This window comes from Acinonyx jubatus, unplaced genomic scaffold, assembly GCF_027475565.1.
Source record: "Acinonyx jubatus isolate Ajub_Pintada_27869175 unplaced genomic scaffold, VMU_Ajub_asm_v1.0 scaffold_21, whole genome shotgun sequence".
NCBI classification, from domain to species: Eukaryota; Metazoa; Chordata; class Mammalia; order Carnivora; family Felidae; genus Acinonyx; species Acinonyx jubatus.
The window spans coordinates 227,706-299,794 of record NW_026463940.1 but is presented as its reverse complement, the minus strand read 5'-3'; the positions used below and the strand labels follow the sequence as shown (position 1 = coordinate 299,794).

At 40.3% G+C, this 72,089-nt stretch overlaps 1 pseudogene and 3 gene segments (V, D, J or C); all 4 read left to right on the top strand.

The window, feature by feature from the left end:
* The first annotated feature begins 9,247 nt into the window (after positions 1-9,247).
* Positions 9,248-9,878, top strand: LOC106989044 (immunoglobulin heavy variable 3-23-like). The segment is given in 2 exon segments: positions 9,248-9,340; positions 9,442-9,878. Coding segments are annotated over 2 exon segments (483 nt in total).
* A 10,807-nt stretch (positions 9,879-20,685) lies between these two features.
* LOC113597185 (immunoglobulin heavy variable 3-23-like) lies at positions 20,686-21,264 on the top strand. The segment is given in 2 exon segments: positions 20,686-20,798; positions 20,900-21,264. Coding segments are annotated over 2 exon segments (411 nt in total).
* Positions 21,265-41,838: 20,574 nt separating this feature from the next.
* Positions 41,839-42,573, top strand: LOC128313742 (immunoglobulin heavy variable 3-23-like). The segment is given in 3 exon segments: positions 41,839-41,951; positions 42,051-42,367; positions 42,466-42,573. Coding segments are annotated over 3 exon segments (471 nt in total).
* A 19,443-nt stretch (positions 42,574-62,016) lies between these two features.
* LOC128313741 (immunoglobulin heavy variable 3-74-like) lies at positions 62,017-62,642 on the top strand (annotated as a pseudogene).
* The last annotated feature ends 9,447 nt before the right edge of the window (positions 62,643-72,089 follow it).

Genomic DNA, 72,089 nt, shown 5'->3' with positions numbered 1-72,089 from the left:
TCCCAATCAAAATTGCACCAGCATTCTTCTGGAAACCAGAACAAGCAATCCTAAAATTCATGTGGAACCACGAAAGGCCCCGAATAGCCAAAGTAATTTTGAAGAAGAAGACCAAAGCAGGAGGCATCACAATCCCAGACTTTAGCCTCTACTACAAAGCTGTCATCATCATGACAGCATGGTATTGGCACAAAAACAGACACATAGACCAATGGAATAGAATAGAAACCCCATAACTAGACCCACAAACGTGTGGCCAACTAATCTTTGACAAAGCAGGAAAGAACATCCAGTGGAAAAAAGACAGTCTCTTTAACAAATGGTGCTGGGAGAACTGGACAGCAAGATTGACATGCAGAAGGTTGAAACTAGACCACTTTCTCACACCGTTCACAAAAATAAACTCAAAATGGATAAAGGACCTGAATGTGAGACAGGAAACCATCAAAACCCTAGAGGAGAAAGCAGGAAAAGACCTCTCTGACCTCAGCCGTAGCAATCTCTTACTCGACACATCCCCAAATGCAAGGGAATTACAAGCAAAAATGAATTACTGGGACCTTATGAAGATAAAAAGCTTCTGAACAGCAAAGGAAACAACCAACAAAACTAAAAGGCAACCAACGGAATGGGAAAAGATATTTGCAAATGGCATATTGGACAAAGGGCTAGTATCCAAAATCTATAAAGAGCTCACCAAACTCCACACCCGAAAAGCAAATAATCCAGTGAAGAAATGGGCAGAAACATGAATAGACACTTCTCTAAAGAAGACATCCGGATGGCCAACAGGCACATGAAAAGATGCTCAACGTCGCTCCTTATCAGGGAAATACAAATCAAAACCACACTCAGATATCACCTCACGCCAGTCAGAGTGGCCAAAATGAACAAATCAGGAGACTATAGATGCTGGAGAGGATGTGGAGAAACGGGAACCCTCTTGCACTGTTGGTGGGAATGCAAATTGGTGCAGCCACTCTGGAAAGCAGTGTGAAGGTTCCTCAGAAAACTAAAAATAGACCTACCCTATGACCCAGCAATAGTACTGCTAGGAATTTACCCAAGGGATACAGGAGTACTGATGCATAGAGGCACTTGTACCCCAATGTTTATAGCAGCACTCTCAACAATAGCCAAATGATGGAAAGAGCCGAAATGTCCATCAACTGATGAATGGATAAAGAAATTGTGGTTTATATACACAATGGAGTACTACATGGCAATGAGAAGAACGAAATATGGCCCTTTGTAGCAACGTGGATGGAACTGGAGAGTGTGATGCTAAGTGAAATAAGCCATACAGAGAAAGACAGATACCATATGTTTTCACTCTTATGTGGATCCTGAGAAACAACAGAAACCCATGGGGGAGGGGAAGGAAAAAAAAGAGGTTAGAGTGGGAGAGAGCCAAAGCATAAGAGACTCTTGAAAACTGAGAACTGAGGGTTGATGGGGGGTGAGAGCGAGGGGAGGGTGGGTGATGGGTATTGAGAAGGGCACCTTTTGGGATGAGCACTGGGTGTTGTATGGAAACCAATTTGACAATAAATTTCACATATTGAAAAAAAAAAGCTTCCTCCTAACAGGTGGCGCTTTACAGTTGACTACGGAAATGTAAATGACCAGCTGTCCATAAGATGGCTCACATTTCCAAGACTTTCTAGGTAATTGAGGGTATCTAAAGTGCCATAGGGGAGACTTTGTCATGACTGAGCTAGCCAGTATGTCCCATTCAACATCGATGACCAAGGAGTCCCAGCCAGTCTGCTCTCAACCTGTACATCTCTATCTTGCTGCCTTGAGACTTCCTAACAGCCCAAAAAGTGCCAAGATGTTAGCCTAACCAGCTCATGTGGAGCCTGTCATGAGTTTCCCCTGGTCTGGGCACTTGAGGTACACTCTCACTGGTCAATTATCATGCATTCCTGAAAGTTTGTGAGTCATGGGAGGCCTGCAGTCCTTCGGCAGCTATAAGGTGGTTTTTGTCACCTGACTGAGCCACTCCAGATTTTCGGTCTACTTTCATATGACTTGTGCTGTTAGGCAGCCTTACCTGGGAGTGGCTGAGCTATGCCAGTTGATGCACAGGTGGTCTGAGTTCCAATGAAACATTTTGTTATGTGGAAAATGTTTGTGCCATGGGGGTTACACTGGATCACCTAGTGACCATCGGCACCAGGTTGCCTTGCTATGTCACTGAGAGAGAGAACCTAGCACCATGACTGTCTTCATACAAAGGGGAATATTCTCTCCCAATACTTCACCTGAGAAAGGGACCATCCTGAAGCTTCCATCAAAGTTGTGGTCCCAATCAATGCAGTGGAAGGAAAGGCAGAGTGACATTGTCGTGCTGGTTGTGGATACCGCACTGTTCCATTTGTCCAACCACATGGTGCATTCACCTGCTTGCATTGGCAGGAAATAACACTACTTCAGGGGGTTACTTGCTATCCTGATGTCAAAACAATTGACAATCAGACTGATTATTTACTGTAGACGAGACTTGGAAAACTGGTAGGGGTCTGTGTCTGACCTGCTGAGATAACCACACAGGTGAATGGGGCAGATGGAGTCTGAAGACAGTCGTAGAAGTTCAGAGGGAGAGCAGGACCTGTAGTCAGTCTTTTAATAGTGGGGAAAGGGCAGGTTCCATTTTTAAAAGTTTTTTTTTTTTCCTGACAGGAGAGAGCCAGAAAATGAAACTAGGTTGAAATGCAGTTTCTTGATCCGTGACCTACTATGTGATGCCATGTGCTTCTGGAGCCTGGGAATTCGCTATGGGAATCCTTACCTATGGTCGTCATGGGTATGGCCATCGACATTCTTGACAATGGCGATCTGGAACTATTTTGTGCAGCTTGCGTGAATCCAGAGTCATCTTTCCCTAATTCCGATGGCAGTGTAGTCGGTTAGCAGCTCGTCATAAGGTCCTTCCCAGCGAGGTGGCACTGGGTGCTCTCTGAAGACTTGACGCACCTCCCATATTCCATAGAAGGGGTGGTAATGCTTGTCAGTGGCAGAGGCCATGTTCTTATTGTCTGTGGATGATATGACCCAAGTGTACCAGTTAGTTCTTGGACATGTCTATGCATGGCATCAACTTGGTCATATAAGTTATCATAAAGTTCACTCAATCAGTAATGAAAGGGTTAAGGATTCCTTTCTAAAATACTATTGCAAAGGGGATCAGTCCCTGCTTGCTATTTGGAGCATTCCAAATCTCATTAAGGGCCAAGGACAATGATTCTGGATGTTCCAGGCCAGTTTCCAGGCAGATTTTTTCTGAAGGATTTTTGTGTCTAGTTTTTCATGTTCCATATCTGTTCCCCTAATCCACATATCCTCATCGTCCTCTTCTGTGATGATTGAGGATGATGTGGGGTATGAAATTCTAATTATCACCCCCAAGCCTTGGCAAGTACGTAGTTTGTCTATGTGCTGAAGTGAGTTCCTTCGTCTGGCTAAATCCATAATGGAATGGCAAACCCAGGAACCATTTCAGCCATTACATTCTTTACCACAGTTGTGGCATTGGCATGTCTAGTCTGACAGCATCAGTCCATCCACCAAACATACAGACATTAACCAAAGAGGAAGCTAATTTGTCAAATCCATCTGGAGAGCCCCAGTGGGCATGGAGGGCTTGGTGGGACTCCCTGGGGCCTGTGGATATTATACAGAACTTGGAGAGGTTTACAAGTAGTGCTCTGGGAAATAATTTAGTCAGAGGTTTAGCGGATGCCTAGAAAGAACCCACTGTCTCTCTTTCTTAATTATCCCATCTGATGGGGTTAGTGCAAGAACAAAGGTCAGAAGAAAGGGGTCTCAGGAGGCCCACTCAACCCCGATGTACACCCCATCTAATCATTATCTGTCCACCTGTCTTTTTCACATAGTGAGGAACTTACATGCTAAACAATAGTTCAAGTCAGAAATAAAGGTAGGCTTCTAAAGTGGGGCAAAAGGACAAGGGCCTCTGTTCTTGGCTGTGTATTTGACAGCCTTGTGAGCTCTATCAGTCGCTGGACAGATAGTGTCAGTCTCCTCACAGTTTGGGCTGGAGAGTGACTGTTAGCAATTTTAGCAGAAAGATCAGTTGTGTGTAATAGGGCAGCAATTACATGTCTGCTAGAAAAATGTCCTCTGGTACTCATGGCAGTTAGGCCTGTGGGATTTCCAGAGGGTGCCAACAGCCCTGAAGACTACAGGGTATGTCTGGAATGGCTGTGAATAATGGGGATCTTTCCCTTTGTAGATGTGCAAGCTTGGGAAAACCTGGGAGCCCGGTGGCTTAGACTGATTTTACAGCAGGCAGAGAGGACACCTGGAGTACTTCTAGTAGGGACACTGGCCTGAGTGGTTCCTATGTTTCCCCACATACAGAAGCCATCACAAAATAGAAGTCAGGGCGGGGCACCTGGGTGGCTCAGTTGGTTAAGCTATGGGCTTCAGCTCAGGTCACGATCTCACAGTTTGTGAGTTCAAGCCCTGCATTGGGCTCCGTACTGACAGCTCAGAGGCTGCAGCCTACTTCAGATTCTATGTCTCCCCCTCTCTCTACCCCTTCCCTGATCATGCTCTGTGTCTCTTTGTCTCTCAATAAGAAATAAATGTTAAAGAAAAAAAAATTTTTAAAGAACTCAGGGTTGATCACCAGATGTCCCAGAAATCATTCCTGTAGCTGAGGGCAATTGTGTGGAATGAAGTAGGGTCTCCCCTTTTAAATTTTTTTAAGTTTTATTTATTTTTGAGAGAAAGACAAAGTGTGAATGGGGGAGGAGCAGAGAGAGAGGGGGACACAGAATCTGAAGCAGGCTCCAGGCTCTGAGCTGACAGCACAGAGCCCAATGCAGGGCTCAAACACACAAACCATGAAATCATGACCTGACCTGAAGTAGGAGGCCCACCGACCGAGCCACCCAGGTGCACCGGGTCTCCCTTTTAGGGAGGGGAGTGGGATAGCCCAATTTAAATTGTTAACATGACACGAGATGATGGGCTGGTTGGTCAGTGGCCTGCTGGTAGGTAGGTGGTGGGCCTGGGAATTACAAACTTGTCAGAGAGGAACACAGAGGTGAATGGGGATCCTAATGTATCCAGACAGCAGCCGTGGGGGTGCAAGCATGCAGTGGTGCCTGATAGACCAAGGTCTAATTTTCATGAGAAGAGAGTTATAGGACATATCCAAGAGGCACAGGTTGTCGCAGGATACCTGCAGCCACTGCATTTCCATGGAATGAGAGGTGAAACATGTTATTGATATTCAGACAGTTGAGAGTTTGGGGTGTGCACAGAGCTAATATTAACGCTTTAAAGTAGGTTAATGCCTCTGAGAGCCATGAAAAGGAATCTGTGGCAGCATCAGGTAGGGGTGAGCGGCTCATATAGACAGAGCAAGGGCAGTGAAGTTAGGGGTCTTTAGGAAGCAATAGCCAGGTTTCCTTAGAAGTTTATGCAACTGCATTTTTGTACTGGTGAGAGGGATGCGAAAAACTGACGAGACACTTTGTGGGGAGATTTGAAGCACTGTGACATAGTCCTCATTGGCAGTATCTGTTTGCAACCGTGGACATTAAGAAGACAGGAGGGTGTATGGCCCTGTCCGGCTGGTGCTTTAGGAGGGTGGGGGCGTCTGCAAGGGCTCCCTGCCTCTTTGGTAATGGAATGACAGAAATTGACATACTGAACAAGAGTGCAGCCTGGGTGCAGGTACAGAATGTAAGTTAGCTTCAAGAACTTGGAGAAATATTGAGCCCAAGTTCATTGGCTTCCCCAAGCATACACACAAAGAGAAAGTATAAGTCAGGGTGCAATGAATTGTCAAGAAAGTTGAGCAGATGTTCATTCCAGTAATGCATCTTCATCACCAGGAATTGAGGCATGAATGGAAGCTTGGTTAGGGACAAAGTTGGGGAGGGGGGAATTTATGACAAAAGACTTTATGGCTCCTACATTGTACAAATCAGTAGCTTTGATTGCCATCTGAATCAAATTCTGTTCTTTCTTTACTCACAAGATTGGGGTGTTACATGGTGAGGAGGTAAAGCAAGAACATCCTGTGGTAACAGAGTCTATCACAGGGTCAGGTCCTCCCTCTGCAGCAAGACAAGGCATCTGACTACTTATGGGATGTGCCAGTCCCTTTCCCAGGCCCCTTGAGCACAAGTTAAGCACTAGACACAATCCATCCTTGTGTGCATATGTAGCCAGACACTAGTGGGCACATCTTTAAGACTCATCCTCTGAGGAGCACTTTGAATGGAGATGGGTCTCCATTAGGGAAAGGGGGAAGCTTGAGGTGTGGTCTGATGGCAGGGAAATGACAACACCTTTATCGTCCCTCCTGCATTTTGGATATTAACTCCTTTTTAATATTTTTTATTGTAATGACTACCCTCCCATAGACTGCCTTCTAGCTCTACAAATATTTACTTGCCCCTTTTCTAGTATGATGTAGTCCCCCTTGTATGCTTTGTTCTCTGTGATTTTGCTTTTATATCTAATCAATCATTCTCAAGTGAATGTCATGACATTTATCTTTTGTGTTTTCTTTGAAGGCATTTAGGTTCAAGTGTTCTTCTTAATCCTTCATCCATTTTGAGATTTTTTTGTGTCGATGTATATGTATGAAACAAGATTATAGCCAAATGTTATTTTGCATGTATATATCAATACTATTTTTTTTTAATTTTTACTTTGCTTTTGAGGGAGAGAGACAGATCATGAGTAGGGAGGCACAGAGATAGAGGCAGAAACAGAATCCAGGCCCTGAGCTGTCAGCAGGAGCCTGATGTGAGGCTCGAACCCACAAACCATGAGATCATGACCTGAGTGGAAGTGGGATGCTTAACTTACCAAGCCACACAGGTGCCCCTAGTCAACACCATGTTTAAGAGACACTATCATTTCCTCACTGCACATTGTTGGAAATCTCGTGGAGGATTTGGTGACTGTATCTGCACAATTCTACTTCTGGGCTCCATAATGTGTTCCACTGGTCTAAATGTCTCATTTGATGCCAGCAGCACCCCGTTGCAGTGAATGTACCTCTGCAATATATTTAGAAAGAGAGAAGTGTGATGTCTCCAGGTTCTCTCGACATCATGATTGTTTTGTTGCTTCCATGTGTTGTGTGTCTTCATATGAATTACTATATTTTTCATATTCCTTAAAAAAACTCATTGGCATTGTTATTGACATAAAAAGATAAACATAAAAATAACATAAAATGATAACGCAGACAGAAAATAGAGACTATCACAAATACAGAAAACAAATCAATTATATAAAAATTTGTATTTGGAAAAGTAAGTAAAATTTGAAACAAATAGGTAGCCTGGGGAAATAGGGAAGACTCAAACAAATGCAATCAGAATTGAAAGAGGAGACATAACTGAACTAAAGATATTAAAAATATCATTAAAGAAAAGCTTAGATATTTAGAGGCCAACAATTAGATCACCAAGAGCAAATTACACATTTTATGCCATAATGTAGTCCACCAAAACTGTTTCATGAACAATACAAAATGAACAAAAGAAAAATTAATAAGATTTCTCTATCTAAAACCTCACCCTCTAAATAATCTGCATAGGAGTCCATGGCTTTATTAAAACTTCTACTAAGTATTTAAAGAGGAATTAATGCCAATATTTCTCAAACTATTACAAAACACTGATAAAAAACAGCACTCCCAAATGAAATTTGTGAGGACAGCATTGTTTTCACACCAAAACCAAAAAAGGCACCACAAGAAGAGAAACTACAGGTCACTATCTCAAATGAACATACATGCAAAATTCCTTCACAAAATATGAGCATACTGAATTCAACAGAACGTTGAGGGATCATACAACATAATCCAGTGTGATTCACTCCAGGGATGCAAGGATCCTTCAACATACAGAACTGCATAAATGTGATGTCCTCCATTAACAGAGGGAACAATTCAATCAAAGCTATCCTTTTTTGACTCAAAACAACATTAGACAAAATTCAACACATGTTCATCATTTAAAAATAAACCAATTAAAAAGGAATTGAAGGAAATTACCTCCACATGATCATGGCCACTATGAAAAGCCCACACCGGACAGCATATTGACCGGTAAAATACTGAAGGCTTTCCTGTCAAATCAGGATCCAGGCAATGATCGTCACCCCTAACATAAGTATTCCACATGATAATGGGAAGAATACATATGCCACCTCAAACTATGTCATCTTGTTACATTGCTTATTTGGATGAAAGTCACTTGAGAAATAGTACAAGTACACTCAGATTCTCCAGTGTCCCTTGACAGGATATAAAGCTCCCTTACATGTACCAGGAGGGAAGAACCACCGTTAGCACCAGTATAAGGACACAGGGACAAGAAGGCTGTGCAAACAAACCTAGTTACTTAGTGACTACCATAATACCCCAAACTTAACTCTTGCCAAACCCAATGTTTTGTTGTCTGAAAGTCACAAGTGCCACCTGCTTTGTCCTACCTCTTGATGTCATATCATTAGGAAGGGCATGCACTTACAAAATGAAATTTATTCTCTCCTGTAGATATGTCTTATGTCAATTGAATCCTTACACCAGGTAAATCCCAGAATAAAAGAAGGGAAAAGCTTTCTTCTCCTACAACTGGAAGACGTAACCAGAAAAAAATAGGGAATAAAAATAATAAAAGACATTTAAATCAGTAGGAAGGAAGAAAAATTACCTGTTTGCAGATGACATGATATTAAACATAAAAAAACCCTAGAGATACCACAATAATTATTAGAACTACATTTAACAATGAGGGAAATTGCAGGATACAAAATGAACACCAACAACAAAAAAGCACCTGTGATTGTACACACCCGCATGTAAATATATACAAAACAAACCACAAACTTATACAAGTGAAAATGATACAGAATAAGGTATTTTGGAGTAAACTTCAAAAATATGTAAAAAACTTGTAGAGTGAAAATTACCTTTGTTGATGAAAGACCTGGAAAAATGCACACACACTTGCAAATATAACTGTGCTCACCGATTAGAATTATTCATATTGTCACAGCACCATCTACACAACCTAAACTACAAGTGCATCCCTAACCCTGTCGTTCACTTTTAAAGAATCACATCTAAGTCTGGAGCTTGATATATATGTCAGAGGACATGCAAATAGGGCCCTCTCTGTGCTGATAAAACCAGCCCATCCCAGACCCTGCCGCTGGGAGAGGAGCCCCAGACCTGGAGGTAACTGGTGTTCCCATTCTGTCATCAGGACAGAACACAGAAACATCACCATGGAGTTTGGGCTGGGCTGGGTGTTCCTGGTTGCTCTTTTAAAAGGTAATTCATGGTGAACGGGAGACACTGAGTATGTGAGTGGATATGAGTGAGAACCAGTGGATGTGTGACAGTTTCCTGACCAAGATGTCTTGTGTCTGCAGGTGTCCACTGTGACGTGCTGGTGGTGGAGTCTGGGGGAGACCTGGTGAAACCTGGGGGGTCCCCCAGACTCACCTGCATAGCCTCTGGATTCACCTTCAGTGGCTACGACATGAACTGGGTCCGCCAGGCTCCAGGAAAGGGGCTGCAGTGGGTCACATATATTAGTAATAGTGGAGGTAGCACAAGCTACGCAGACTCCATGAAGGGCCTATTCACCATCTCCAGAGACAACGCCAAGAACATGCTGTATCTGCAGATGAACAATCTGAGGGCCGAGGACACGGCCACGTATTACTATGCAAGAGACATGGTGAGGGGACCTTACTGGGAGCCCAGACAAAACCCTCTCTGCAGGAGGGGATCAGTACCACCAGGGGGTGCACACTATACACAATTTTGGTTTGTGTTCCCAGGAGCAGGTGCACATGGAGGTTAAAGGCAGGTTTTCTGTCAGGGTCTGGGGCTTCCTCTCCACACAGCAGTTTCCCCAGGGAGCCTCCCTGGATATATGATTCTCTGTTTAACTATTAATTATCTGAATTAGCAACTGTGTTGTCACAAGTAAACTAGACTAACATCCACAAAGACACAGTTGTTTGCATTTGCTCTACTCCAGTCCCTCAATATGAGTGAATTACAGATTTCCAGAGGCACAACAGCTGAACCATTACAGGATTCCCAGATGCACTCCCTGTGCAGCCAGGACCACAGGATCCCATAGCTCCTCATTATGCTCACCCAGCCCTTGTCACAAACAACGTGACACATCTTTCATAGCACTTTGCTACTCAGGAGTTTAAATGAGCTACAGCCTTATTTAATTCCTCTAAATGAGAGATAAACCATCTCCATGTATTAGTCAAGATTCTCCTGAGGAACAGAACCCAAAGCACATTGGTTTCCATGACTAAATATGTTGAGAAGTCCCATGGTCTACTGTCACAAGCTGAAGACCCAGGAAAACCAGTGATGTAATTCTTGTCTGATTCTGAACTACTGTCTAGTCTCAGAACGTGGAGAACTGATGATGTAACTCTCAGAAAAAGGGCCAGAGGAGACCAATGTTCCAGTTCAAGCAAGCACATGGGAAGTAAAAATAAGGGAATTCCTCTTCCCTCTGCATCAGATTCTACTCAGAACTATAATGAAATGGGTGGTGCCCGGGCAGACAGAAACCATGAATGGAAATCCCAGTCTCTTCTGGAACACATCACAGACATCCACAGAAACAGTTGTGAATCTGGGCACCCATGGCACAGTCAAGATAACCCATAAAGTTAATCATGACAAGCCAACCTCCTGTAAACATGGAGCTCAACGACTGAATATTTAAAAGTGGATGCCATCATTGGGCAGGAGCCTGTTGGGAATAACAGTGCTCCTGTGGAGAAGGAGCCCCGAGGCCCATAGGGAGTGCTGTGGCTTGAGGATCCCCTGGATCACATTGGGTGAGACAGTTACTTTCTTGGGGTGCATTTGGGAGACAGGTCATTGCCTCTCGTGGGGCAGGAGAGCTGACAGGCACCATTGCACTGCCCTGGTCATTAGCATAGGAGCCTCTGCTGAGAGCAGCTAACTGAACACTGCCTTCTTGTTCTTCCTCACCATGAACTCCAAGCCTCTAGTGTTCATGCAACTGCCCTTCTGGAATAACCAGCTCCAGGCACAGCACAGTGCGACCCTCTCCCAGAGGATCAGTGGTGTCCGTGTCACATTAAGTTCATACGATTTGTTGTATTAAAACCCAGCTGGAGGTCCTGAGATAAAACATAAAAGCCCTGAGTTGCCAGGTGGGCCAATGGCTTGGACACAGATAGGGTGAAGGCAGGGTTCTGAAGGAAGCCTGGGACTCATGAGTACAGATTGTCCTCTCTGTGTGAGGGCTTCTTGAACAGGGGGGGCAGGGAACTCCAATTCCAGGGACTAGAGGGTGAGCTGATGCCAATATTTCCTCCCACCAATCAATCGCATGGCCAGAATTTAGTGAGCAGCACAGCACCCACCCACCACCCCCACCCCGTAGAAACAGAGCCACTGACACCAAGGTATACCCACCTTGCCTTCCTCAGGTGCTTCGTTACTAGGGAAAGAGTGCCTGGAACCCAGACCACAATTGCACCCCTCCCTCCAAAGACCACCATATACCCCTACAGGCACCAAGTCTACTGACCATATAGTGAGGCATAGCTTCACCTATAGGGGAGATAGGAATTAGCCTCTTTTAATAAGGAGACCAAATTCACCTACTTAAAACTCACAACGCTATGGACAAAGTTGAAAAGCTCTTCACTGGAGGCAAGGAAAACTCTGCAGAGTACTGACCTGGGGACAGAGCATCCAATCCATGACAGCACAGTGCACACAGCACATGAAAGAAATGCTTCCAGAATGTCAGATCCTCAACAGTATTTAAACATTTCTCAATAAAGACACTGCTCTAGAAGCAGAAAACATGACAGGATTTTCCTAAAACACTTAAGAAAGTGGAGACATAGACATACACCATGATGAAGGAATTCATTCCATAAGAAAAACGATAAAAGGACATTGCCAGGAATATAATTAAAACACATATAAATAATATGCCTCAAACAGAATTTAAAACTGATCATAAGGAAACAGAACTTTTAAGAACTATCATAAGGATACTAGCTGTGCTTGAGGAAAGCCTAGAAGACATGAGGATACCCTGACTGCAGATGGAAAAGACCTAAAACTCAGGCAGAAATTTTTAAAATGTTGTAACTGAGATGTGAAACTGATTGGATATAATGAACTCAAGGCATAAAGAAGCAAATGAATGAGTAAGTGACATGAAAGATAACATTATGTGAGAAATTAAGCAGGAAAGAAGAGGAAAAATAAATATTGTATCACAATTGTATACTTAGGGAATTCAGAAACTCCATAAAGTGTAATAAAAATCTTTTCAAAGGAGTCCCAGAAGAAGAAGAGAGGGAGAAAAAAGGGGAGAAGTTTTATCTGAGTGCATTAATTGTGGAAAATTTCCACTAAATGGTGAAGGAAACAGACGTCCATATCTATGAGTTACAGAAAACTCCCATTAAAATTAAAAAAAAAAAGCAGGCCAACTCTGAGATATAACATAGTAAAATTTCCAAAATACACAGATAAAAAAAAAAAAACTATAAGAATGAAGACCGAAGAGTTTGCTAACGAATATGGGAAGATAAAAAGATCATGGCAGAAGTGTCCACAGAAACCTGCAGACAAGAATGGAGTGGCATGATATCCTCAAATGCTCAATTGAAAATTAGGCAGTCAATGGGGGAGGAGACAAGATGGCGGAACAACATGGAAGATTTAGGTGTGTCTCGCGTCCATGAAATACAGCCAGACCAACACTAAACCATCCTACACACCTAGAAAACTGATTGAGGATTAACACAACAATCTGCACAACCTGAACCACAGAATTCAACAAGTACATGGTGCAGAGAGGTGACCTTCGGGAGCGAGAAGCTGCAGAAAGGGAGGTGCTTTTGAGGGTGGAGAGAGGACGGAGACTGGGGAGTGGGGGAGAATACAGGAAAAGCACCCCTCCCCAAAAGCAGCTGGAGAGAACGTGGAAAATTGGAAACAGTCTCAGGGACTAAACTAAAAAGGGAGAAAGGAGAAAGGAGAGTATGTAAATTCCACTAAGACTATGAACAAGGGAGCACAAAGGCTGCAACTCTATAGCTTGATACCTGGAGGTGCTCTGGTGGGAAGGCAGAATCCCAGGAACAGAGTAGGGTCCGAGATGTTCTCAGTCCACATGGGGAGAGGCGGTTACACTGCCAGAAGGACATTTGGTGGAGACTGTTGAAGCCACATGGTCCCAGAAGACCCCAGAAAACAGCATTTACTGGTGCTGGAACAAGGTCGTTTAGGGTGAAGCCTGGTGTCAGATGTGTGTTGTGATTTTCTATAATCCCTGGAATGCTGCTGCTACACTCTCTCGTGAGTTTTTTCTGGGGTGGGCTGGCACCTGGCCACAGTCTCAGGGCAGTGGCAAAACAGGGTCCAGCAAGTGTTCCTGGGTGCAGCTGACATTTGGCTATTGCTCATTTGGCCATTGCTCGGTGAGACCCACCCACAGAGGGGCAGAACAGGTCAAAGCCGCAGTCCTTTGGACGTAAGGGACCAGGGAAAAAAGCCACATCTGAGACAAAACTTGGGAGAGAGGTGTGGCCTGGGGCCTGGTCACACAGAGTGAAGGAGTGGGGAGTGGATGAGAGATGAAGACTGAGGACAGGTGCGTGATTGCTGATCCAGGAAAACAGACTGGGTACCTCGGTGGCGCCATTTTCACCTCTCCCGTGCATGCGCATATGCACCTATAAGCACCACAACAATCCACCCCAGGAGGCTAGAAGCCTCCTAGTGGTGAGCAGAGCCATTACACTGAGCCCTGCCCAACTGGGCCAACTTGGGTCTTCAGGAACACAAGTCTCATTGCCAGATTAGTTTATGGACTATAAAGAGCTACATAGACTGACATCTAGCGGATAACAAAGTAATTTCAGTTCTACTTCAATCTGTTAGCAGGTTCATCTACTCAATTTTCTTCCTCTTTTTCTCTTTTACACTTCTTTTCTGTTTCTTGAATGCAGAAAGAGAAAAAATTATTTTTATTATCAATTATTATTAAAAATATTTTTCTTTAATTTTTATTACTATATTTTTTACATTTCTGTCATTTTTTTTCAAATTCTATTTTACTTCCAGCATTTTATTTTAGTCTACTTCAGTGTATTCCCCTTTTCAAATTTCCAAACAGTTTCTTTTTTATTTTTTTATTTTTCTTTTTTCTCTTCTTCGTTTCTGTTGTTTTTCCTGAATGCAGAAAGAGAAAAACTTCATTTTACGTTCAATTTATATTGAAAATATTTTTATTTAATTTTTTTACTATATTGTTTGCTTTAACGTAAATTTCTTCAAATGCTATTTTATTTCCATCATTTTCTTTTAGTCTTCTACAGTGTATTCACTATTTGAATTTTCAAACGATTTCCTTTTTTTTCCTTTTATCTTTTTTCTCTTTTTCATTTCCTTTCTTTTTTCTTGAATACAGAAAAAGAAAAAAATCACATTTATTTTTAATTTTTATTAAAATATTTTTCTTTACTCTTTTATACTATATTATTTAATTTTGTGTATATTTTTTCAAACTATATTTTACTCCCATCATTTCAATTTAGTCTACTTCAGTGTATTCATTTTTTCAAATTATCAGATTATTTCCTTTTTTTCTCCCCCCCTTTCTTTTCTCTAATCTGTCAAACCACTTTCAACACCCAGACCAAACACACCTAGGATCTAGCATCATCCATTTGATTTGTGTGTGTGTGTTTGTGTTTAAATTTTAATTTTTTTTTGTAATTTTCTCTTTTTATTTCAATTTTGTGAACTCATTAATTCCTTTTCTCCCTTCAAAATGACAAAACGAAGGAATTCACCCCAAAAGAAAGAGCACGAAGAAACAACAGCCAGGGATTTAACCAACACAGGTACAAGTAAGATTTCTGAACAGAATTTAGAATCACAATAAGAAGAATACTAGCTGCAGTCAAAAATAGATTAGAATCCCTTTTTGCATAGATACAAGAAGTAAAAAAATAGCCAGAATGAAATTAAAAATGCTACAACTGAGCTGAAATCATGGATGGATGCAGCTGTGGCACGGATGGATGAGGCAGAACAGAGAATCATCGATACACAGCACAAACTTATGGAGAATAATGAAGCAGAAAAAAAAGAGTGAGATTAAGCAAAAGAGCACGATTTAAGAATTCGAGAAATCAGTGACTCATTAAAAAGGAACAACATGAGAATCATAGAGGTCCCAGAAGTGTAAAAGAAAAATAGGGGTAGAAGGGTTATGTGAGCAAATCATAGCGTAAAACTTTCCTAACCAGAGCAAAGACACAGACATCTAAATCCAGGAAGCACAGGGGGCCCCCATTAGTTTGAACAAAAACCAACCATCAACAAGGCACATCACAGTCACATTGACAAAGTACCCCGGAAAGGAGAGAATCATAAAACCAACAGGGAAACAAAGTCCCTAAATTACAAGGGAAGACTGATCAAGTTTGCAGCAGACCTATCCACAGAAACTTGGCAGGCCAGAAATGAGTGGTGGGATATATTCAGTGTGCTAAATCAGAAAAATATGCAGCCAAGAATTCTGTATCCAGCAAGGCTGTCATTCAAAATAGAAGGAGAGATAAAAAGATTTCCATGCAAACAAAAATTAAATGAGTTTGTGACCACTAAACCAGCCCTGAAAGAAATTTTAAGGGTGACTCTCTGAGGCGAGAAAAGATGAAAATATATCTATATAAATAAATACATACCAAAAGCAACCAAGATTAGAAAGATCAAAGAATACCACCAGAAACTCCAACTCTACAAGCATCATAATGACAATAAATTCATATCTTTCAGTACTCACTCTAAACATCAATGGACTCAATGCCCCAATCAAAATACATAGGGTAACAGAATGGAGAAGTAAACAAGATCCACCTATATGCTTTTCACAAGAAACTCACTTTAGGCCTAAAGACACCTCCAGATTGAAAATAAGGGGATGGAGAACCATCTATCATGCTAATGGTAAAAAAATGAAAGCTGGAGTAGCCATACTTATATCAGACAATCTAGACTTTAAAATAAAGACTGTATCAAGAGATGCAGAAGAGCATTATATCATTCATAATCAAAGGGTCTATTCACCAAGAAGTCCTAACAATTGTAAATATTTATGTGTCAAATGTGAGAGCACCCAAATATATAAATCAATTAATCACAAATATAAAGAAACTCATCGCTAAGCATGCCATTACAGTAGGAGACTTCAACACCCCTCTCACAGCAATGGACAGATCATCTAATGAAAAAATCAACAAGAAAACAATGGCTTTGAATGACACAGTGGACAGATAGACTTAACAGATATATTCAGAACATTTCATCCTAAAGCAACAGAATATGCATTCTTCTCCAGTGCACATGGAACATTCTCCAGAGAAGACCATATAGTGGGACACAAATCATCCCTAAGTAAGTCAAAAAGATCGACATCATACCATGTATATTTTTAGACCACAATGCTATGAAACTCAAAATTAACCACAAGAAAAATTTTGGAAAGGTAACAAATAATTATAGACTGAAGAACATCCTACTAAAGAATGAATGGACTAACCAAGCAGTTAAAGAGGAAATTAAAAAGTATATGGAAGTCAATGAAAATGATAACACCACAACGCAAACCTCTAGGATGCAGCAAAGGCGGTCATAAGAGGAAAGTATATAGCAATGCAACCCTTCCTTAAGAAGGAAGAAAGTTCTCAGACACACAACCTAACCTTACCCTTAAGGAGCTGGAAAAAGAACAGCAAATAAAACCCAAAACCAGAAGAAGAGAGGAAATAATAAAAATTAGAGCAGAAGTTAATGCTATTGAAACCAAAAAAAAAACAAAACAAAAACAAAAAACAAAACACAGTAGAACAGATCAATGAAACTAAAAGCTGGTTCTTTGAAATAATGAACAAAACTGATAAACTACTATCCCGTTTGATCAAAAAGAGAAAGGAAAGGACTGCAATAAATAAAATCAAGAATGACAAAGGGGACATCACAACCAACACAACAGAAATAAAAACAAGAAAAAGAGAATATTATGAGCAATTATATGCCAATACAATTGGCATTCTGGAAGAAATGGACAAATTCCTAGAAACATATACACTACCAAAACTGAAACAGGAAGAAATAGAAAATTTGAACAGACCCATAACCAGTAAGGAAATCGAATTAGTAATCAAAAATCGTCCAAAAGACAACAGTCTAGGACCAGAGGGCTTTCCAGGGGAATTCTACCAAACATTTAAGGAAGAGTTAACACCTATTTTCTTGAAACTGTTCCAAAAAATAGAAATGGAAAGTAAACTTCCAAACTCTTTTTTTTTCCAACGTTTATTTACTTTTTTTGGGACAGAGAGAGACAGAGCATGAACAGGGGAGGGGCAGAGAGAGAGGGAGACACAGAATCGGAAACAGGCTCCAGGCTCTGAGCCATCAGCCCAGAGCCTGACGCGGGGCTCGAACTCACGGACCGCAAGATCGTGACCTGGCTGAAGTCGGACGCTTAACCAACTGCACCACCCAGGTGCCCCAACCAAACTCTTTCTATGAATTCAGCATTACCTTGATTCCAAAAGCAGACAGAGCACACTAAAAAGGAGAACTACAGAGCAATTTCACGATGAACATGGATACAAAAAATCCTCAACAAGATATCATCCAACCAGAAAAAATAATACATTAAAAAAATTATTCACCACGACCTAGTGGGATTTATACCTGGGATGCAGGGCTGGCTCAATATCTGCAAAACAACTAATATAATTCATCACATTGATAAAAGAAGGGACAGGAACCATATGATCCTGTCAATAGATGCAGAAAATTCACTTGACAAAATACAACATCCTTTCTTGATAAAAACCATCAAGAAAGTAGGGATACCTCGAAGATACCTCAAGATCATAAAAGCCATATATGAACGCCCCAATGCTAATATCATACTCAATGGGAAAAACTGACAGCTTTCCCCCTAAGGTCAGGAACAAGACAGGGATGTCCACGCTCGCCATTGTTATTCAAAATAGTATTGAAAGTCTTAGCCTCTGCAATCAGACAACCCAAAGATAAAAGACATCCAAATCTGCCAGGAAGGGGTCAAACTTTCACTCTTCACAGATGACATGATACTCTATATGGAAAGCCCAAAAGACTCCACCAGAAAACTGCTAGAATTGATTCATGAATTCAGCTAAGTGGCAGGACATAAAATCAACACAGAGAAATCGGTTGCATTCCTATACACCAACAATGAAGTGACAGAAAGAGAAATCAAGGAATCAATCCCATTTATAGTAGCACCAAAAACCATAAAACACTAGGAATAAATCTAGCCAAGAGATGAAAACTCTATACACTGAAAACTATAGAAAGCTTATGAAAGAAATTGAAGAAGACAAAATATGGAAAAGATTCCATGCTCCTGGATAGGAAGAACAAATATTGTTAAAATGCCAATAGTACCCAAAGCAATCGACATATTCAATGCAATCCCAATCAAAGTGGCACCAGCATTTCTCACAGAGCTAGACATATAATCCTAAAATTTGTATGGAACAGAGAAGACCCCGAATAGCCAAAGCGATCTTGAAAACAAAACCAAAGCAGGAGGCATCACAATCCGAGACTTCAAGTTATACTAAAAGTTGTAATCATCAAGACAGTATGGTACTGGCACAATAACAGACACTCAGGGGCATCTGAGTGGATCAGTCAGTTATGTGTCCGACTTTGACTCAGGTCACGATCTGGCAGTTCGTGAGTTAGAGTCCCACATCAGGCTGTGTGCTGACATCTCAGAGCCTGGAGCCTGCTTGGAATTCTGTGTCTCCCTCTCTCTCAGAACCTCCCCCACTCATGCTCAGTCTCTGTCTCTGAAAATAATAAATAAATGTCAAAAAAATTAAAAACAAAAACAAGAACAGACACTCATATCAATGGAACACAATACAAAACCCAGAAATGGACCCACAAACGTATGGCCAACGAAACTTTGACAAAGCAGGAAAGACTATCCAAAGGAATAAAGACAATGTCTTCAGCAAGTGGTGCTGGGAAAACTGGACAGCGACATGCAGAAGATGAACCTGGACCACTTTCTTACACCATTCACAAAAATAAACAAAATGGGTGAAAGACCTCAATGTAAGTCAGGAAGCCATCAAAATCCTCGAGGAGAAAGCAGGCAAAAACATCTTTGATCTTGGCCACACCAGCTTCCTACTCAACACGTTCCTGGAGGCAAGGGAAACAAAAGCAAAAATGAACTACTGGGACCTCATCAAAATAAAAATCTTCTGCATAGTGAAGGCAACAATCAGCAAAACTAAAAGGTAACTGACAGAATGTGAGAAGATATTTGCAAATGACATCTCAGATACAGGGTTAGTAACCAAAATCTATGAATTTATCAAATTCAACACCCAAAATACAAATAATCCAGTGAAGAAACGGGCAAAAGACATGAATAGACACTTCTCCAAAAAAAAACATCCAGATTGCCAACCGACACAGGAAAAAATGCTCTACATCACTCATCATCACAGAAATGCAAACAAAACTCTAATGAGATATCACCTGACACCTGTCAGAATGGCTAACATTAACAACTCAGGCAACAACAGATGTTGGCAAGGATGCAGAGAGAGGATCTCTTTTGCATTCTTGGGGACAATGCAAGCTGGTGCAGCCACTCTCAAAACTATATGGAGATTCCTCAAAAAACTAAAAATAGAACTACCCTATGATGTAGAAATGGAACTACTAGGCATTTATCCACGGGACACATGTGTTCTGTTTCAAAGGGACACATGCACGCCCATGTTTATAGCATCACTATCAACCATAATGAAAGTATGGAAAGAGACAAATGTCCACCGATGGATGAATGGATAAAGAAGATGTGGTATATATACACAATGGCAATCAAAAAGAGTGAAATATTGCCATTTGCAACTACGAGGATGGAACTGGAGGGTATGATGCTAAGTGAAATTAGTCAGAGAAAGACAAACTCATATGACTTCACTCATATGAGGACTTTAAGAGACAAAACAGATGAACATAAGGGAAGGGAAACAAAAATAATATAAACACATGGAGGGGACAGAGCATAAGAGACACATAAATATGGAGAACAAACAGAAGGTTACTGGAGGGGTTGTGGGAGGTGGAATGGGCTAAACTGATAAGCGGCACTAAGGAATCTACTCCTGAAATCATTGTTACTCTATACACTAATTTGCATGTAAATTTTAAAAAATAAAAATAAATAAATAAATAAATGAAATATTTTAAAAAAGAAAATAATGGGTATCTTGATGTTGAGGTAAAAATTTCTTAAAGATTATGCCAAAACGCCATTAATAAAGGTAAAACTCCATAACTGAAAAAAAAAAAAAGACTTCTTCATATTGTCACACCCCATCCACACAAACTAATGTAGAAGTGCCTCCCTAACCCTGTCGTTCACTTTTAAAGAATCAAATCTAAGTCTGGACTTTGATATATATGTCAGAGCACATGTAAATAGGGCCCTCTCTGTGCTGATAATACCAGCCCAGCCCGACCTTGAAGCTGGGAGAGGAGCCCCAGCCCCAGGAGTCCCAGGTGTTCCCATTCTGTGATCAGGACAGACACAGACACCTCACCATGGAGTCTGTGCTTGGCTGGGTGTTCCTGCTTGCTCTTTTAAAAGGTAATTCAAAGTGAACTAGAGACACTGAGTATGTGAGTGGATATGAGTGAGAACCAGTGGATGTGTGACAGTTTCCTGACCAAGATGTCTTGTGTCTGCAGGTGTCCAGTGTGACATGCAGCTGGTGGAGTCTGGGGTAGACCTGGTGAAGCCTGGGGGGTCCCTGAGACTCACCTGTGTAGCCTCTGGATTCACCTTCAGTAGCTATGGAATGATCTGGGTCTGCCAGGCTCTAGGGAAGGGGCTGCAGTGGGTCGCATATATTACTTATGGAGGTAGCACATACTACGCAGACTCTGTGAAGAGCCAATTCACCATCTCCAGACACAACGCCAAGAACACGCTGTATCTGCAGATGAACATGAGGGTCGAGGACATGGCCACATATTACTGTTCGAGGACACAGAGAGGGGACCCCACTGGGAGCCCAGACACAAATCTCCCTGCAGGAGGGGATCAGCACTGACAGGGGCCACACACTATGCACAATTCTGATTTGTGTTCCCAGGAGCAGGTGCACATGGAGGTTACAGGCAGGTTTCCTGTCAGGGTCTGGGGCTTCCTCTCCACACAGCAGTTTCCCCAGGGATCCTCCCTGGCTATATGATTCTCTGTTTAACTATTAATTATCTGAATTAGCAACTGTGTTGTCATAGGGAAACTAGTCTAACATGCACAAAGACACAGGTGTTTGCAATGCTTACTCCGGTCCCTCAACATGAGTGAATTACAGATTTCCTGAGGCACAACAGCTGAACCATTACAGGATTCCCAGATGGACTCCCTGTGCAGCCAGGACCACGGGATCCCACAGCTCCTCATTATCCTCACCCAGCTCTTGTCACAGTCAAACAACGTGACACATCTTTCATAGCACTTTGCTACTCAGGAGTTTAAATGAGCTACAGCTTAATTTAATTCCTCTAAACGAGACACAAACCATCTCCATGTATTAGTCAAGATTCTCCTGAGGAACAGAACCCAAAGCACATTGGTTTCCATGACTAAATATGTTGAGAAGTCCATGATCTACTATCACAAGCTGAAGACCCAGGAAAACCAGTGATGTAATTCTTGTCTGATTCTGAACTACTGTCTAGTCTCAGAACGTGGAGAGCTGATAATGTAACTCTCAGAAAAAGGGCCAGAGGAGACCAATGTTCCAGTTCAAGCAAGCACATGGGAAGTAAAAATGAGGGAATTCGTCCTCCCTCTGCATCAGATTCTACTCAGAACTATAATGAAATGGGTGGTGCCCGGGCAGACAGAAACCATGGATGGAAATGCCAATCTCTTCTGGAACACATCACAGACATCCATAGAAACAGCTGTGAATCTGGGCACCCATGGCACAGTCAAGATAACCCATAAAGTTAATCATGACAAGTCAACCGCCTGTAAACATGAAGCTCAAAGTCTGAAGATTTAAAAGTCAATGCCATCATTGGGGTGGAGCCTGGTGGGCATAGCAGTGTTCCTGTGGGGGAGGGCAGAGGCCCATAAGAGGAACTGTGGTCTGAGTATGCCCTGGGTCGCATGGGGAGAAACAATTCCCTTCTTGGAGTGCATTTGGGAGATGGGGCATTGCCTCTCATAGGACAGGAGAGCTGACAGGCACCATTGCACTGCCCTGGTCATTAGCATAGGAGCCTCTTCTGAGAGCAGCTAACTGGACGCTGTCTTCTTGTTGTTCTTCACCATGAACTCCAAGCCCTTAGTGTTCATGCAACTGCTCTTCTGGGGTAAAACAGCTCCAGGCACAGCACAGTGAGACCCTCTCCCAGAAGATCAGTGGGGTCCCTGTCACATTGAGTTCATATGATTTGGTGTATTAAAACCCAGCTAGAGCTCCTGAGATAAAACATAAGAGCCCTGTGCCACCAGATGGGACAATGGCTTGGATGCAGACAGGGTGAAAGCAATTCTGATGGAAGCCTGGGACCCACTGTTTGAGGGTTTCCTGAACAGGGGAGGCTGGGAACTCCAATTCCAGGAGTAGAGAGGGAGCTGATGCCAATATTTCCTCCCACCAATCAGCATGGACAGATTTCACTCAGCAGCACAGCATCCCTAGTGGAAGCTGAGCCACTAACACCAAGCTCCACCTACTCCTGCCCCCATCAAGTGCTTGCTTACCAGGAAAGAGTGCCTGGAACCGGACCACCACTGTGCCCCTCCCTACAAAGGCCACCTAATAACCCCACACACACTAAGTCAGCTAATCACATAGTGAGGCATAGCATCACCTCTAGGGGAGATACGAATTACCCTCTTTTAACAAACAGACCAAACTCACCTAATTAAAACTCACAACACTGGGGACAAGGTCCAACACTCCCCACTGAAGTCAAAGAGAAACTCTGCAGAGGACTGTCCTGAGGGACAGAGCAGCCAAAACACGACAGCACAGTGCCACGGAACATAAAACAAATTCTTCATGAAGTGTCAGGCCCTGGACAGTATGTGAACACTTCTCAATAAAGATACTATCCTAGAAGCAGAAAAGATAACAGGATTTTCTAAAACATTTAAGAAGGCAGAGACATAGACAACAAAATGATGGAGGAATTAATCCTAAAAGAAAAAATGATAAACGATCATTGTAAGGGATATAATTAAAACACACATAACTAATATGCCTCAAACAGAAATTCTAAAAAACTCTCATAATGAAACAGAGTTTTTAAAAGTATCATAAGGAAACTAGCTTTCCTTGAGGAAAGTATACAAGACATGAGGGATACCCTTTCTGCAAATAGAAAAGACCTAAAACCTAGTCAGGATGAAATTTAAAATTCTGTAACCGAGATGTGAAACTGATTGGATATAATGACCTCAAGGCTGAAAGAAGCAGATGAATGAGGAAGGGACATAGAAGATAAAATTATGGGAGGAATGAAGCTGGAAAGAAGAGGAAAATTAAAATATGACATCACAAACGTACACTTAGAGAAATCAGCAACTCCATAAACTGTAATAACATTCTTTTGAAAGGAGTCCCAAAAGAAGAAGAAGAAAAAGGGGGATACGTTTTAGCTGAGTGAATTATAGTGAAAATTTCTACAAGCTGGGGAAGGAAACAGACGTCCACATCTAGGACGCAGAGAGAACACCGATTAAAATAAAAAATAATAAAAAAAAAGCAGGCCAACTCTGAGACATATCATAGGAAGAATGGCAAAATATTCAGATAAAGAAAAAAGCTAAAAGCAGCAACACAAAAGAAGTTGCTAACTAACAAGGGAAGATTAAAAAAAAAACTATGGCAGATGTCTCTACAGAAACCTTCATGCAAGTAGGGAGTGGAATCATATCCTCAACATGCTCAATTGAAAATTATGCAGCCACGAATACTTTCTCCAGTAAGGCAGTCATTCAGATACAAGGAGTGATAGAATTTCCCAGAAAAACAAAAACCAAAGGAGTTCATGGACTCTAAATCAGCCCCGTGAGAAATTAAACGGGACCATTTGAGTGGGAAAGGAAGACTAAAAGTAACAAAGACTAGAAATAAACAGAGAAAATCTCCAGAAACAATGATTTCAGAGGTACCACTATGGCACTAAGTTTATATCTATCAATAATTACTGTGAATGTAAATGGGCAAAAATCTCCAATCAAAAGACATAGTATATCAGAATGGATAAAAATAAATACAAGAGCCTTATATACACTGCACACAATTGGCTCATTTTCAACCTAAAACACCTGAATATTGAAAGTGAGGGGGAGGGAGAACAATTTATCATGTTAATGGACGTCAAAAGAAAGTCGTAGTACCATACTCATATCACACTAACTAGTTTTCAAACCAAAGTTTGTTACAAGAGACCAAGAAGGCAGTGTATCATCATAAAGGGGGTCTATTCAACAAGAAGATCTAAATCTTTAAATATTTATACCCCAAAAATGTAAGCACTGAAATATATAACTCAATTAATAAGAAACATAAAGAAACTCATTGATAATAGACAATAGTAATAATAGAGAACGTTAAGAATCCACTTACAACAATGGAAAGACAATCTGAGCTCAAAATCAATGGCTTTGAAAGACACATGGACTGAATGGACTTAACAGATATTCAGAATATTCCATCCTAAAGCACCAGAATACACATTCTTTTTGAATGTGTATGGAACATTCTCCAGAACAGATCACATACTATGTCACAAATCAGGCCTCTACAATTACAAAAAGAATGAGATCATTCCATGCATATTTTCAAACCACAACAGTATGAAACTTGAGGTCGACCACAAGAAATCACCAATACATTAGGTTTTACAATACATTAGTAAAAGCTGAATGAGATTTTCAGGAAATTGCAGAAGCAATAAAAAATACATGGAAGCAAATGAAAATGAAAACATGCCAGTTCCAAACCATCTGAATGCAGCAAACTTGATGGAAGGGTGAAATGTGTAGCAGTAGAGGCCAAACTCAAGGAAGAAGAAAAGTTCAAACACACAACCCCTTTACAACTAAAGGAGCTAGAAAAAGACCAGTCGATGAACCCTAAAGCCAGCAGGAACAGATAAACAAAAAACATTAGAGCAGAAATAAATGATATAGAAACAAAGAAAAACAGTAGAAAAGATGAATGAAACTATAAGTTGGTTTTTGTAAGAATAAATAAAAATGATAAACCCAAGAGCAGACTTAGCAAAAACAAAAGAGAAAGGACGAAAGTAAATACAATCAGAATTTGAGAGGAGACATTGCAACTGACACCACAGAAATACAACTATGAGAAAATAGTTTGGAAATTTATATGCCAACAAATGGGGCAATCTGGAAGAAATGGATAAATTCCCAGAAATGTAAACTACCTAAACTGAAAAAGGAAGAAAAAGAAAACGTGAACAGACTGATAATGAGCAAAGAAATTGAATCAGTAATCAAAAATCTACTGACACACAAAAGTCCAGGGCCAGATAGGTTCACAGCTGAATTCTACCAGATATTTAAGAGTGTAAAATATTCTACTTAAGTAGAATAGAATATTCCCGTCTTCACAAACTGTTCCAAATAATATAAATGGAAAGAAAACTTCGAAATTCATTCTATAAGATCAGTATGACCATGGCTCCAAACCAGATTAAACCCCACTAAAAATGAGGCTTACAGGCCACTAGCCCTAATGACATGGATGCAACAATTGTCAAGAAAATACTTGCAATTAAATCCAACAATTAAAAGGAACCTTTAACACGACCAGGTGGGATTTATTCCTTGGATGTAAGGGTGGTTCAATAGTCACAAATAAATCAATGTAATACATACCATCAATAAGAGAAAGGATACAAACACCATCCCCCTCTCAATAGATGCAAAAAAAAATTGACAAAGTACAGCATTGTTTCTTGATAAAACCCTCAACAGGGGATAGAGCAAACACACCTCAACATCATAAAGTCCATACATGAAAACCCCACAGCTAATATCCTCAGTGGGGAAAAGAAAAACTTTTCCTCTACTGTCAGGAACATAAGAGGGATGTCCACTCCCATCATTCTACTTAACACAGCACTGGAAGTCTTATCCTCAAAAACAGACAACAAAAAAATAAATAAATAAAGGCATTCAAGTTGGAAAGGAAGAAGTCAAACTTTCCGATTTCAAAGATGACATGACACTCTATATAGAAAACTCAAGACTCCACCAAAATATTGCAAGAACTGATACACAAATTCGGCAAAGTCACAAGATACAATATCAACATACTGAAATCTAGTGCATTTATACACAGCAATAATGAAGAAACAGAAAGACAAATCAAAAAACAATCCATCCCGTTTACAATTGCACCAAAAATAATAGGATACCTAAAGAGTTGAAATATCTATACTCTGAAAACTATAAAAACGGTGAAAGAAACTGAGGATGACACAAAGAGATGGAAACACCTTCAATGTTCATGGATTTAAGGAGCAAGTAGTGTTGAAATGTCTATGCTACACAAAAAAATGGGAGACTTCATGATTGCGGATTTCATGCTATATTACAAAGCTGTACTTATCAATACAGTAAGCTACAAGCACAAAAGAGACACATAGATCAAGAGAACAGAATAGTAAACCCAGATATGGACTCACAAAGGTATGGTCAACTCATCTTGGATGAAGTAGGAAAGACTATGTAATGGGGAAAAAAAAAGACAGTCTTGTCAACAAAGGGTGTTGGGAAAACTGGACCAGAACACGCAGAAGAATGAAACTGAACCACTTTCTTACTCCATACACAAAAATAAATCCAAATGGGTGAAAGACCTAAATGTGAGACAGGAGACCATCAAAATCCTAGAGGAGAACACAGGCAGCAACTTCTTAGACATCGGACATAGCAACTTCTTACTAGACGTGTCCCGAGAGGCAAGGGAAACAAAAGCAAACTTGAACTACTGGGACCTCATCAAAATAAAAAGCTTCTGGACAGCTAAAGAAACAATCACTATCTATAAGGCATTCTACAGAAGTTAAAAAGGTATTTGCAAACAACATATTTGATAAAGGCTTTCTATTCAAAATCTATAAAAAACTCCTTAATCTCAACACGCAAAATACAAAGAATCCAGTGAAGAAATGGGAAGAAGGCATGAGGAGATACTTTTCCAAACAAAGCATTCAGATGGCTAACCGACACACGAACATATGCTCAACATCACTCATCATCACGGAATTACAAATCAAAGCTACAATGAGAGATGACCGCACACCTGTCAGAATGGCTACAATTAACATCTCAGGAAACAACAGGTATTAATGAGGATGAGGAGAAAAGGGAACCCTTTTATACTCTTGGTGGGAATGCAAAGTGCCTGGACCATTCCAGAAAACAGTTTAAAACCTAAAAATGAAACTACCTTCCACTCCAGCAATTGCTCTACTAAGAATTCACCCAAAGGATACAAAAATTCTGATTTGAGGAGGCACATTCACTCTAATGTTTACAGCAGCGTTAACAATGACAGACAAAATGAGGAAAGAGAGCAAAAGTCCACCGAGTGATGAATCTGCTATATGTATAGAATGGAATATTACTCAGTCATAAAAAAGAATGAAATCTTGCCATTAGCAAAGATGTTGATGCAGCTAGAGGGTATCATGCTAAGTGAAGTAAGTCAGTAAAAGAAAGACAAATACCATATGATTTCCTCATATGGGGAATTTAAGAAACACAACAGATGATCATAGGGGAAGGGGAAAAAGAGCAAGAAATCATAAAAAAAACTCTAAGGTTAGAGACCAAACTGAAGGTTGCTGGAGGGCAGATATGTGGGGGATGGGATAATGGGTGATGTGGATTAAATAGGCCACGTGTTGTGATGAGTACTGGGTGTTAATGTAAAAGATGAACAAATAAATTCTACTATTTAAATTAATATTACACAATATGTTAACTAACAAAAATTTAAACACAAACAAAAAATTTAAAAAGTGGAAAAAAGGAAGGGAGAAACGTCACAGAGTGTAATAAACATGGAATCTAAGGTAGTGAGTCTAATGTCTTGCATTTACTCATTTTATCCCTGCTAATTGACATTAATTAACATACTCATGAATTTTCACAGAAGTGCCATGTGGGCTGGAATTCAAACCACAGCTGCCCTTCCCAACTCCACTGTGCCAACACATCATGGGCAGCTTGTCCAGACACCTGCACAAGAACCCAGATTGGGCCTCAGCAGGGACCCACATCTGCAGAACTGGAAAGTGTGGAGAGTTGACACTTCCTGAGAAGCTCTGGATTTCCTTCCCTGACTTGCTGTCTCAGCTCACTTGTCTTCCTTTCCTGTATGTTTTGAAAAGAACCATGTCCCCTATTAGTGGGGCATGAAAGTGAGGGGTTATATGCTCTATAAACATTCAATATGACAGATCACATAAAAGGGGACCAAAAATAAAAATAAAAAAGCCCATATGGTGCAGCCTGTCTTGTGGCTCCTATCACTCAATGTGGCAGAGTACAAAATAAACCTAAGTATTCGTTTGGTAAAAAGCTGCACAGTACATTGGAAAAGAATTAAGAGATAAAAAACCTGGAAGAATTCCACAAATGCTGATATGAACTCCACTTGGAAGGAAGAAGAAAAATTATTGTCCCAAACATGCAAGAGTAAAACAAGTTTAGGAAATGATAAAAGAGCTTCAATGTGTTCTATTCATGAAGTGTCTGAAAGTGACAATGCGAAAAATGTATTTTCAGTATTTCACATAGAATTGCGAAGGAAAAGTCTTGTGTCAAGAACTCGGTTGTGTGCACAGAGCTCAATGGCTCCTGAGACATATAGAAAGCCCACCACCTGGAAAGGTAAATGTGTTTTTTGACCCCCGGAGCACATCTATCAAATCTGATGAGCAGTCTGGCCAAAGAGACACAGCACAGCAACTCTTGTGAAATTTGAACTTCGATTTCAGCATGAGAACAGAATTTCCATATATTGTGAAAAAACCATGCCATGAAAATGAGTTGCTAGAGTGTGTAAATTTAAAAACAAACAACAAAACACTAACTCACCAGAGACCAATTAGGGAACAAGTCAACATTGAGAGAAACCAGAAAAAAACAAGATTTTTAGTTACATTGTAAGTCAAGAAATCAGTGGGGTGGCTGGGTGGTTCAGTTGGTTAAGTCTCTGACTTCAGCTCAGGTCTTGATGTCATGGTTTGTGGATTTGAGCTCCGTTGTCAGGCTCTATGCTGACAGCTCAGAACCTGGAGCCTGCTTCAGATTCTGTGTCTTGCTCTCTCTCTGTTTTCCCGCTCATGTTCTGTCTCTCTCTCTCTCAAGAATAAACATTTAAAAAAATATTAGTCACAAGCAATCAATCATCAAGAAAACCAAAATTATAGCTAATAACACAAGACCCATAAAAAGAAATGGTATAATTACACCTTGTGAAAATCAGGTACGTTTATCTGCCCACGTGACAGTCAGTGGCAGTAAGTTACACAGGAAGAGACAATATTCACAAATTGCATAACCACCAACGGACCTGCATCTTGAATATGCTAAGAACCCTCAAAAGTTAATAGGAAGAAAGGAACTAAACCTCGATAAAACAAGCACAGCCTTGTGTAGTAGACATCCTATCCTTGAGGTTACAGACACATTAGGTATGGACTGGAGAAAACACTTCACACCATCGACTGTCAGGGAAATTCAAATCAAAAACACAACAGATGTCCTATACACACATCTCAATGGCTCGGGAATGAAAACAACACTGACAACAACATCCAGCTGAGCATCCAGCACACATGGGGCCTCAAACAATGCAGGTAGGATTGCAAAATAAACACCAGCTCTGGAAAAATGTTGGCTGTTACTTATGAAATTATAGATGGATGACTTAACATGCAATCTGGAAATACCACTCCCAAGTATTTGTCCCCAAAGAATGAAATCCCATGCTCAAAAAATAAGTGGTGTGTAAATATTTATAGCATCTTTATTAGTGTTAGAAGCTTAGAATAAGGCAAGTGTTTCTAACTATAAAGGAATACATCAAGTACAAAACTTCCATCAATGGGATGCTTTTCCAGAGAAATGTGACACTATTGATGCACACCTGAAACCAGGTGAACCTCAAAGACATGATGTGGAGGGAAGAGTGATAGCCTCATAATTACAGAGGTGGTGTGGCCTGGGACATTCACACAGCCAGACCATGGTGACAGTGGTTTGGTTGGGCATTCTTTATCTCTTTCTGTCCCACAACACATGATGAGATACTCTGCTTCATTTGAGTGCACTCCTATGTTCAACCATCCTCTGATGTATGGAGTCTCCACAAACTGAACCCTATAATCTTGGACTCTGAATGGAGAGTTTTTGAGGCCATAATCTATGGGTGGCAGCAGCAGAGGAATGACTAAGTGATATAGAAGATAAAATTATGGAAAATAAGGAATCAGAAAAGAGAAGGTAAACTAACTTCTTAGGTTATGGATGTAGACTTAGAGAACTCAGCCACTCTGTAAAGTGTAGTAAAATTCCGTTCATAGGAGTCCCAAAAGAAGAGAGGGAAAAGGGACAGAAGGTTTTTATGTGCAAATTATAGCTGAAAGTTGCCCTAACCTAGGGAAGGAAATGAGCATCCAAATCCAGAAGGAACAGAGAACTCCTATCAAAATCAACAAAAGCAGGCCATTACCAAGATAAATCATAGAAAATTGACATAATATAGAGATAAAGGAAAAATCCCAAAAGCAGCGAGAGAAAAGAAATCCCTAAGAAGGGAAGGCAAATAAGGTTAGTTCCCTTCACAGTAACTTCCCAAGACAGAACATGATATATTCAATGTGCTGAATGGGAAAATTTAGGCTGGCAAGAATACTTTATCCAGGAAATTTGTCACTGAGAAGGAGAGATAAAGAGCTTCCCAGACAAAATCTAAAGAGTCTGTGACCCCTAATCTAACCCTGCAAGAAATACTAAAGGGGATTCTTTAAGTGGGAAAGAAAGACCAAAAGCAATAAACACTAGAAAGGAACACAGAAAATCTCCAGACAAAAAAAATTACTTTACAGAAACATTGTGATAACACAATTACACTAATATCATATCTTTCAGTAATCACTGTGAATGTAAATGAACGAAAAAGTCCAGTCAAAAGACACAGGGTATCAGAATGGATTAAAAAACAAGATCCATGTATATTCTGCCTGTAAAAGACTCCTTTGAGACCTAGAGATACCTGTTGATTGAAAGTGAGGGGTTGCAGAACAATTTATCATGCTACTGGACATAAAAAGAAAGCTGTAGTACCATATTCATATCAGGCAACCTAGATTTAAAATACAAAGACTGCAAAAAGAGATGAAGAAGGGCATTATATCATAAAGTGATCTATCCAACAAGAAGCACTAACAACTGTAAATATTTATGACCACAAATTGGGGCACTGAAATATGTAAAGCAATTAATGACATAAAAAAACTCATTGATAATAATACACTAGTAGTAGGGGACTTTCACACCCCACTTACAACAATGAACAGATCGTGTAAGAAGAAAATCAAGAAGGAAACAATGGCTTTGAATGACACAGGTGCAGATGGACTTAACAGATATATTCAAAACATTCCATCTTAAAGCAGCAGAATACATTCTTGTCGAGTGCACATGGAACACTCTCCAGAATAGATCACACACTGGGTCATAAATCAGCCCCTACAAGTACAAAAGATTGAGACTATGGCATGCATTTTTTCAGATCAGAACACTATGAAACTTGGAGTCAACCACAAGGAAAAATTTGGAAACACCACTAATAGTTGGAGTAAAAGACCATCGTACTGAAGAATAAAGCGGTTAACCAGGAAACTAAAGAAGAAATAAAAATACATGGAAGAAAATGAAAATGTTAGCATTGACGGTCCAAATCCTTTGGGAAGCAGCAAAAGCAGATTTAAGATGGAAGTATATAGCAGTACAGGCCTAACACAATAAAAATAAAATTTTAAACACACAACCACTTTACACCTAAAGAAACTAGAAAAGGAAGAGCAAAGGAAGCCTAAAGTCAGACGAGGAGGGTCAACAATCATAGAGTACCTATAAATGGCACAGAAGGAAACAAAAACAGTAGAACAGATCATCAGAAATTTTAGGTTGCTTTCTGAAAGAATGAATAAAATTGAAGTTCCTGGAACAGATTATTCAAACAGAAAAGAAAAAGGACCCAAAGAGACAAAATCATGAATTTCATGGGACAGATCACAACCAACACCAGAAATACAATCAAGTATAAGGGAATATTATGAAAAACTATATACCAACCAATTAGGCCATCTGGAAGAAATGAATAAATTCCCAGAAACATGTAAACTACCAAAATTTCAACAGGAAGAATTAGAAAAGGAGAATTACAGACCAATTGCCCAGGTGAACACGGATGCAAAAATTATCAACAACATACTTACAACTTGAATCCAACAGTACATTAAAAGAATCATTGACCAGGATGAAGTCGGATTTATTCCTGGGGTGCAAGGATGGATCAATATTAACAATCAATCAAAGTTATACACCATATCAATAATAGGATAAGACCCAAATGATCCTTTCAATAAATGCAGAGAAGCATTTGATAAACTACACTATCTTTTCTTGATAAAAACCATCAAGCAAGTAAAGATAGATGGAAAATTCTTCAACAACATGAAGGCCATATAAAAAACACGCACTGTTAACATCATCCTCAATGGGGAAACACTGAGTGCTCTCCACATATGGTCAGGGACATGACAGGGATATCCACTGTCACTAATTTTGTTCAACGTAGAACTAGAAGGCTTAGCCTCTGCAATCAAACAATGAAAAGAAATAAAAAGCATAGACATTTGAAAGGAATAAGTCAAACTTTCACTCTTTGCAGATTACATGATACTCTATGTGGAAAATCCAAAGATTCCACCAAAAGACTTCTAGGACGGAGACAAAACTCAGAAAAGTTGTAGGATACAAAGACAACATCAAGTTATTGGCACTATATACATACACCAAAAATGAAGCAGAAAACAGAGGCATTAAGGAATCAGTCCCATTTACAATTGCACCAAAAATCATAACATACCTAGGAATAAACCTAACCAAAGATGTTAGAGATCTGTATGCTAAAAACTATAGAAAGCATATGAAGCAAATTACACAAGACACAAAGGAAGAGCATTCCATGGTCATGGATTGGGAAACAAATATTGTTAAAATATCAATACTACCCAAAGCAATCTACACATTCAATGTGATCCTTACCAAAATAACACCAACATTCTTCACAGAAAAAGAACAAAGAATTTTAAAATTTGTATAAAACCAGAAAACACCGAATAGGCAGAGCAATGTTGAAAAAGAAATCCAAAGCTGGAGGCATCACAATTCTAGACTTCAAGCTGTATTACGAAGCTGTAATCATCAAGAAAGCATGGTACTGGCACAAAAATAGACACATACGTGAATGGGACAGAATAGAGAACCAGATTTGCTGAACAGTCTGTTCAGCAAATGGTGCTGGGAAAACTGGATAGTAACATGCAGAAGAATGAATCTGGCACACTTTCCTACAGCAAACACAAAAATATATTCCAAATGGATGAAAAACCTAAATGTAAGACCAAAAAGCATCAACATCTATATGAGAAAACAGGCAGAAACCTCGTTTTTTTTCAATATATGAAATTTATTGTCAAATTGGTTTCCATACAACACCCAGTGCTCATCCCAAAAGGTACCCACCTCAATATCCATCACCCACCCTCCCCTCCCTCCCACCCCCCATCAACCCTCAGGTTGTTCTCAGTTTTTAAGAGTCTCTTATGCTTTGGCTCTCTCCCACTCTAACCTCTTTTTTTTTTCCTTATCCTCCTCCATGGGTTTCTGTTAAGTTTCTCAGGATCCACATAAGAGTGAAAACATATGGTATCTGTCTTTCTCTGTATGGCTTATTTCACTTAGCATCACACTCTCCAGTTCCATCCACGTTGCTACAAAGGGCCATATTTCATTCTTTCTCATTGGAAAGACATTCCCTGCTCATGGATTGGAAGAATAAATATTGTCAAAATGTCAACACTACCCAAAGCTATCTACACATTCAATGCAATCCCAATCAAAATTGCACCAGCATTCTTCTCGAAACTAGAACAAGCAATTCTAAAATTCATATGGAACCACAAAAGGCCCCGAATAGCCAAAGTAATTTTGAAGAAGAAGACCAAAGCAGGAGGCATCACAATACCAGACTTTAGCCTCTACTACAAAGCTGTCATCATCAAGACAGCATGGTATTGGCACAAAAACAGACACATAGACCAATGGAATAGAATAGAAACCCCAGAACTAGACCCACAAATGTATGGCCAACTAATCTTTGACAAAGCAGGAAAGAACATCCAATGGAAAAAAGACAGGCAGAAACCTCTTTTTCCTTGACCTCGGCAACTTCTTAATAGACATGCCTCTAGAGGCAAGGAAAACAAAAGCAAAAAATGAACTATTGGGACCTCATCAAGATAAAAAGCTTCTGCACAGTGAAGGAAACAATCAACAACACTAAGTGGCAACTGACAGAGGAGTGAAGATATTTGAAAATGACATACGCGGTAAGAGTCAGTATCCAAAATCTATAAGAACTTAACAAACACAGAAAAACAAATATCCAGGGAATGGTCAAAAGACATGAGTAGACACTTTTCCAAAGAAAACATCTGGATGGCTAAGACACACATGAAAAGATGTTCAACATCACTCATAATTGAGAAATACAATTCAAAACCATGATAAGATACCACCTCACACCTGTCAGAATGATTAAAATGAACAATTCAGGAAAAAACAGATATTGGCGAGGATGTGGGGAAAGAGGAACCCTCCTATACTCTTGGTGGGAATGCAAAGTGGTGTGACCACATTGGGGAACAGTTTAAACAGTTAAAATAGAATTACCTTATGTCCCACCAATTTCTCTACAAGGTATTTACACAAAGGATACAAAAATTCGGATTCAAATGGCTAAACGGGTGATGGCGATTATGTAGGTCATTTGTTGTGATGCACACTGGGTGTTAATGTATGTGATGAATCACTAAATTTTATTCCTGAAACTAACACTACACTATATGTTAACTAACAAATATGTAAATAAATAAAATCTTCAGACATTAAAAAACAGGGGAAAAAAGGAAAGGGACAAATTTTGTTACACATGGTCATAAATAATGGGATCTAGGGCAGTAAGTCTAACTACTTGCATTTACCCATTTTATCCCTAACTGGTAGTGGTCATTAATTAACAAACATACTCATGATTCCCAATGTTGGTGCCACATGAGTTGGAATTCAAACCCCAGCTGCCCTTCCCAGCTCCTCTGTGACCACATCTCATGGGCAGTCTGTCTAGACAGCTGGCATCTATGTATTGCCTGTGTGTCGATGTCCTTGCTCCTGGACCAGGCTCATTCACCCAGGTCTGCTGGTTACTCAGGAAGGACAGACCAGTGTCAGCTGGCATTCCTTGTACTTCCCATTCCTCTATAGGGAACAAGTTCAGCCTTGAGGATGCTGTTCCACTGGTCTACACCACCTGACAGCACCCATTCATTCCAGTACTTGCCTCTGAAGGGAATTTTCAAACAGATGACAATTTCACTAGTGATTTACACCAAAAAATAATTGGAACCAAGTGCGGGCACAATATTGGATTTTAGCTGCATGTTAAGGGGAACTTTGCTTTCATTCTTAGAAGACAGAGAAGAGGTTTATACCAGAGACAAGGTCACAAGGACGGATCCTCCCAGAACAAGCAGTGGACCATCGCCTTACTGAGAGAGGGTACATTTCACATACAATAGAAGCTATGAATGTATAACATTTGAAGGGAGTGACCTTAGAGGGTGGAGGGGCCACAGGGGTGGACGGAACTTCTCTTTACCCTCAGATGAAGGACCTCCCAAGTCATGTCACTTGTCTACAAGTGACAAGTGTCTACACAGGTTTGAGTGGCTATGGTTCTGGTCTTATATATCAGAGCCCCGTTTGTAGGGCTGCCATCGACCTCCACTGGCTAGTGTCCAACATCGTCCCATCAAGGCTGCAGAAAGCAGGATGCGTCTCAGCCCCAAAAGTCCTCTCTCAACGGCAATGACTCCTTTATGTGTCTTTCCTTGCTGTTATCTGTCTTTCTTCATGTTTCTTTCCTTACCGTTTCTCTTCACCTCAGAGCATCTTGGGGACATCCATGCATATCCACCTGGGTTCGGTTAGACACTCAGACCCAGAGGGAGACATGGACTTCATGCAAGAAAGTGTCTGTTCCTGGTGATGAGGGGTTTCATCCCACGATTCTCAAGGTATTCCCTCCCACAGATGTGTTGTCTTCAGGACCCACTCACTCATCTTCAGTTCCGAGATGGACATTTGGTGACTGCCCATCTGTGTCCTGAACTCAATCCCCAGACTCATACACATGGCAGTATATCAATATCTTGAAATTAATCTAATGTGGCAAGTCCCTTAGGCCACATAAGTTATTCTACACAGGTTCAAGAATGACATAGATGACCACAGTCCACACTGATGTCAGGGAAAGTTCACCTCTATCACACATGACACTCACATTACCACATCCCCAAATCCTACAATATGTCAAATCATTAAATATTAAGTCAAGTCCAAAATGTACCTAAATTTCACTACCTCTAAAACCCCAAATCTAACCACGTAGCTTGGGTAGGATGAGACCGTGGTACCTTCCATCCTGGGGTGAAACCCTCTCCATCAGCCGACCTGCATTGCTAGAAAACCATTTTTGTTCTTCTGAATGCTTCTGCATGGTAGCAATAACATAACCGGTACTGACATTCCTATGACAGAAGAAATACAGTGTAATTTAGAAGTGCATCACCAACAAGAAACAATTTGATTATCAATCTGGGGACACCCGTTAGGTTCAAAGACAGAATGCTCTGAATCTCAGACTCCAACTTGTCTCTGGGATTCACACTTCCTTTATTCTTAAGGGTGGTGCATGTTTGAAGTTGACACATTTATCCCAGCTTCATGAAAGTAGAATTTCTGAGCCCAAAAATCTTTCTTTTCATTCTCTCGATTATCAAATGAAAAGTTCTTCTGACTCTTTCCAGCTGATAAGGATGACTATCCAAGATTGTTCCTCACCAATGTTTAAAGGAAATATAACTTATATTTACAGGTAAGGAGCATGGTGAGGGGTTCAAAGATAAGAAGTATGTAGGAGGAGACATCTTGTGAACAGAAGGGTCTGCAGTGCTCATGATGGAAGGGTCTCACCCTTGCATGTTGCATAAATGGGAAGGGGAATAAAGGAGTCACTGTATCTCTTCAGGGATCTGTGAAACAACAGGAGCACTGGGACCACAAGGGGGCAATCACAACCACCAGGGGGAAGTCATAGACCAGGGAGCTCATGATCCAGGACAAGAGATTGGTTGAGGGCCGGTCTCCTCTCCAGGGTTTTCAGATCCAGGCTCTGCACACTTCTGACATGAACACAGCAAAGAGTTTGTAAAAGCTGTAGAAACACACAAGTATCCTCCCTGTTTGGAATAAACCATGATAATGGGAATACACAAATTTTCCCAGGGTCAGGCACTGGGATAAATATATCTTTGATCATTCCCACATTAACAAGAGTTTAGAAGAATAATGATCTCCATTTCATAGATGAAGAAATATTTTTAATTAACATCATCCTTCCTGATCTCAGGTGTTTTGCCTTCAACATATTTTTATAAAATTCAACCATTTTAACTTCATTGAAGCTTTCTTTTTTTAATGTTTATTTATTTTTCAGAGGGAGAGAGGCAGAGTACATGTGGTGGAGGGGAAGAGAGAGAGAGGAGACACAGTATCAGAATATGAAGCAGTCCAGGCTCTGAGCTGTCAGCACAGAGCCCGACACAAGGCTCAAACTCATAAACTGTGAGACCATGACCTGAGTCAAAATCGGACACTTAACCAACTGAACCACCCAGAGGCCCATTATTGAGGGTTTCCATTGTTGTCCACATAGAGTTCATGTCTAAATGACTTCTTGTGTTTTTAGAAAACCCCTAGCATCTCCATTAGGTCTGTGAGTCTCTGTTGAGGCTTCTCATTCTCTCCAATATCTGTGACAGAATAGAACTGGCTTCCACCCATCACTCTCCTGGGACTTCTAGAAGGTCAGGAACCTGCAAACCTCACTAGGATGTCTAGCCTTGTCCTGCATGTGGTTCAGGAGGCAGGTGGGTCCCCTGATGGGGAGCACATGTCCAGATATTGGGACTACTCTCACCTCATACGTGATCTTGGACACTCACACAATCCATCTCTGCCGCAGTGTATCTGTTAACCTGTACAATGGTGGTATACTGATTCTTACCTCAAATGTTTGGGTGCATATGTGAAAATAAGGATTATCATGGGTACTTATAATCACTGCAGCAAAATCACAAATAAATAAATCACAATGTCCTGAAAGATATTGTGACACAAAACACTGCCCCATCCCTTACACCTGCCAAGGGTCACTGGCTTCTTGAGGATTCTATTGCAAAATTTACTATATTGTCAAAGGACATCTGTATGCTGATTAAACCCTCCCATCCCTGAAACTGTAGCTGGGAGAAGAGCCCCAGCCCCTAAGTGTTCACATTCAGTGATCAGAACAGAACACAGACATCTCACCATGGAGTTTGGGTTCACTTTGCTTTTCCTTGGTTCTATTTTAAACACTAATTCATGATGAACAAGAAACACGGACTATGTTAGTGGATATGAGTGAGAGAAACAGTGGATGTGTGACATTTTCCTGACTTGTATCTGTAGATGTCTTGTGTGACGTAGAGCTGTTGGAGTCAGGGGGAGACCTGATGATGCCTGGCAGGGGAGGGGGTCCCTGAGACTCTCCTGTGCAGTCTCTAGATTCACCTTCAGTAGCTAATTGATGAGGTGGTCTGCCAGACTCCAGGGAAGGGGCTGAATGGGGGTCTACATATCTGTATGGTATAAGATAAGGACCAAATGTCATTATTTTACTCACTGGAAATCAAAACCATTTGTGAAAGAGGCCATTTTTTCCCTAATTTTAATTCTATGAAATCTCATGGAAGATTTGCTTACTGCATCCAGACACATTTCATTCTGGTCTCTGTAACCTGCTCCATGGGTCTGTGTGTCTGACTTTATGCCAGCAGCACAGTGTTATAGATAATGTACCTCTGCAATATACTTAGAAAGAAGGACGTGTGCTGTCTCCAGGTTTGTTCTTCTTTCTCAGGATTGTTTTCTCACTTCCGTGTGCTTTGTGGTACCATATAAATAAGAATTTCCCAGATACATTCATTGGCATTTTTATTAACTCAACTAACATTAGAAATTATTAAAACAGATAAAAGGAATAAAGAGTGTAATAATACAAAAAATTAACAAATTGAAATGGATATCTGGAAAGCTAAATTCAATTTAAAAAGCATCTCTACTAGGAAAATACGTAAAACTCAAACAAATACAATCAGAATTAAGGAGGGGACATAACTGATACCAAAGAAGTGAAAAACAATAACAGAAAATGCCTAGATAATTATACATCCATTATTAGATAACTAAGGGCAACCAGGCAGTTTCTAGAATTATACAATCCACAAGACTCTACATGAAGAAATAGAAAATTAACAGAATTAAAGCAAGTAAGATTGAATCTATAATCTAATCATATCCCACCCCTAAAGAAAAAAAAGTCAGCTTGGTAACAGAGGACTTTATCTATTAGTTGTATCAAAATATAAAGGATATTTAATGCCAATGCCTCTCAGACTCTTACCAAAAACTGAAAAGGAATATGCCCCAACTCATCTACAAGACCAACCTTACTATGATGTGAAATCAAAAGACATCATAAGAAGAGAAACTAAAGGCCAATATCTCAGATGGACATACATGCAAAACTCCTAGCATAGTGAATGCAAAAGCACAATGAAAGGGTCATATGTGACAATGCAGTCACATCTATTGATCACCTATATCACCATCTATTGATACATATAAAACTAGACAAAATTCAACAAATTGTCATTATTAAAAAATCTCAGCAACTGAGGGAAAGAAAGAAATTACCTCCACAAAATTGTGGCCGTAGATGAAAAGCCCACACCTGACAGCATATTTAACAGTGAAAAACTGACGCTTTTCCTGTCATATTAGGAGCCGGGCAAGGACGCTCATTCCCTAAATAGGTATTCCGCATGGTAACATGAAGACCAGTAAAATATGGCACCCAATGTATGTCATCTTGTCACATTGCTTATTTGGAGGAAAGTCACTTGAGTAACAGGAGTCTAAGGAAACTGTGACCCTCCTTTGTCCCCTTGAGAGCAGGAAATAAATCTCCCCAGAAAAACTTCCTTTCTCTCTACCATAATGGAAGAACCATCCTTACACCAGAAATGGGAACTTTAGCACCAAGAAGGCTGTGCAAACAAGCCTTGTTAATTCCTCACTAATTGACTTGCCCAAATCCAAATCTCTGTCTTGTTAACTCTTCGCAAATCCATTGTTTTTTATTCTAAAAGGCACAAGTGCCACCTACTTTCTTCATTTTCTGGGTGTCATATTATTAGGAAGCTTGTGCACATGCAAAATGAAATTTATTCTCTTCTGTAGATCTTTCTTATGTGAGTTGAATCCTTAGACCAGACAAAGAACACAGAAGCAAAGAAGGAAAAACCTTTCTGGTCCTACAAGTTGAAGATATACTGATAAAAATTAGGTAAGAAAATGAAATAAAGACATGCAAATCAGTAAGAAGAAAATTATTTGTTTGAGAATCACACGAACTTATAGTGAAATCTTAGAAACTCCATAAAAAAAGTATTAGAACTAATAAACTCAGGAAAAGTTCAGGGTACAAATCAACATACAAAAATATGTTGTATTTCCACACACCTAAAACATAGTATATGAAAAAAATAACAAAATCACACAATTGAAAATGGCACAAAATGGAGCACCTGTGTGGCTCAATCCGTTAAGTGCCTACTGTTGATTTTGGCTCAGGTCATGATCTCATGGTTCTTGAGTTATTTCTGAGGCAGGGTCTGCAATGTTTGTGCAGAACCTGCTAGGGATTCTCAGTCCCCTTCTCTCTCTCTGATCTCTCTCTCCTTTCCTCTATCTGTCACACAAGAATAAACACACATTAAAAATATATGGCACAAAATAAAGTATTTAGGATTAAATTTCACTAAAAAGTAAAATAGTATACCAAACCTGACGTGCTGGGAGAAAGACATGTAAAATGGCAAACACAGATGAAAAGATAACTGTGTTCACAGATTAGAATTATTTATATTATCACCGCACCTTCTGCAAGAAGTGATCTAGAAGTGCCTCTCAAACACTGGTTTTAAATTTGAAACAAATTGAACTCTGGAGCTTGATATATAGTGAGAGGATATGCAAATATGGCCCTCCCTGTGCTGATTAAAACAGTCCAGCTCCATCCCTGCAGCTGGGAGAGTAGCCCCAGCCCCGGGAGTCCCAGGTGTTCCCATTCTGTGATCAGCACAGAACACAGAAACCTCACCATGGAGTTTGTTCTGGGCTGGGTTTTCCTGGTTGCTCTTTTAAAAGGTAATTCACGGTGAATGGGAGACACTGAGTATGTGAGTGGATATGAGTGAGACAGTGGATGTGTGACAGTTTCCTGTCCACAATGTCTTGTGTCTGCAGGTGTCCTGTGTGACGTGGAGCTGGTGGAGTCTGGAGGAGACCTGGTGAAGCCTAGAGGGTCCCTGAGACTCACCTGTGTAGCCTCTGGATTCACCTTCAGTAGCTATGCAATGAGCTGGGTCCGCCAGGCTCCAGGGAAGGGGCTGCAGTGGGTCGCATATATTAGTAATAGTGGAGGTAGCACATACTACGCAGACTCCATGAAGGGCCGACTCACCATCTCCAGAGACAACTCCAAGAACACGCTGTATCTGCAGATGAACAACCTGAAGACTGAGGACACGGCCATATATTACTGTGTGAGATACACAGTGAGGGTATGTCACTGGGAGCCCAGACACAAACCTCCCCACAGGTAGGGGATCAGCACCACCAGGGGGCACATACTATCCACAATTTTGCTTTGTGTTCCCAGGAGCAGGTGCAGTTGGATAGAGGCAGGTTTCCTGTCAGGGTCTGGGGTTTCCTCTCAACACAGCAGTTCCTGGACACAGGATTCTGTGCTTACCTATTAACTTTCTGAATTAGCAACTGTGTTGTCATAGGAAAACTACACTAACATGCACAAAGACACAGTTGTTTGCATTGCTTACTCCTGTCCCTCAACATGAGTGAATTACAGATTTCCTGAGGCACAACAGCTGAACCTTAAAGCAGTCCCAGATGCACTCCCTGGGCAGCCCGGACCACAGGATCCCACAGCTCCCCATTATCTTCACCCATCGCTTGTCCCAATCAAACAACGTGACTCTTCCCTCCTGGAATTTGCTACTCAGGACTTTAAATGAGCTACAGCTTTATTCAATTCCTCTAAACAAGAGATAAATCATCTCCATGTATTAGTCAGGATTCCCTTGAGCAACAGAATCCAAAGCACATTGGTTTCCATGACAAAATATGTTGAGAAGTCCCATGATCTACTGTCACAAGTTGGGGACCCAGGAAAACCAATGGTGTAATTCTCACCTGATTATGAAATAGTCTAGTCTCAGAACCTGCAGAGCTGATGATGTAGCTCTCAGAACAAGGGCAAGAGGAGACCAATGTCCAGTTCAAACAAGCACATGGGAAGTAAAAATGAGGGAATTCTTCCTCCCTCTGCATCAGGTTCTACTCAGAACTATAATGGAATGGGTGATGCCTAGGTAGAAAGAAAACATGGATGGAAATGCCAATCTCTTCTGGAAACACATATCAGACATACTCAGAAGGAGTGGTTAATCTGGGCACCCATGACACAGTCAAGCTTACAAATAAGGTAATCATGAAGTCAACTTCCTGTAAGTGTGGAGTTCAAAACTAAAGATTTAGAAGTCCATGCTGTCACGGGGGTGGAGCTTGGTGGGCATGGCAGTGCTCCTGTGAAGAAGAAGAGCAGAGACCAATGGGGGGGCACTGCAATTTGAGGGTCCCCTGGCTGGCATAGGGAGAGACAGTCCCTTCTTGGAGTGCATTTGGGAGAGGGGGCATTGCCTCTCATGGGACACAAGAGCTGACAGGCACCATTGCATTGCCCTGGTCATTAGCATTGGAGCCTCTGCTAAGAGCACCTAACTGGACGCTGCCTTCTTGATGTTCTTCACCATGAACTCCAAGCCCCTAGTGTTCATGCAACTGCCCTTCTGAGATAACCAGCTCCAGCCACAGCACAGCAAAACCCTCTCCCAGAGGATCAGTGGGGTCCCTATAATATTGAGTTCATACAGTTTGGACTTTTGAAACCCAGCTAGAGCTCCTGATATAAAACATAAGAGCTCTGTGCCACCAGGTGGGACAATGGCTTGGACAAGGACAGGGTGAAGGCAGGGTTCTGACTGGGACCAACGAGTACAGATTTTTTTCTCTGTGTGAGGGCTTCCTGAACAGGGGCGGCTGGTAACTCCAACTGCAGGGACTAGAGGGGGAGCTGATGCCAATATTTCCTCCTGCCAATCAGCATGGACAGAGTTAAGTGAGCAGCACAGCACCCCCCAGTAGCTTAGCCACTGACACCAAGATCCACCCCCCTTGTCTTACTCAGATGCTTCCTTACTAGGAAAAGACTGCCTGGAACCCAGACCAGCACCACGCCCCTCCCTCCAAAGACCGCCATATATCCCCACAGGCACCAAGTCTACTGACCATATAATGAGGCAAAGCTTCACTTCTAGGAGAGATAGGAATTAGCCTCTTTTAACAGTCAGAACAAACTCACTTAGTTAAAAAACAACACTGGACAAAGTTGAAAAACTCCCCACTGGAGGCAAGGAGAAACCTGCAGAGGACTGACTTGAGGGACACAGCAGCCAATACATGACAGCACAGTGCACACATCACATGCAAGAAATTCTTCCAGAATATCAGGTCCTCAACACTATGTAAACACTTCTCATTAAGACACTACTCTAGAAGCAGAAAACATAACCGGATTTTCCGAAAAACTTAAGAAAGCAGAGACAGACATACAGACTGATGGAGGAATGCATTCCAAAAGAATAAACGATAAAAGGTCATTGTAAGGGATATAATGAAAACACATATAACAAATATGCCTCAAACAGAATTTTTAAAAACTGTCATAAGTAAACAGAATTTTTAAAAACTATCATAAGGATACTAGCTGTGCTTGAGGAAAGCAAACAAGACAGGAGGATACCCTGTCTGCATATAGAAAAGACCTAAAAAGTTGTCAGTCTGAAACGTTACAAATGCTATAAACGAGATGTGAAACTGATTGTATATAATGACCTCAGGTGGAAAGAAGCAGATGAGTGAGTAAGTGACATAGAAGATAAAATTATGGGGAAAATGAAGCAGGAAAGAAGAGGAAAACTAAATATTCCATCTCAAACGTATACTTCGGGAACTCAGCAACTCCATAAAGTGAAATAAAATTCTTTTCAAAGGAGTCCCTGAGAAATTGTCGTTTATATACACAAAGGAATACTACGTGGCAATGAGAAAGAATGAAATATGGCCCTTTGTAGCAACATGGATGGAACTGGAGAGTGTTATGCTAAGTGAAATAAGCCATACAGAAAAAGACATATATTTCACTCTTATGTGGATCCTGAAAAACTTAACAGAAACCCATGGGGGAGGGGAAAGAAAAAAAAGGAGGTTAGAGTGGGAGAGAGCCAAAGTGTAAGAGACTCTTAAAAACAGAACACACTGAGGGTTGATGGGGGGTGGGAGGGAGGGGAGGGTGGGTGATGGGTATTGAGGAGGGCACCTTTTGGGATGAGCACTGGGTGTTGTATGGAAACCAATTTGACAATAAACTTCATATATTGAAAAAAAAAAAGGAGTCCCTGAGCAAAACGAGAGGGAGAAAAAAAGGGAAAAGTTTTATCTGAGTGCATTATAGTGGAAAATGTCGACAAACTGGGGAAAGAAACAGCCGTCCACATCTATGAGTCACAGAGAACTCCCATTAAAATAAAATTTAAAAAAGCAGGCAACACAGAGACATATAACAGTAAAATTAGAAAATACACATATAAAGAAAAACACTAAAAACAGCAAGTCAAAAGAAGTCGCTAACTAAAAAGGGAAGACATAAAAGATTATGGCAGATGTCTCCACAGAAACCTTCAGGCAAGCAAGGAGTGGCATGATATCCTCACATGCCCAATTCAAAAATATGCAGCCAAGAATCGTTACCCATCAAGGCTGTCATTCAGATACAAGGAGAGAGAGAATTTCCCAAACAAAAACCAAAGGAGTTCGTGGCATCTAAACCAACCCTTTGAGAAATATTAAATGTGACTCTTTGAGTGGGCAAGGAAGACTAAAAGAAACAAAGACTAGAAATAAGCAGAGAAAATCTCCATAGTGACTTGAGAGGTAACACAATGGCACTAAGTTTATATCGATCAATAATCACTGTGAATGTAAAAGGGCAACATGCTCCAATCAAAAGGAATAGGAAAACAGAATGGATAAAAAAATACAAGACCTTCTATACACTGCATACAATAGACTCATCTTCAACCCAAACACCTGTAGATTGAAAGTGAGGGGAGGGATAGCAATTTATCATGCTAACGGACGTCGAAAGCAAGTTGTAGTACCATACACGTATGACACTAACTAGATTTTAACCAAAATCTGTTACAAGAGATGAGCAAGGCAGTATATCATCATAAACTGGTCTATCCAATGAGAAGATACAAAGCTTTAAATCTTCATATGCTAAAATTGTAACCACTGATATATATAAATCAGTTAATAAGAAACATAAAGAAGCTAATTGATAATAATACAATAATAATAATAGAAAACTTTAACGCTCCACTTACAACAATGGACACATCATCTAAGCTGAAAATCAATAAGGAAACATTGGCTAAGGAAGACACACTGGACCAAATGGACTGAACAGATATATTCAGAACATTCCATTCTAAACAGCAGAATACACATTCCTTTTGAGTGCACATAGAACATTCCCCAGAACAGATCACATACTATGTCACAAATCAGCCCTCTACAAGTTCAAAAAGATTGACATAATACCAAGCATATTTTCATACCAGGACACCATGAAACTTGAAGTCAACCACAAGAAACCTTTGGCAACACCACTAATACATGAAGTTAAAGACACTGTAGTAAAGATTGTATGAGATTTTCAGGAAATTAAGGAAACAGTAAAAAATGCATGGAAGCAAATGAAAACGGAAACATGCCAGTGCCAAACCATCTGGATGCAGCAAAAGTGGTTGGAAGAGGGAAATATATAGCAATACAGGCCAAACTCAAGAAAGAAGAAAAATCTCAAACACACAACCATGTTACACCTAAGCAAGCTAGGAAATGAAAAGAAAATGAACGCTGAAACCAGCAGGAGAAGGTAAATAAAGACCACTAGATCAGAAATAAATGATAAAGAAATAAACAAAAACAGAACAGATCAATGAAACTATAAACTGGTTTTTGAAAGCATAACTAAAAATGATAAACCGAGGCCATACTTAGCAAAAACAAAAGAGAAAGGACTAAGTAAATATTTTTTAATATGAAATTTATTTTCAAATTTGTTTCCATACAACACCCAGTGCTCATCCCAACAGGTGCCCTCCTCAGTGGCCATCACCCACCCTCCCCTCGTCCCACCCCCCATATACCCTCAGTTTGTTCTCAGTTTTTAGGAGTCTCTTCTGTTTTGGCTCCCTCCCCCTCCAATCATTATTTGCCTTCCCCACCCCCATGGTCATCTGTTAAGTTTCTCAGGATCCACATAGGAGTGAAAACATATGGAATCTGTCCTTATCTGTATGACTTATTTCACTTAGCATAACACTCTCCAGTTCCATCCATGTTGCTACAAAAGGCCATATTTCATTCGCCACGTAGTATTCCATTGTGTATATAAACCACAATTTCTTGATCAATTTGTCAGTTGATGGACATTTAGGCTCTTTCCATAATTTAGCTATTGTTGAGAGTGCTGCTATAAACATTGGGGTACAAATGCCCCTATGCATCAGCACTCCTGTACCCCTTGGGTAAATTCCTAGCAGTGCTACTGCTGGGTCATAGGGTAGGTCTATTTTTAATTTTTTTGAGGAACCTCCACACTGTTTTCCAGAGAGGCTCCACCAGTTTGCATTCCCACCAACAGTGCAAGAGGGTTCCCGTTTCTCCACATCCTCTCCAGCATCTATAGTCTCCTGTTTTGTTCATTTTAACCACTTTGGCGTGAGGTGATATCTGAGTGTGGTTTTGATTTGTATTTCCCTGATGAGGAGCGACTTTGAGCATCTTTTCATGGCCTGATGCCCATCTGGATGTCTTCTTTAGATAAGTGTCTATTCATATTTTCTGCCCATTTCTTCACTGGATTATTTGTTTTTCAGGTGGGGAGTTTGGTGAGCTCTTTATACATTTTGGATACTAGCCCTTTGTCCAATATGTCTCTTGCAAATATCTTTTCCCATTCCATTGGTTTCCTTTTAGTTTTGTTGATTGTTTCCTTTGTGGTGCAGAAGCTTTTTATCTTCATGAGATCCCAATAGTTCATTTTTGCTTTTAATTCCCTTGCCTGTGGGGTTGAGTCAAGTAAGAAATTGCTGCGGCTGAGGTCAGAGTTTTTCCATGCTTTCTCCTCTAGGATTTTGATGGTTTCCTGTCTCAGACTCAGGTTCTTTATCCATTTTGAGTTTGTTTTTGTGAATGGTGTAAGAAAGTGGTCTAGTTTCATCCTTATGCATGTTGCTGCTCAGTTCTCCCAGCATCATTTGTTAAAGAGACTCTCTTTTATTTTTCCATTGAAATATTGTATCCTGCTTTGTCAAAGATTAGTTCGCAGGTCTAGATTAGTTTTGTGGGTCTAGCTTTGGGGTTTCTATTATATTTCATTGGTCTATGTGTCTCTTTTTGTGCCAATACCATGCCGTCTTGATGATTACAGCTTTGTGATAGAGGGTAAAGTCTGGGATTGTGATGCCTCCCGCTTTGGTATTCTTCCTCAAAATTACTTTGGCTATTCGGGGCCTTTCGTGGTTCCATACAAATTTTAGGATTGCTGGTTCTAGCTTCGAGAAGAATGCTGGTGCAATTTTGATTGGGATTGCATTGAATGTGTAGATAGCTTTGGGTAGTATTGACATTTTGGCAATATTTATTCTTCCAATCCATGAGCACGGAATGTTTTTCCATTTCTTTATATCTTCTTCAATTTCCTTCATAAACTTTCTACAGTTTTCAGCATACAGATCTTTTACATCTTTGGTTAGGTTTATTCCAAGGTATTTTATGATTCTTGATGCAATTGTGAATAGGGTCAGTTTATTTATTTGTCTTTCTGTTGCTTCATTATTAGTGTATAAGAATGCAACTAATTTCTGTACACTGATTTTGTATCCTGCGACTTTGCTGAACTCATGTATCAGTTCTAGCAGACTTTTGGTGGAGTCATCAGGTTTTCCATATATAATATCATGTCATCTGCAAAATGTGATACCTTAACTCCATCTTTGCCAATTTTGATGCCTTGATTTTCTTTTCTTGTCTGGTTGCTGATGCTAGAACTTCCAACACTATGTTAAACAACAGCGGTGAGAGTGGACATCCCTGTCGTGTTGCTGATCTCAGGGAGAAAGCTCTCAGTTTTTCCCCATTGAGGATGACATCAGCTGTGGGAATGGCTTTTATGATGCTTAAGTATGTTCCTTCTATCCCGAGTGTCTTGAGGGTTTTTATTAAGAAACGATGCTGAATTTTGTCAAATGCTCTTTCTACTTCGATTGACAGGATCATATGGTTCTTATCTTCTCTTTTATTAATGTGATGTATCACATTGATTGATTTGCGAATGTTGAACCAGCACTGCAGCCCAGTGATGAATCCCACTTGATCATGGTAAATAACTATTTTTATATGCTGTTGAATTCGATTTGCTAGTATCTTATTGAGAACTTTTGCATCCATATTCATCAGGGATATTGGCCTGTACTCTTTTTTTCCTGGTTCTCTGTCTGGTTTAGGAATCAAGTAATGCTGATTTCATAGAATGAGTCTGGAAGTTTTCCTTCCCTTTCTATTTTTTGGAATAGATTGAGAAGGATAGGTATTATCTCTGCTTTAATGTCTGGTAGAATTCCCCTGGGAAGCCATCTGGTCCTGGACTCTTATTGTTGGGAGATTTTTGATAACTGATTCAATTTCTTCGCTGGTTTTGGGTCTGTTCAAGCTTTCTATTTCTTCCTGTTTGAGTTTTGGAAGTGTGTGGGTGCTTAGGAATTTGTCCATTTCTTCCAGGTTGTCCAGTTTGTTGGCATATAATTTTTCATAGTATTCCCTGATAATTGCTTGTGTTTCTGAGGGATTGGTTGTAATAATTCCATTTTCATTCATGATTTTATCTATTTGGGTCATCCCCCTTTCTTTTAGAGAAGACTGGCTCGAGGTTTATCAATTTTGTTTATTTTTTTCAAAAAAAACCCCAACTCTTTGTTTCATTGATTAGCTCTACAGTTTTTTTTAGATTCTGTATTGTTTATTTCTGCTCTGATCTTTATTATTTCTCTCCTTCTGCTTGGTTTGGGGTGTCTTTGCTGTTCTGCTTCTTTTCCTTTAAATGTGCTGTTAGATTTTGTATTTGGGATTTTTCTTGTTTCTTGAGATAGGCCTGGATTGCAATGTATTTTCCTCTCAGGACTGCCCTTGCTGCATCCCAAAGCATTTGGTTTGTTGAATTTTCATTTTCGTTTGTTTCCATATATTTTTTTAAATTTCTTCTCTAATTGCCTGGCTGATCCATTCATTCTTTATTAGGGTGTTCTTTAACCTCCATGCTTTTGGAGGCTTTCCAGACTTTTCTTGCGGTTGATTTCAACTTTCATCACATTGTGGTCTGAAAGTATGCATGGTATGATCTCAATTCTTGTATACTTATGAAGGGCTCTTTTATGACCCAGTATATGATCTATCTTGGAGAAGGTTCCATGTGCACTCAAGAAGAAGGTATATTCCGTTGCTTTGGGGTGCAGAGTTCTACATATATCTGTCAAGTCCATCTGATCCAGTGTATAGTTCAGGGCCCTTGTTTCTTTATTGATCCTGTGTCTAGATGATCTATGCTCTGTTGTAAGTGGAGTATTAAAGCCCCCTGCAATTACCACATTCTTATCAATAAAGTTGCTTATGTTTGCTATTGTTTTATATGTTTGGGGGCTCCCATATTTGGTTCATAGACATTTATAATTGTTAGCTCTTCCTGATGGATAGACCCTGTAATTATTATATAATGCCCTTCTTCATCTCTTGTTACAGCCTTTAAAGTCTAGTTTGTCTAAGTATGGCTACTCCAGTTTTCTTTTGACTTCCAATAGCATGATAGTTGGTTCTCCATCCCCTAACTTTCAATCTGAAGGTATCCTCAGGTATAAAATGAGTCTACTGTAGACAGCAAATAGAGATGTCTTTTTTTTTTATCCATTCTGATACCCTATGTCTTTTGGTTGGAGCATTTAGTCCATTTACATTCAGTGTTATTATAGAAAGATATGGGCTTAGAGTCATTGTGATATCTGTAGGTTTCATACTTGTAGTGATGTCTCTGGTACTTTGTCTCACATGATCCCCCCTAGGATCTCTTTAGAGCTGGTTTAGTGGTGATGAATTCCTTCAGTTTTTGTTTGTTTGGGAAGACCTCTTTCTCTTCTTCTATTCTACATGACAGACTTGCTGGATAAAGGATTCTCAGATGCATTATTTTTCTGTTCATCATACTGAAGATTTCTTGCCATTCCTTTCTGGCCTGCCAAGTTTCAGTAGAGAGATCCGTCACTAGTCTTTTTGGTCTCCCTTTATATGTTAGAGCATGTTTATCTCTAGCTGCTTTCAGAATTCTCTCTTTATCCTTGTATTTTGCCAGTTTCACTATGATATGTCATGAAGAAGATCGATTCAAGTTACATCTGAAGGGAGTTCTCTGTGCCTCTTGGATTTCAATGCCTTTTTCCTTCCCCAGTTCAGGGAAGTTCTCAGCTATAATTCCTTCAAGTACACCTTCAGCACCTTTGCCTCTCTCTTCCTCTCTAGAATCCCAATTATGCATATATTATTTCATTTAATTATGTCACATAGTTCTCTAAGTCTCCCCTCATACTCCTGGATTTTTTTTTATCTCTCTTTCTCAGCTTCTTCTTTGTCTATAATTTTATCTTCTAATTCACCTATTCTCTCCTCTGCCTCTTCAATCTGAGCTGTGGTCGCCTCCATTTTGTTTTGCGGCTCATTTATAGCATTTTTAGCTCCTCCTGACTGTTTCTTAGTCCCTTGATCTCTGTATTAGTAGATTCTCTGCTGTCCTCTATACTTTTTTCAAGCCCAACTATTAATTTTATGACTATTATTTTAAATTCATTTTCTGCTATACTGCTTAAATTGTTTTTGATCAGTTCACTAGTTGTCGCTATTTCCTGTAGTTTCTTATGAGTAGAATTCTTCCGTTTCATCATTTTGGAGAGTCCCTGGAGTGGCGTGGAACTGCAGGGTTCTTCCCCTGTGCTGTCTGGAGTAACTTCCATTGGTGGTTGGGACTGTAGTCAGACCTGATGTCTGCCCCCAGCCCACCGCTGGGGCCACAGTCAGACTACTGTGTACCTTATCTTCCCCTTTCCCAGGGGCAGGACTCACTGTGGAGTGGTGTGGCCTCTGTCTGGGCTACTTGCACACTTACAGGCTTGGGTGCTGCTTTGATGGGATCTGACATATTAGCCTGGATGGATCCACAAGATGCACAGGGGTTGGAGGGCAAGCTCAGCTCGCTTTTCCTTTGGTGGCCCACTTCAGGAGGAGCCCTGTGGCACTGGGAGGGAGGCAGACCCATTGGAGTGATGATCCACAGAAGCACAGCGTTGGGTATTTGTGCAGTGCAAGGAACTTTGTGCCAGGAACTGGTTCCCTTTGGGATTTTGGCTGGGGAATGGGCAAGGGAAATGGCTCTTCCCTGTGCCTTTGTTCCCCGCCAAGCTGAGCTCTATCCTGTGGGGCTCAACAACTCTCTCTCCCATTGTCCTTTAGCCCTCCCACTCTCTGAGCAGCACAGTTGAATTATAACATTCCAGATGTTAATTCCCACTGGCTGTCAGAACACACTCCATCCAGCCCCTCTGCTTTGCAAGCCAGAATCGGGGGCTGTGCCTTGCTGGATGGGCTGGCTGGGCCTCCACTGCCCTTTTCCCTCCACCCAGTCCATGTAGCATCTCCAACCTTCCTATCCACTTCTGTGGGCCTCTCGTCTATGCTTGGCTCCAGAGAGTCCATTCTACTAGTCTTCTGGTGGTTTCCTGGGTAAATTAGGCATTTGTGAGTGGAATCTAAGTGATCAGCCGGACCCAGTGAGCCCAACGTCCTCCTATGCTGCCATCTTCCTCCAGGACTAAGTAAATATAATCACAAATTTGAGAGGAGAGATCACAACTAACACCAGAGAAATACAATTATAAAAAATATTTTGGAATTTATATGCCAAAAAATTGGTCAATCTGAAAGACATGGATAAATTACCAGAATGATATAAACTAACTAAACTTAAATGTGAACAGACTGAAAGGAGCAAATAAATTGAATCAGTAATCAAAAACCTACTGACACACAAAGTCGAGGGCTTCATGGCTTCACAGGTGAATTCTACCAGATAATTAGAGTGTAAATATTCTACTTAAGTAGAATAGAATATTCTAGTCTTCTCAAACTATTCCAAATAATAGAAATGGAAAGAAAACTTCCAAACTCATTCTATAAGGTCAGTATAACCATGGTTCCAAACCAGATTAAACCCCACTAAAAATGAGACTTACAGGCCATTAGCCCTAATGAGCATGGATGCAACGATTCCCAGAAAATACTTTCCAATCGAATCCAACAATGCATTAAAATATCACTTACCATGATAGGGTGGGATTTACTCCTTGGCTGTAAGGGTGGTTCAATATTCACAAATAAATCACTGTAATACATCACAGTAATAAGAGAAAGGATAACAACTATATGACCCTCTCAATCCAGGCAAAAAATAATAATAACTTTTGACAAAGTAAAACATCCTTTCTTGATAAAAACCCTCAACAAGGGATAGAGGAAACATACCTCGACACCATAAAGTCCATATATGAAAACCCCACAGCTAATATCCTCACTGGGAAAACAAATTTCCTCTAATGTCACGAACACAAGAAGAATGCTCACTCTCATAATTCTACCTAACATATTCCTGGAAGCTTTATCCACACAAACAGACAACAAAAGGAAAAAAGGACATTCAAATTGGAAAGGAAGAAGTCAAACTTCCACTCTTCACAGATGACATGACACTCTACATAGAAAACCCAAGACTCCACCAAAACATTGCAAGAACTGATACACCAATTCAGCAAAGTCGCAAGATAAAAAATCAACATACAGAATTCTATTGCATTTCTATACAGCAATCACGAAGAAACAGAAAGACAAATCAAAAAAAAAAAAAGGAAGAAAGAAATCCATCCCGTTTAATATTGTACAATAAATAATAGGATACCTAAAGAGTTAAAAGATCTATACTCTGAAAACTATATAACATGATGAAAGAAACTGAGGATGACAGAAAGAAATGGAAACACAGTCAATGTTAAGGATTGAAGGAGCAAGTATTGTTGACATATCTATGCTACACAAAGAAACAGGAGACTTCGTGATTAAAGACTCCATGCTATATTACAAAGCTGTAGTCATCAAGACAGTATGCTACAAGCACAAAAGAGACACACAGGTCAACAGAACAGAAAGGTTAACCCAGATATGGACTCACAAATGTATGGTCACCTCATCTTGGCTGAAACAGGAAAGAGTATGTAACGGAAAAAAAGACAGTTTTGTCAACAAATGGTGTTCGGCACTGGACCAGAGGATGCAGAAGAATGGAACCGAGTCACTTTCTTACCCCATACACAAAAATAAATTCAAAATGGGTGAAAGACCTAAATGTGAGACAAGAGACCATCAAAATCCTAGAGGAGAACTCAGGCAGCAAATTCTTTGACACTGGACATCGCCACTTCTTACTAGACGCATCTCAGAAGGCAAAGGAAACAGTAGCAAACATTACCAACTGGGGCCTCATCAAAATAAAAGGCTTCTGCGCTAAAGAAACAATCAACTATACTAAAAGGCAACCTACAGAATTGAAAAAGGTATTTGCAAATGACAAATCTCATAAAGGCTTACTATCCAAAATCTATAAAAACGTATCAAACTCAACACGCAAAATACAACCAATCCAGTGAAGAAACGGGCAGAAGACATGAGGAGACACTTTTCCAAACAAAGCATCCAGATGGCTAACCGACACACAAAAAGAGGCTCAACATCACTCATTATCAGGGAAATACAAATCAAAACTATGATGAGAAACAACCTCAAACTGTCAGAAAGTCTAAAACTAACAACTAGGAAACAAGACATATTGATGAGGCTGAGGAGAAAAGAAAACACTTTTATACTCTTGGTGAAAATGCATAGTGTGGCAATTCCAGAAAACAGTTCAAAATCTTAAAAATGGAACGACCTTACACTCTAGCAATTGATCTATGAGGTATTCACCCAAAGAATACAAAAATTCTGATTTGAGGAGGTACATGCGCCCCAATGTTTACAGCAGCATTACGAATGAGAGCCAAAGTGAGGAAAGAGACCAAAAGTCCACCGAGTGATGAATGTGCTATATGTATAGACTAGAATATTACTCAGTCAGAAATAAGAATGAAATCTTGCCATTTGCAAAGATGTTGATGTAGCTAGAGGGTATCATGCTAAGTGAAGTAAGTCAGTCAAAGAAAGACAAATATCATATGATTTCCTCATATGGGGATATTAAGAAACACAACAGAGGAGCATAGGCGAAGGGGAAAAAGAGCAAGAAAAACATAAAAGACTCTAATGTTAGAGAACAAACTAAGGGTCGCTAAAGGCCAGGTGTGTGGGGGATGGGATAATGGGTGACGGGGTTTAAGTAGGCCATGCGTTGCGATGGGTACTGGGTGTTAATGTAAGTGATGAATCAGTAAATTCTGCTAATGAAATTAATATCACCCAATATGTTAACTAACCAAAATTTAAACACAAATTTAATAAAGTATTAAAAAAAAAAAAGGAAGGGAGAAATGTTGTCACAAATTTTCATGAACATGGAATCTAAGGTAGTGAGTCTAACTTCCTGAATTTATCCCATTTTATCCCTAACTGGTCGTGGACATTAATTAACATATGCATGAGTTTTCACAGCAGTGCCAGGCGGGCTGGAACTCAAACTACAGCAACCCTTTCCAAATCCTATGTGCCCATATCTCATGGGCCGCTTGTCCAGACACCTGCACAAGAACCCAAGTTGGGCCTCAGTAGGGACCCACATCTGCAGAACTGGAAAGTCTGGAGAGATGACCCTTCCTGCCAGCCTGTAGGTTTCTTTCCCCAATCTTGTGTCTCAGCTTCCTTGTCTTCCTTTGTCTTCTCTTTTAAAAAGGACCATGTCCCCTGTTAGTGGTGTATGAAAGTGAGGGGCTATCTTTTCTATAAACATTCAATATGACAGATCACTTACATGGGAACTGAACAACAACAACAACAACAACAACAAACACCAATATGGTTCAGCCTGTCTTACACTCCTATCACCGAATGTGGCAGAGTACAAATAAACCTAAATATGCACTTAGTGAAACACTGTACAGCATATTGGAAAAGCATTAGGGGATGAGAAGGCTGGAAGAATTCCACAAATGCAGATATGAACTCCCCTTTGATGGAGAAAGAAAAATCATACCCCCAAACATGCAAGAGTAAAATAATTTTAGGAAATAGTTTCAGGAAATGATATAACAGTTGCAGTGTGTTCTATTCATGAAGTGTCTGACAGTGACAATGCACAATATGAATTCTCAGGGTTTTACATAGAATTGTGAAGGGAAAATCCTGTGTCAAGAACTAGGTTGTGTGCACAGAACTCAATGGCTCCTGAGACATAGAGAAAGCCCAACACCTGGAAAGGTAAATGCGTTTTTTGACCCCAGGAGCACATCTATCATATGTGATGAGCAATCTGTCCAAAGAGACACACACACAGAATCTCTTATGAAATTTGAAGTTCAATTACAGCATGACAACAGAATTGTCCATATATTTATCAAAAAACCATGCCATGAAAATGAGTTACTGGAGTCCATAAACTTAACAACAAACAACAAAACACTAAGTCACCAGAGACCAATTAGGGAACAAGTCAACATTGAGAGAAACCAGAAAAAAAAAAAACAAGACTTTTATTTACATTGTAAATCAAGAAATAAGTCGGGTGCCTGGGTGATTCAGTCGCTGTAAGTATCTACTCAGCTCAAGTCGTGATGTCACGGTTCATGAGTTTGAGCATCCTGTCAAGCTCTCTGCTGACAGCTCAGAGCCTGGAGCCTGCTTCAGATTCTGTGTCTCTCCTCTCTCAGCCTCTCCACCACTCACCTTCTGTCTCTCTCTCAAGTATAAACATTACAAAATAGATATTAGTCACAATTAATCATCATGAAAACCAAAATTAAAGCTCAGAACACAAGACCCATAAGAAGAAATGGTATAATTACATTTTGTGAAAATCAGATGTTTTTTTTCTGCCAATGAGGAAATAGCAGTAAGACAAGTTACATAGGAAGACACAATATTCTCAAATTGCATAACCACCAAGGACCTGCATCCGGAATATGCTAAGAACCCTCAACAGTCAATAGGAAGAAAGGAAACAACACTCCATAAAACAAGCACAGCCTTGCGTAGTAAACATCCCATCCTAGAGGTTGTAGACACAGTAAGGACAGGAAAAGACTCTTCACACCATCTATTGGCAAGGAAATTCAAATCAAGAATGCAATAGATGCCTTATGCACACATCCTGAGGACTCAGGTATGACGGGAACACTGACAACACCATCCAGGTGAGCATCCAGCACACTGGGGGCCTCAAAAACTGCAGGTAGGAATTAAAAATGAACACCAGATCTGGAAAATCATTGGCTGTTACTCATGAAATTATACATGGATGACTTAACGTGTAACCTGGGAATACCACTCCCGAGAATTTTCTCCAGAATGAAATCCCATGCTCTGAAAATAAATGGTGTGTAAATATGTATAGCATCTTTCTTAGTGTTAGAAGCTACGAATAAGTCAAAAGTCTTTCTAAATATAAAAGAATAAACCAAGTATAAAACATCCATCAATGGGATGCTTTTCCACAGAAATGTGACACTATTGATGCAGATCTGAAACTAGGATAACCTCAAACACATGACGTGAGGGAATGAAAGTAGTCTCAAAGATACAGAGGTGGTGTGGCCTGAGACATTCACACAGCCAGCCTAGATGTGACAGCCTAGGTGACAGTGTTTGGTTAGACTTTATCACTTTCTGACCCACCCCCACATGATAAATTCCTCTGCTGCATGTTGAATATTGTCCTATGTTCAACAATTCTCTGATGTATGGAGTCTCCACAGACTGAACCTCACCACCTCAGACTCCTCTGAATGGATAGTTGCTGAGAACAGAATCTCAAATTTGTTCTGACAGCAGCTGTTCCCTCCACTGTCCCTGGCTCTTGCTCTCTCCTGCTGGTGAGGAGGAGTAGTTTAGGAATCCTCCACTGAAGCCATTTGTCTCCTGCACCTGCCTCTCCCACAACATGAGGCCCAGACCTTCCACACACTCAGCTGGAAATGAACTTGGTTGTACCAGAACAGATTTTCACCTTGGTTTAGTGGATTGCTCCAGGTCCCCCCTGCCCTGAGCAAAACTCTGAATCTGCAGGTGGGGACAAAATGAGGGATCAGTTTAGGGATGGGTGGCACCTTCATTTCCTTGTGGCTTGCTTGTCCTGGTGGCATGAGACTCCTGCCATATAAGTCAGGTCTGGGGCGACCAGGCTCCCAGCATCCCTAGTGGACTATGCCCAGGGCAAAGCCTCCATCCTGGAAGTGGGGCTGCATACAATGAGTCCCACATCTCGCTGGCACGTGCAGGGGCTTGGCGTCAACAGCAAACAACTTGGGGTCACTGACATTCTGTCCCTCTGGGAAAGAGTCCTCTTAACAGGAGCTGGGCACCAGGAACCCTGTGTATTGGCTACAACAATCTGGTGTGGAGGTTGCAGCCAGACTCAGTGGCACATGCCTATAGTTCCAGGTACTTGCACTGGATTCTCCATTTGCTGAGGTGGGGTGGGGAAGGAAAGGGACATACCTTAGCTCAAAATTCTAGCTGTTCCTTTTGTCAGTATATTTTTTGGAATAAATGATTCCTAGTGGGCTGTATGCCAACAAGGCCATTTGTAGACACTTAAAAAACATTGATTTTTTATTCAAATTCAAGTTAGTTAACATGCAATGCAATATTAGATTTATGTGTAACATATGGTGATTCAAAATTCCCATACAACACCCAGTGCTCATTATGAGTGCACCCCTTCATCCCCATCACCTACTTCCCCAAACCCTCTATTCACCTTCCCTCTGGTAACCATCAGTTTGTTCTCTATACTTAAGAGTATAATTGGTGTGCTTACATGCTCCATGGGTTAAAGCCATGACTCTTGATTTGGGCTCATGTCTTGAACTCATGGTTCCTGAGATCGAGCCACACATTGGTTCCTGTACTGACACCACAGAAAATGCTTGGGATTCTCCTTCCCTCTTCCTCTGCCCCTCCTCCCATTTTCTCTCAGAAAAAAAACATTGTTAAAATGTTTATACTACCCAAAGCAATCTAGACATTCAATGCAAGTAATTCAAAGCAAATATCCCTCTCAAATAATCTCAGAATTTTTCACCGAGCTAGAACCAATAATTCTAAAATTATAATGGTTGAGGCTCCTGAGTGGCTCAGTTGGTTAAGCGTCTGACTTCGGCTCAGGTCATGATCTCACAGTCCGTGAGTTCGAGCTCCACATTGGGCTCTGTGCTGACAGCTCAGAGCCTGGAGTCTGCTTCAGATTCTGTGTCTCCCTCTCTCTCTGCCCCTCCCATGTTCATGCTCTCTCTCTCTCTCAAAAATAAATAAAAACATTTCAAAAATAAAATTATCATGGAACTACAAAAGACCCTGAATCCACAAAGCAATCATGAAAAAGAAAAAAACTGGAGGCATCACAATTCTGGATTTCAAGCTATATTACAATGCTATAGTCAGAAAGACAGTATAGTACCTGCATAAAAATACACACATAGATTAATGTAACAGATTGTAAAACCCAGAAACCGACCCATAACTATATGGTCAACTAATCTTCGACAAAGCAGGAAACAGTATCAAATGGAAAAATGAGAGTCCCTTCAACAAATGGTGTTGAGAAAACTGGACAGCAAGATGGAACTGTAATGAAACTGGACGACTTTGTACAATATACACAAAAATAAATAAATTCAAAATGGATGAAAGACCTAAATGTGGGACAGGAAACCATAAAAATCCTAGAGTAGGACACAGGCACCAACGTCTTTGACCTTGGCCAGAGCAGCTTCTCACTAAACATTGTCCCCAGAGGCACGGGAAACAATAGCAAAAATGAACTACTGGGATCTCATCAAGATAAACAGGTTCTACACAGCAAGGAAATAATCAACAAAACTAAAGGCAACTGACAAATGGGGGAAGATATTTGAAAATGACATATCAGATAAAAGTTAGTATTCAAAATATATAAAGAACTAATAAAACTTAACACTCAAAAAAAACAAAAACAAAAAATCCATCATGGATAAAGAAGATGTGGTATATAAATACAATGGAGTATGACTCGGCAATCAAAATGAATGAAATCTTGCCATTTGCAACCATGTGGATGGAACAGGAGGGTATCATGCTAAGTGAAATGAGTCAGTCAGAGAAAGACAAAATCATATGACTTTACTCATACAAGGTCTTTAAGAGACAAAACAGATGAACATAAGGGAAGGAAAACAAAAATAATATAAAAACAGGGAGGGGAACAAAACAGAAGAGACTCATAAATATGGAGAACAAATTGAGGGTTGATGGACAGGTTGTGGGAGGAGGAATGGGCTAAATGGGTAAGGGGCACTAAGGAATCAACTCCTGAAATCATTGTTGCACTATTTGCTAACTAATTTGGATATAAATTTTAAAAAATAAAAAAAAAACATGTTAATGAAAAAAAAAGGAGGAGAAAATTACCTCCAGATGATCATGTCCACTATGAAAGCCGACATCTGACAGCATATTGAACAGAAAAATCCGAAAATCATTCCTTCTACATCAAGATCAATGATGATCACCCCCAACATAAGTATTCAACATGATAACGTGAAGAATAAACATGCTGCCTCAAACCATATCAACGCGTCACATTGCTGATTTGGATGAAAGTCACGTGAGAAACAGCCAGTCCAAGGACACTCAGACCATCCTTTTTCCCTTGACAGCACGAAATAAATCTCCCTTGGGAAAACTCCCTTACCTGTTCCAGGAGGGAAGAACTATCCTTAGCACCAGAATAAGGAACACAGGGACAAGAAGGCTGTGAAAACAAACCTAGTTACTTGTTGACTAATTAAATACCCCCAAACCCACACCTTTGCCTTAACTCTTGCCAAATCCAATGTTTTGTTGTCTGAAAGTCACAAGTGCCACCTGCTTTGTACATTCTCTGGGTGTCATATCATTAGGAAGGCCATGCACTTGCAAAATGAAATTTATCCTCCCCTTTAGATCAGTCTCATGTCAATTGAATCCTTACACCAGGTGAAACCCCAGAAGAAGAGAAAAGCATTCTTCTCCTACAACTGGAAGAAGTACTCACAAACTTTGGCAATAAAAAGAAATAAAAGACATTTAAAACAGTGAAAAGGAAGAAAAATTACCTGTTTGCAGATTACATGATCTTAAACATAACAAAAGCCTAGAGATACCACAAAAAATATTAGAACCAGTTTTTAAAAATGAGGAAAAGTGCAGGATACATAATGAACAAAAATAAATAAAAAATAAACCACCCGTGATTCTACACACCAGCGTGGAAATATATGCAAAACAAATAACAAAATTATAGAAGTGAAAATTTCACAGAAAAAAGTATTTGGGATTAATATCAAAAAGGATGTAAAATAATTGTAGAGCGAAAATGACCAATGTTGATGAAGGACATGTAAAAGTGCACAGGTGCCTGCAAATATATCTGTGCTCACCAATTAAAATTATTCATATTTTCACAGCACCATCCACACAAACTAATGTAGAAATGCGTCCCCAACCCTGTCGTTCACTTTTAAAGAATCAAATCTAAGTCTGAATCTTGATTTATATGTCACAGGACATGCAAATAGTGCCCTCTCTGTAGCCCTCTGTAGTGCCCTCTGCAGCCTGAAGCTGGGAGAGGAGCCCCAGACCCAGGAGTCCCAGGTGTTCCCATTCTGTGATCAGCACAGAACACAGACACCACACCATGGAGTTTGTGCTTGGCTGGATTTTACTTGTTGCTCTTTTGAAAGGTAATTAATGGTGAATTAGAGACACTGAGTATGTGAGTGGATATGGGTGAGAACCAGTGGATGTGTGACAGTTTCCTGACCAAGATGTCTTGTGTCTGCAGGTGTCCCGTGTGACATGCAGCTGACAGAGTCTGGGAGAGACCTGGTGAAGCCTGGGGGGTCCCCGATACTCACCTGTGTAGCCTCTGGATTCACCTTCAGTACCAACAGCAAGGACTGAGTCTGCCAGGCTCCAGGGAAGGGGCTGCAGTGGGTCGCATATATTAGATATGACGGAAGTAGCACAAGCTATGCAGACTCCATGAAGGACCGATTCACCATCTCCAGAGACAACGCCAAGAACACCCTCTATCTGCAGATGAACAACCTGAGGGTCGAGGACATGGCCACATATTACTGTGCAAGAGACACAGAGAGGGGACCCCAATGGGAGCCCAGACACAAACCTCCCTGCAGGAGGGGATCAGCACCACCAGGGGGGCACACACTATGCACAATTCTGGTTTGTGTTTCCAGAGGCAGGTGCAGATGGAGGTTACAGGCAGGTTTCCTGTCAGGGTCAGGGCCTTCCTCTCCATAAAGCAGTTTCCCCAGGGAGGCTCTCTGGACACAGGATTCTGTGCTTACCAATTAACTGTCTAAATTAGATACTTGTTGTCATAGGAAAACTACACTAACGTGCACAAAAGACACAGTTCTTTGCATTGCTTACTCCTGTCCCTCAATATGAGTGAATTACAGATATCCTGAGGCACAACAGCTGAACATTTACAGGATTCCCAGATGCACTTCCAGTGCAGCCAGGACCCCAGGATCCCACAGCTCCTCCTTATCCAAACCCAGCCATTGTCCCAATAAAACAACATGACACTTCCCTCCAGGCTGTTGCTACTCAGGACTTTAAATGAGCTACAGCTTTATTCAATTCCTCTAAAGAAGAGATAATTCATCTCCATTTACTAGGATTCTCCCGAGGCACAGGGCCTAAAGCACATTGGTTTACATGATTGAACATTGATAAGCCCCACCTTCCACTCTCACATGCTGGAGACCCAGGAAAACCAGAGGTGTAATTCTCATCTAATTCTGAACTACTCTCTAGTCTCACAACGTGGAAAGCTGATGATGTAACTCTCAGAACAAGGGCCAGACGATACCACTGTTACAGTTCAAACAAGCACATGGGAAGTAAAAATGAGGGAATTCTTCCTCCCTCTGCATCAGATTTTCTTCAGAACCTTAATAGAGTGGGTGATGCCGAAGCAGACAGAAACCATGGATAGAAATGCCAGTGTCTTGTGGAATAATTAACAGACATCCACAGAAACAGTGGGGAAACTGGGCACCCATGACACAGTCAAGATGACACATAAAGGTAATCATGAGAAGTCAACCTTCTGTAAACGTGGAGCTGAAAGACTGAAGGTTTAGAAGTCCATGCAATCACTGGGGTGGAGCCTGGTGGGCATAGCAGTGCTCCTGGGGAGAAGCAGCCCCATGGCCCATAGGGAGTGCTACAGTTTGAGGATCCCTGAGTCACATCGGGTGAGACAGTTACCTTCTTGGAGTGCATTTTCATGGGGCAGGAGACCTGACAGGCACCATTGCACTGCCCTCGTCATTAGCGTAGGAGCCTCTGCTGAGAGCAGCTAAATGGACGCTGCTTCTTGTTGTTCTTCACCATGAACTCCAAGCCCTAGTGTTCATGCAACTGCCCTTCTGGGATAACCAGCTCCAACCACAGCATAGCAAGATGCTCTCCCAGAGGATCAGTGAGATCACTGTCATACTGAATTCATACAATTTGGTGTATTCAAACCCAGCTAGAGCTCTTGAGGTAAAACATAAGAGCCCTGAGATGCCAGGTGGGCCAATGGTTTTGACACAGACAGGATGAAGGCAGGGTTGTGAAGGAAGCCTGGGACCCACAAGCACAGATTGTTCTCTCTGTGTGAGGGCTTCCTGCACAGGGTAGGCTGGGAACTACAGCTCCAGGGACTAGAGAGGGAGCTGATGCCAATATTTCCTCCCATCAATCAGCATGGACAGAATTCAGTGAACAGCACAGCACCTCCTAGTAGAATCTGAGCCACTGACACCAAGCTATACCCCCCTTGCCTTCCTTAGGTGCTTCCTTACTAGGGAAAGAGTGCCTGGAACCCAGACCAGCATTGCGCCCCTCCTTCCAAACACCACCATATACCAGCACAGGCACCAAGCCTACTGACCATATAGTGAGGTATAGCTTCACCTATAGGGGAGATAGAATTAGCCTCTTTTAATAAGCAGACCAAACTCACCTAGATAAAACTCATAACACTATGGACAAAGTTGAAAACCTCCCCACTGGAGGCAAGGAGAAACTCTGCAGATGACTGACCTGAGGGACAGAGCAGACAATACACGACAGCACAGTGCACATGGCACATGTAAGAAATGCTTCCAGAAATATCAAGTTCTCAACAGTATGTAACACTTCTCAATAAAGACACTACTCTAGAAACAGAAAACATAACAGGATTTTCCTACAAACTTAAGAAAGCAGAGACATAGACATGCACATAGATGGAGGAATTCATTCTAAAAGAGAAAACGATAAAAGGACATTGCCAGGGATAATATTAAAACACATATAAATAATATGCTTCAAACAGAATTTAAAACCTATCATAAGGAAACATAACTTTTAAAAACTATCATAAGGATACTAGCTGTACTTGAGGAAAGCCTAGAAGACATGAGGATACCCTGACTGCAGATAGAAAAGACCTAAAACACAGTCAGGCTGAAATTCTTTTAATGCTGTAACTGAGCTGTGAAAATGATTGGATATAATGAACTGAAGTCAGAAAGAATCAAATGATTAAGTGACTAGAAAATTATGTGAGTAATGAAGCAGGAAACAAGAGGAAAATTAACATATTGCATCACAAACGTATACTGAGGGAACGCAGCAACTCCATAAAGTGTAATAAAATTGTTTTCAATGGAGTCCCAGAAGAAAAGAGGAAGAAAAAAAGGCAGAAGTTTTATCTGAGTGCATTAAATGGAAAATTTCTACTAAATGGTGAAGGAATCAGGCATCCACATCTATGAGTCACAGAGAACTCCCATTAAAATAAAAAAAAAAATCAGGCCAACTCTGAGACATAAGATAGTAAAGTTCACAAAATACACAAATAAAAAAAATCCTGTAAGCATGAAGACAGAAGAGTTCGCTAAAGAATATGGGAAGATAAAAAAAGATTATGGCAGAACTGTCCACAGAAAACTGCAGGCAAGAAGGGAGTGGCATGATATCCTCAAATGCTCAAATGAAAATTAGGCAGTCACTGGGGGACGAGACAAGATGGCGGAACAGCATGGAGGATTTTATGTGTCTCGCATCCATGAAATACAGCCAGACCAACACTAAACCATCCTACACACCTAGAAAATTGATTGAGGATTAATACAACAATCTGCACAACCTCAACCACAGAATTCAGCAAATACGTGGCATGAAGAGGTGGCCCTGGGGAGCGGGAAGCCACAGCAAGGGAGGTGCTTTTGCGGGCAGAGAGAGGACGGAGACTGGGGAGTGGGGGAGAATACGGGAAAAGCACCCCTCCCCAAAAGCAGCTGGAGAGAAAGTGGAAAATTGGAAATAGCCACAGGGACTAAACTAAAAAGGGAGAAAGGAGAAAGGAGAGGATTTAAATTCCATTAAGACTGTAAACAAGGGGAGCGCAAAGGCTGCAACTCCGCAGCTCGATACCTGGCGGTGCTCTGCTGGGAAAGGTGAATCCCCAGGAACAGAGTGGGTTCTGGGAGGTTCTTGATCCACATGGGGAAAAGTGGTTCCACTGCTGATAGGACATTCTGTAGAGATTGTTGAAGCCACCTGATCCCAGAAGACCCAAGAAAATGGCCACATTTGCTGGTGCTGGAACAAGGTCGTTTAGGGTGAAGCCTGCTGCCAGATGTGTATTGTGATTTTCCATAATCCTGAAACGCTGCTGCTACACTGTCTCATGAACTTTTTCTTGGGCAGGCTGGCACCTGCCCACAGTCTTGGGGCACCGGCAGCAGCAGGGTCCAGCAAGTGTTCCTGGGTGCAGCCGATATTCGGCCATTGCTCATTCAGCCATTGCTTGGTGAGACCCTCCCACAGAGGGGCAGAAGGAGTCAAAGCCACAGTCCTTTGTATATAAAGGGCTGGGGAAAACAGTCGCATCTGAGACAAAACTTGGGAGAGAGGTGCGGCCTGGGGCCTGGACATGGAGAGTGAAGGAGCGGGGAGTGGACAAGAGTTGAAGACAGAGGACGGATGCATGATTGCTGATCTGGGAGAGCAGACTGGGTAGCTGGGTGGCGCCATTTTCACCTCTCCTGCGCATGTGCATTAGCACCTACAAGCACGCAAAAATCCAACCCAGGAGGCTAGCAGCACCATCTACTGGATAGCAGAGCCATTACACTGAGCCCTGACCAACTGGGCCAACTTGGTTCTTCAGGAATGCAAGTCTCACTGTGGGCTTAGTTCATGGATTCTGAAGAGCTACATAGACTGACATCTAGGGGATAACGAACTAATTTCAGTCTACTTTAATCTGTTAGCAGGTTCATCTAGTCAAGTTTCTTTCTTTTTTTTTCTTTTTCTCTTTTACACTTCTTTTTTTCTTCAATGCAGAAAGAGAAAAAATTCATTTTTATTATCAATTTTTATTAAAAACATTTTTCTTAAATTTTTATTACTATATTTTTTACAGTTGTGCAATTTTCCAATTCTATTTTACTTCCATCATTTCATTTTAGTCTACTTCAGTGTATTCCCCTTTTCAAATTTCCAAAGTTTCCTTTTTATTTTTTTCTTTTTCTTTTCTTCTCTTCTTCGTTTCTGTTTCTTGAATGCAGAAAGAGAAAAACTTCATTTTACTTTCAATTTCTATTAAAAATATTTTTAATTGTTTACTATATTGTTTGCTTTCATGTAAATTTTTTCAAATTCTATTTTACTTCCATCAATTTGTTTTAGTCTACTACAGTGTGTTCACTTTCTTGAAATTTCAAATGATTTCCTATTTTTTCTTTTTTTCTTTTTTCTCTTTTTTGTTTTTTTTCTTTTTTCATGAATACAGAAAATGAGAAAAAATCACATTTATTTTTAATTTTTATTGAAAATATTTTTTCTTTATTTTTTCTACTATATTCTTTAATTTTGTGTATATTTTTTCAAACTCAATTTTACCCCATCATCTCATTTCAGTCTACTTCAGGGAATTCATTTTTTTCAAATTATCAAATGATGTCCTTTTTTTTCTCCCCCTCACCTTTTTTTCTCTAATATGTCAAACCACTTTCAACACACAGACTGAAACACACCTAGGGTCTAGTATCATCTATTCGATTTGTGTGTGTGTGTGTGTTTAATTTTTAATTTTAATAGTTTTGTAATTTTATCTTTTTTCAATTTTGCGACCTCAATAATTCCTTTTCTCCCTTCAAAATGACAAAACGAAGGAATTCACCCCAAAAGAAAGACCACGAAGAAACGACAGCCAGGGATTTAACCAACACAGATACAAGCAAGATGTCTGAACCAGAATTTAGAATCACGTTAATAAGAATACTGGCTGGAGTAAAAAATAGATTAAATCCCTTTCTGCAGAGATAAGAGAAGTAAAAAATAGCCAGAATTAAATTAAAAATGTATAACTGACCTGAAATCATGGATGGATGCAGCCGCGTCAAAGATGGATGAGGCAAAACAGAGAATCAGCAATATAGAGGAAAAACTTATGGAGAATAATGAAGCAGAAAAAAAGAGGAGATTAAGGCAAAAGAGCATGATTTAAGAATTAGAGAAATCAGTGACTCATTAAAAAGGAACAACATGAGAATCATGGGGGGCCCAGAAGTGGAAGAGAGAAATAGGGGTAGAAGTGTTATGTGAGCAAATCATAGTGGGAAACTTTCCTAACCTGGGCAAAGACACAGACATAAAAATCCATGAAGCACAGAAGACCCCCATTAGATTCAACAAAAACAGATGATCAACAAGGAATATCAAAATCAAATTGACAAAGTACTCAGGCAAGGAGAGAATCATAAAACCAACAGGGAAACAAAGTCCCTAACCTGCAAGACAGATCAGATTTGCAGCAGGCCCATCCACAGAAAGTTGGCAAGGCAGAAACGAGCGGCGGTGTATATTCACTGTGCTGAATCAGATAAATATGCAGCCAAGAATTCTGTATCCAGCAATGCTGTCATTCAAAATAGAAGGAGAGATTAAAAAATCCCCATACAATCAAAAATTAAAGGAGATTGTGAGCACTAAACCAGCCCTGCAAGAAATTTTAAGGGCAACTCTCTGAGAGAGGAAAGGTGAAAATATATCTATGTAAATAAATAAATACCAAAAGCAACAAAGATTAGAAAGACGAGAGAATACCACCAGAAACTCCAACTCTACAAGCAGCATAATGGTAATAAACTCATATGTTTCAGTATTCACTCTAAGCGTCAATGGATTCAATGCTCTAATCAAAATACATAGGGTAACACAATGGAGAAGAAAACAAGATCCATCTATATGCTTTTCACAAGAGACGCACTTTAGACCTAGAGACACCTCCAGATGGAAAATAAGGAGATGGAGAACCATCTGTCATGCTAATGGTTAACAAAAGAAAGTCAGAGTAGCCATACTAATACCAGACAATCTAGATTTTAAAATAAGGACTATATCAAGACATGCAGAAGGACATTATATCATTCATAATCAAGGGGTCTATCCACCAAGAATACCTAACAATTGTAAACATTTATGCGCCAAGTGTGAGAGCACCCAAATATAGAAACCAATTAATCACAAACATAAAGAAACTCATCGATAAGAATACCGTAATAGTAGGAGACTTCAACACCCCACTCACAGCAATGGACAGATCATCTAATCACAAAATCAACAAGAAAAAAATAGCATTGAATGACAACCTGTCCAGATGGACTTAACAGATATATTGAGAACATTTCATCCTAAAGCAACAGAGTATGCATTCTTCTCCAGTGCGCATGAAACGTTCTCCAGAATAGACCATATACTGGGGCACAAATCAGCCCTAAGTAAGTACAAAAAGATCGAGATCATACCATGCATATTTTCGGACCACAATGCCATGAACTCAAAATCAACCACAATAAAAAATTTGGAAAGTTAACAAAGACTTGGAGACTGAAGAACATCCTACTGAAGAATGAATGGGCTAACCAAGCAGTTAAGAGGAAATTGAAAAGTATATGAAAGTCAATGAAAAACATAACACCACAACACAAACCTCTAGGATGCAGCAAAGGTGGCCATAAGAAGAAAGTATATAGCAATCCGGGCCTTCCTAAAGAAGGAAGAAAGATCTCAGATACACAACCTAACCTTACACCTTAAGGAGCTGGAAAAGAACAGCAAATACAACCCAAAACCAGCAGAAGACAGGGTTTAAAAAGATTAGAGCAGAAATTAGTGCTATTGAAACCAAAAAACAGTAGAATAGATCAATGAAACTAAAAGCTGGTTCTTTGAAAGAATTAACAAAATTGATAAACCTCTATCCAGTTTGATCAACAAGAAAATGGAAAGGAACCAAATAAATAAAATCAAGAATGACAGGGAGACATCACAACCAACACAACAGAAGTAAAACAGTAATAAGAGAATATTATGAGCAATTATATGCCAATAAAATGGGTAATTTGGAAGAAATGGACACATTCCCAGAAACATATACACTATAAAAACTGAAACAGGAAGAAATAGAAAATTTGAACAGACACATAACCAGTAAGGAAATCGAATTAGTAATCAAAAATCTGCCAAAAGACACAGTCCAGGACCAGATGGCTTTCCAGGGGGAATTCTACCAAACATTTAAGGAAGATTTAACACCTATTCTCTTGAAACTGTTCCAAAAAATAGAAATGGAAGGAAAACTTCCAAACTCTTTCTATGAAGCCAGCATTACCTTCATTCCAAAAGTAGACAGAGGCCACACTAAAAAGGAGAACTACAGACCAATTTCCCTGATGAATATGGATGCAAATATCCTCAACAAGATATTAGTCAATCAGAAACAATAATACATTAAAAAAATTATTCACCACGACCAAGTGGGATTTATACCTGGGATGCAAAGCTTTTTCAGTATTTGGGAAACAATTAACGTGATTCATCACATCGATAAAAGAAAGGACAGGAACCATATGATCCTGTCCATAGATGCAGAGAAACCACTTGACAAAATACAACATCCTTTCTTAAAAAAAAAAAAAAAAACTCAAGAAAGTAGGGATGCCTACGAGCATTCCTCAAGGTCATAAAGGCCATATATGAATGACCCAATGCGAATATCACCCTCAATGGGGAAAAACTGAGAGCTTTCCCCCTAAGATCAGGAACAAGACAGGGATGTTCACTCTCGCCACTGTTATTCAACATAGTATTGGAAGTCTTAGCCTCTGCAATCAGACAACACAAAGAAATAAAAGTTATCCAAAATGGCCAGGAGAAGATCAAAATTTCACTCTTCACAGATGACGTGATACTGTATATGGAAAACCCAAAAGACTCCACCAAAAAACTGGTAGAATTGATTCATGAATTCAGCAAACTGGCAGGATATAAAATCTATGCAGAGAAATCAGTTACATTCCTATACACCAACAATGAAGCGACAGAAAAGAAAACAAGGAATCTATCCCATTTACAGTAGCACCAAAAACCATAACATACCTAGGAATAAATCTAACCAAGAGAAGAAAACTCTATACACTGAAAATAATAGAAACCTTATGAAAGAAACTGAAGATGACAAAATATGGAAAAAGATTCCATGCTCCTGGATAGGAGAACAAATATTGTTAAAATGCCTACAGTACCGAAAGCAATCTACATATTCAATGCAACCCCTATCAAAGTGACACCAGCATTCTTCACAGAGCTAGACAAATAATCCTAAAATTTGTATGGAACAGAAAAGACACTGAATAGCCAAGGCGATCTTGAAAAACAAAACCAAAGCAGGAGGCATTACAATCCCAGAATTCAAGCTGTACTAAAAATCTGTAATCATCAAGACAGTATGGTACTGGCACAATAACAGACATTCAGGGGTGTCTGGGTTATTCAGTCAGTTAAGCGTCTGACTTTGACTCAAGTCAGGATCTCGCGGCCTATGAGTTCAAGTCTGCATCGGGCTATGTGCTGACAGCTCAGATCCTGGAGCCTGCTTGGAATTCTGTGTCTCCCTCTCTCTCTGACCCTCCCCTACTCATGCTCTGGCTCTGTCTTTCAAAAGCAATAAATAAACTCCAAAAAAAATTAAAAAACAAAAACAAGAACAGACACTCAGATCAATGGAACAGAATAAAAAATCCAGAAATGGACCCACAAACGTATGGCCAACTAATCTTTGACAAACCAGGAAAGAATATCCAATGGAATAAAAAAAGTTTCTTCAGCAAGTGTTGCTGGGAAAACTGGACAGCGACATGCAGAAGAATGAACCTGAACCACTTTCCTACACCATTCACAAAATAAACTCAAAATGGATGAAAGACCTCAATTAAATCAGGAAACCATCAAAATTCTCAAGGAGAAAACAGGCAAAAACATCTTTGATCTTGGCCACAGCAACTTGCTACTCAACTCGTCCCCAGAAGCAAGGGAAACAAAAGCAAAAATGAACGACTGGGACCTCATCAAAATCAAAAGCTTCTGCACAGTGAAGGCAAACAATCAGCAAAATTAAAATTCAACTGACAGAATGGGAGAAGATATTTTCAAATGACATCTCAGATAACGGATTAGTATCCAAATCTATAAAATCCAAAGGGCTAGTATCCAACACCCAAAACACAAATAATCCAGTGAAGAAACGGGCAAAAGAATGAATAGACACATCTCCAAAGAAGACATCCAGATGGCCAACCAACACATGAAAAAATTCTCCACATCACTCATCATCACGGAAATGCAAATCAAAACCCT